Source organism: Schistocerca americana, chromosome X, assembly GCF_021461395.2.
Source record: "Schistocerca americana isolate TAMUIC-IGC-003095 chromosome X, iqSchAmer2.1, whole genome shotgun sequence".
Classification (NCBI taxonomy): domain Eukaryota; kingdom Metazoa; phylum Arthropoda; class Insecta; order Orthoptera; family Acrididae; genus Schistocerca; species Schistocerca americana.
Window position 1 is genome coordinate 120,408,966 of NC_060130.1, and position 72,089 is coordinate 120,481,054.

Consider the following 72,089-nt stretch of genomic DNA (forward strand, 5'->3'; position numbering starts at 1 on the left):
CAAAATGGTGCGTAAAAGTGGATACAAAAAGGACACTAAACCGGAGAAACGCTTTTTATGATGAGAGCAACGTTAAGAATCTGGGAAAATGTATTGAAAATCATTGTCTCCATGACAGTAAATCAGAGAATACAAAGAACTGCTGGACATCAAGATATTAATGTACATGGGTATCAAAGAGCTCCCACCAACATACTTGGCGAGAAAACTACAGAATTCATGGGTATTGTGGTATAAACTTATGTTGCAGATGTATACCTACATCTATAAATTGAGCCTTACAAACTGCAATGTATCTACTTCTAAGATGACCACGTGATCACTAACTTGAAATTTCATAGGTGATTCTGCCTACCTGTGAGTGACATCAGATGCCTCGCTTTTCTGACTACTCTACACCTATCGCACTATGCTACTTGTTAGACGTTTAATATCACCTATTTGAATATATCTTAGAAAGGCTACTTGGAGGTAGGACAAAACTACTGCCGGCCGAAGTGGCCGTGCGGTTAAAGGCGCTGCAGTCTGGAACCGCAAGACCGCTACGGTCGCTGGTTCGAATACTGCCTCGGGCATGGATGTTTGTGATGTCCTTAGGTTAGTTAGGTTTAACTAGTTCTAAGTTCTAGGGGACTAATGACCTCAGCAGATGAGTCCCATAGTGCTCAGAGCCATTTTGAACAAAACTACTACCACAAACGACATGAGTATTATGTATAGGCGCTATACAGGGTTATTACAAATGATTGAAGCGATTTCACAGCTCTACAATAACTTTATTATTTGAGATATTTTCACAATGCTTTGCACACACATACAAAAGCTCAAAAAGTTTTTTTAGGCATTCACAAACGTTCGATATGTGCCCCTTTAGTGATTCGGCAGACATCAAGCCGATAGTCAAGTTCCTCCCACACTCGGCGCAGCATGTCCCCATCAATGAGTTCGAAAGCATCGTTGATGCGAGTTCGCAGTTCTGGCACGTTTCTTGATAGAGGAGGTTTAAACACTGTATCTTTCACATAACCCCACAGAAAGAAATCGCATGGGGTTAAGTCGGGAGAGCGTGGAGGCCATGACATGAATTGCTGATCATGATCTCCATCACGACCGATCCATCGGTTTTCCAATCTCCTGTTTATTAAATGCTGAACATCATGATGGAAGTGCGGTGGAGCACCATCCTGTTGAAAGATGAAGTCGGCGCTGTCGGTCTCCAGTTGTGGCATGAGCCAATTTTCCAGGATGTCCAGATACACGTGTCCTGTAACGTTTTTTCGCAGAAGAAAAAGGGGCCGTAAACTTTAAACCGTGAGATTGCACAAAACACTTTAACTTTTGGTGAATTGCGAATTTGCTGCACGAATGCGTGAGGATTCTCTACCGCCCAGATTCGCACATTGTGTCTGTTCACTTCACCATTAAGAAAAAATGTTGCTTCATCACTGAAAACAAGTTTTGCACTGAACGCATCCTCTTCCATGAGCTGTTGCAACCGCGCCGAAAATTCAAAGCGTTTGACTTTGTCATCGGGTGGCAGGGCTTGTAGCAATTGTAAACGGTAAGGCTTCTGCTTTAGCCTTTTCCGTAAGATTTTCCAAACCGTCGGCTGTGGTACGTTTAGCTCTCTGCTTGCTTTATTCGTCGACTTCCGCGGGCTACGCGTGTAACTTGCCCGCACGCCTTCAACCGTTTCTTCGCTCACTGCAGGCCGACCAGTTGATTTCCCCTTACAGAGGCATCCAGAAGCTTTAAACTGCGCATACTATCGCCGAATGGAGTTAGCAGTTGGTGGATCTTTGTTGAACTTCGTCCTGAAGTGTCGTTGCACTGTTATGACTGACTGATGTGAGTGCATTTCAAGCACGACATACGCTTTCTCGGCTCCTGTTGCCATTTTGTCTCACTGCGCTCTCGAGCGCTCTGGCGGCAGAAACCTGAAGTGCGGCTTCAGCCGAACAAAACTTTATGAGTTTTTCTACGTATCTGTAGTGTGTCGTGACCATATGTCAATGAATGGAGCTACAGTGAATCTATGAAATCGCTTCAATCATTTGTAATAGCCCTGTATTTTAGCTTTGGAAATATTTTTCTCCCTGAATACAGGGTCTTGTTAAAGTGCTATAACAAACATATCGAAATTCTACATCGAGGTGGGGAAAATCCAAACTTACATTATAAGGGTGATAGATTTGAAGGTGCAACACGCTCCTGTGGTCCATAGCAGAGCGTCATTGGAGGTCTGAACATGAAAGATGGGGCTCAGGATTTGAATTTAAGCCTATATAGCAACAGTAGCAGCATCAAAGCTTGATAGAATCTCTTAAATCATTTTCGGTTGTGACCCCTTAATTTTAGAACATACCTGCTTCCACATCTAGATCTCCATACCTGCATGCTATAGAGAATAACATCACTTTAATAAGCGTTGTGGCATTTGCTTAGCATTTACAGCAGTGAAAGTTGGCCATACAATGTTGTGTTTACAGGAAAGACTTAGCATCTTAATATCTGGTCAGAATAATCTGAAAAAGCGATGGGATGTGTTCCTGCTATAAGCGCTTTTGATTAGATAGTGTATTTGCCACAGCACGACATTATTTGTCGGATACTGAATCTTACAACTGCATTGTACCACTACCAGAAACTGATAATGTGTACCAGATCCCAGATCAGAAATCGTATTCTGCAGTTCCACCATGTGGTAGCTGTTACATAAATATCATAACCTTAGAGTAAACATACGAAACTTTGCCAGCCGCAAAACTTACGTGATTAAGGAATTTCGATTTTAGTGTTAAAAACGTAAAACTGACGTACAGTGCCTGTGTTTGTCGAAGTGGATGTTATTCCTCAGGGTGCTGCTGCTAAATACATTCAGGTATGTATCATCTATGAAAATGCGGTTCAGGATGTGAATATGGCATGTCAGAAGCATGGTCCAGACGTGTGATTCCCTCTATTGTTTGGTGTTTACCTATTTGTTAAAGTCATTAATCATAATTTTTGCTATTACCCTTTCAATACAAACGTCTCAATTTAAACCACTGTTGGGTGTTATGCGTTAGGCGTCATACATTAGCCATAATCCATTCGGCATTATGGGTCAGGTGTTATGCGTTAGCTATTAGCTGTTGGGCGTTAGGCGTTAGCGTATTGGATGTCGCATTGTGCTTGCAAGGTGTGCAAAGTTTCACATACGATACAGCTTTTTATATTGCTCCAGTTTTATTAGAAGCCTTGTATATTACAATACGCATGCAACCTGCATTTACTTTAATAAGCTATGTAGACACTTTTAGAAGCGCTAAAATATTTATTTTAACGGGCCATAGTGATTGCAAGTGTTGTACATGAATGGAACTTTCATCAGAAACGGGTTCTAAAAAATGGCTCTGAGAACTATGGGACTTAACATCTATGGTAATCAGTCCCCTAGAACTTAGATCTACTTAAACCTAATTAACCTAAGGACATCACACAACACCTAGTCATCACGAGGCAGAGAAAATCCCTGACCACGCCCGGAATCGAACCCGGGATCCCGGGCGTGGGAAGCGAGAACGCTTCCGCACGACCACGAGCTGCGGACAGACGGGTTCTATACAAACCAACAGTTCCTGTCAGTATAGCCTATAAGCAAGCTGCGATTATTTTGACTTAGTGTGCGTATGACTTGGTATTACGACGCTTGCGAGAAACGGGAATCTATGGCGGTCGTAAAATTATGTCACGCCGGTTGTGATGAATTTTCATGATATCAAACGTACAGCTCCCGCAAACGTCTGTCAGGTCCGTTGGCTTCGTAGTTCCTTTTATATGGTCGTAGCGGTATCACTGTAAAAATTCGTCAATTTTGAAACATTTTACCTGACGTTCACATTCTGTCAATATTGTGCGTTTTGTGTATTTTTGCCTTAATTTTTTGTTAAAAATGTGCAATGAAGATGAGAAACTTCTGACGGAAATTGTTTATAACTCTGCAGATGATGAGAAATAAATATTTGATAATGATTCAGGTTACCGTTTAACGTATTATTTTCGCAGATTTAATTGTTATTAAGGATTCTCCTGCAGGTGAATCAGGAAATCACTCCGAGAATATGACTCCAGTGAGTGTAATTTTGGTCTGTGTATCTCTGCGTGTGTCAAATTGTATCACATTGTGTGCAATATGAACACAAAATTTCGTTTGTCGTTGGGTTCTATGTGTTTCTTTTGATTTAAATTAGCTGTGAAGGAAATTTAAGCAGAAAGACCACTTTTTTTTAAGATTTAAAACTAGCAATGCAAAAAATGTATATTTAGAAAGTTCAGTAAAAGTAAAATGGTTTAAAAATTCCAAATATATATTTTTAAACGCGAGTTATAACTTCCGAAAAACCACATATATAAGCCAGTCCGTAGGTAATGGCAGCTACGTACAAGAACAGCAGTGTTAATAAGTAATATGAACAATTTAGATCCGGACAATCATCAATATGAAGCTTCATTGCGCTTCCAAAGTGTCAAAAATCTGACATATAATGATAGATTTTTATTTTGCACGAATTTTCATAGAGATGTAATACATATTACAATAAGCAAGCACACTATTTGCATTAATAAAGAAACTGTATACGCTAAACTATTTAATTTTCAGTTTCATTGTGCTTGATAAGTGTGAGGCACCTAACGTTAAATCATAAATCATTTGATTTGTTTCCGACATATTGTCGGTGACATGGTCTTTCCATATGTCACATCTCTCGCTATTACCGTATTTGATCCTCTCTCTCGTGTATAAGCAGTCCTTGTCATTATGTGTTTTCAGGAATATCTCCTAATAAAAACACATTATTCGTTCCTAAAATCGAAAACAGTGTTCCTTCCATCTGTAGAAAAACAACCGTGTTGTGCATGTCTATTTGTGTGTGTGTGTGTGTGTGTGTGTGTGTGTGTGTGTGTTTGCAGGTATTTTTATTAGATGTTGGTCAAGCCGATTACAGGTTTCATATCAGCAAGCCATAGATTCCCAAAATGCAACAGTAGTTTGTTTGCAATTATTTTCATCGAGTGTACTTTTTCTGTGGATGAATTATCTTTGCTTCGCCCAACGGTAACTGGTGATGAAAGGAAGATAAGTTAAGTGATGGCAGTTCACACATTATCAGACTGAGTACATTCGATGTATTTCTATTCTGTTGCAACATAAATATTTTATTTTTTGATGTATTTTAAAATAGCGTTGCCTCACAGATGGGGTAAAGTAATTAATTTGAACTCTACAACGTTTCTTTTGTACTTAACTTCTACTAGGTACCTATTTTCTAATTTGTATTGCAACACTTTGTGTGTCAGTATTTACAGAACTTTTATGAGCACTTTCCATGTTGAAATAATACGTTCGTGGATTTTCTGAGACACGTATCAGTCGAGCCATTAAACAGAATCACGTTTACACTTCTCCATTGGGTTCTTAGGAAATCTGAATTCATTACGTCCCGTCTCAAGGAGCACTTTTCAATATTTTATGATGTATATCGATTCTCTTGAACACAAATGCTGCATCCATTGTGATTGATTGTTCCACATTTTACATGTACTTATGATGTGTGCTCAATGGCGGCCCTAGCAATGGTTTAAAAACAATAAAGCATTTTCTTACTGAAAGATTCGAAAACTTTATTTTTTATTTCTTGTCATTAGTTTAAAATTTTGACAATTGGCGTTGGGTTATATCAGTGCAGTGTTCTTTCTGCCTTCAGCTTAGATAGCAAATTTCTTGCATTATCATTGTGATAAATATGTTTATATTTCAGATAATTGCGGTGTCCAATATGCTGTGTTCACTTTCTTTGCACGATTTTACGGAACAGAACGTAAGTCACTCAATAGCATTCGAGAAGAGGCTGGCAGGTCATTATATTATGTACAATACAATCGCTTGTCTTTGAAATTTCAGACATCTAAATAGGAAGGCTAAACGAACATACTGGATGAAAAATGGTCATAGCACTTGATTTGGCTATAAGCTGAATTACTTACACATTGTTAATCTTAGGCCACTTTCTTATCAGTAGTTAATACGTTTGTGGAGTACACTCAAGTTTCTATATTATGCTCAATATTAATAACTTGCACAAAGTAAGCGTCACCTGTTCTTCTTTAATATGCTCTTTGTGGGTACATTCAAATAGGGTTATCGTACGATCTCATGGGCCTAAATTTGAGTGTAGGAGAGTATCTTTTAATAAATTAAATATTTCCAGACACACATTAGTACGTAATCCGATTTTCAAACGAGACAGGCAGCTTACATTTAGCTTTACACTGGCTGCATTCTAAATTTCGGCATCTCTGAATACAGATATGTGAAAAAATTTCTTAATTTAATTCAAATTCTATACTCATTTCTCATTTAATCCCGTCAGTGAGCCTTAAATTCGTCGACTTTCCGACCAGGACATGAGTTTTTGTTTATTCTAATCACTCGTTTGCGATGTAACATTTCATATTTATCCTAACCGAGCGACTATTCCATTTGCTTTACTTACTTGTGAATTTTCTGAGGGACACAGAATCCAACTTAAATGGCACTTTACATTGTTACATGATGTCAGGTCAGTGTAACAGACATTTATATAAGTGAGCAAAGTATTTACTTATCCCAGGGTCAGTGATTATTTAATATATTGTCTTGTTAACTAACTACATTGTGGTTCCTGACTATGTATTGAAACACGTGCTCTTTGTTTTCTTGTGGTGTTTGGTGTTTGCTAACCGGAAGCATAAATTATTATTGTATGTGATACTCTGCGGGGAAATATCAGATGCTAATTGTTACTTTATTTGCTGTAGTATTGAGTCATTACGGATATAATTCTTGATACGCATGTCTGTTTGTGAAGATATACACTGCGAGTGCTTATATGTTGGTCTGTGTGAATAATTTCACCAAACCAGGTTTGTGGATAGGATTATTACTGTTGTAAAAGTATACTAACCCATTTCCCTGTTTTCTTCTTGAACTCCATTAGGAATGATAAAACCGAAGTGTTATACTATAAAGGAAGGTTGTAACTACATTGCGTGTTCAAATGTAAATTATAAAGTTTGTACTTCATGCCGATATCTTTTGTTTGTTAGATGTGGTTGGAAAGTACTTATGTTTGTTTAATAAGAGAAAACTCCCTAGGAACGGTGAATACTTTGGGGGCTATGTCAGAATTTGCAATGATAGTAATGTAGGGACAAATGTGTTGAATACTGATGATCTGTAACGGAGATCTTTTTCTGTGTGATACTGCTGGCATTGAAAGATATTTTGTGTCCAGTGAGTACTAAGTCAGTGAGCAGTGATGGAATATTTTATTTTAGTTGTATTCTGTAATTCGGAAGTGAATTCACTATCGGAAATTGTGCTGTTGTGATTCATATTGGAGTTTAGAATGTTTATTTCACTAAGTGAAGAGAATATCACTGTAAGCTAGATACATTTAATTGGGTGGGCTCTATGGTTGATAGTTTCATTGCTGACTCCTATGAATCTGCCATTTACCTTTTTCATTTAATAATTCTAATATTGTTAATTAGATTTGATACTGGGGATCATTTGGACTGTTGCAACAGCTAGTTTAAATGTAGTCGGATGCATGGAGCAACCTTGTTTACAAAGTCAACGATTGGACTTAGTTGTAGCTCGAAGTGGTGACTTGGTAGAGTGGAGAGTAATATTATCTTTTCAAACCTCACCCCCCCCCCTTCCCCTTGCTAATATCGAGTGTGATTTGTATATAGATGAGTGCAGAATCAATTTCAGGTACCTTAGTAGTCTTAAATACGTAGGAAAACACCGTTTTGTTGGTTTGACAAAGCTGTTTACTCATTGGAAAGTCTTATGAACTATAAAAAATTTTGTGTCGTGAACAGTTATGAGGTACTGTTGAGCATTGACTGTTGAGATCAGAAGTGTTTCACGCTATTAGTATTGATTCTCTACTGCTTGTGATTAATTTTGAGACTTTGAGAATTGATTATGTGTGTATGAGGAGAACGTCTATTAATTTTAAGGTTCCGTACCTCGGTCTGCATAAACAGAAGCCTTATAGGATCACTTTTTTGTCCGTCTGTCTGTCTATTTGTCCGTCTGTCCGGCTGCTCAAAACCATTTTTGTTAGGAACGGGCAGACGCATCAAGTTGCAATTTATGTCACATATTTACGCCTACGGTTCCTTGGCGATATAAACAAGTGAAGGTTCTAAGTCAATGCATTGAAAAGTTACGGCCATTTATGTCACATATTTTGATACTCACAAACTCACACATCAAAACCTGCAAGGTACTTCCCGTTTACTTAAAACCACGAAATTTGCCAGGAAGCTAGGTTTCACACTACAACTCAAGGAAAAATCCGGAAACTGTTAATTTGAAATTATATCACACGAAAAAATTTGTTATCAGACTGTCTCTCCGTTCGACCGTTTGTTGAGACCCCTTCTTTCTCAGGTACGAGTACACATATCAAGTTGAAATTTATGTCACATACTAAGGGCTATGATCCATTGGCGGTATAATAAACGTTAGCTTCTAAGTCAGAGCAAACAAAAGATATGGCCATATATGTCACATATTTTAATATTCGCGAACTCCTTCATAAAACCGTGATGAATAAGACCGCTTCAGTTGTGTATCATAACTCTTTACTTCTCTTCCAACTAGTTTCGTGGCGTTAGAGCCATATATTTAGGAATACAAGTTAATTTCATAGTTTATTCCAAACGACGTGCAGTAGATGACCCAAAATTCTTTCTCCACTCGTGATAAAGCTCTTTAACTGTCAGGAGGTCGATAGTCCAATTTAAAATTGAGTAGAAGGCACGGAACAACATCCCAATACTGGAAAACTAAGGCTTAGCATTGTTGTGACGACATGAGGTTCGCAGTGACCACCCAGTGATAAATCTGTATCGCGGAAGATGTGGCTCAAATGCCGCGAAACTAGCTGCATCAGAAATAGAGATTTATTGCACAACTAAAGCTGTCTTATTCATCATGGTTCAATTCTACAGTTGTGGATGCCCAGAATATAAAATTTTCTGATTCATCAAAACCTATAGGTTACTTCCCTTTGGTCTATAACCATTATATTCGGCAAGAAGAAAGGATTCAAAGTATAGGCAAAGAGGAAAATTCGAAATTGTTAATTTCTTATTATATCACATGTTAAGTAATTTGGTACCAGGCTTTCCATGTGCCCCTCCGTCTGTTAAGACCTTTTTTTCCCTGGAGCAGGTAGACGTATCATGCTGAAATTTATGTCACATGCGTAGATCTATAGTTCTTTGCTACAGCAAAAATGGTAAGCTTCTAAGTGAATGCAGTCAAAAGATACGATCAATTATATCCCATATTTTGATGCTCGTAAACTCACTCATTAAAACCCATAGGGTACTCCCCTTGACGTATATTCATGAAATTTGGCAAAAAGGAGAGTTTCACAATAAAAATAACAAAAAGAATAATAAAATTGTAAATATGTAGTTGTATCACACGAGAAAAAATGTTTTCTTGTCATTTGTTATCCGACTTCAAGTCTAACATAAAAATATTCTCAGATGTCTTCGAATTCCTGGGACAGACATCTTGCCACTATCAATGTCAATAATAGGCAGAATTCGTCGAGATGCTCGATTCTCGGAATGTATGAACTTTCTACATATATAATCAAGTTAATACGGAACCATCAGTGCGCGAGTCCTAGTCGTTTTACATTTTAATTTTTGTCTGGATTCATTCGTGGTTCTTGACTATATTGCTGGTTCTTGAGGAACAATATCGAATGGCGTTGTTTCATGTTTATGGTCCTGTAGTTGTGTACAGAGACTCTGATGGCACAGAGCAAGATTATTTTCTTTGACGGCTGTTTGACTTTTGATTGTTAGCATTATTATTGTTTAGAGTAGTTTGCTGAGGGAAACTGGTTATAATTATTGATTCTTTTAACATTATTTACAAAAATGGAGAGAAGTATTGAAAATCATAGAGGAACAAGGAGCAACAAATTAGGGAGAAACTTGGGTAGCAATGAGAAATGTCAGTGTTGCATTCTGGTTCTAGTGATACTCTGTCTGCTGCTACTCAAGATGATGAACGTGTGCTTTCTCGTGATTCAAACTGAATTTTGGATAATCAAACGGAGAGTGTTGATGTTAGTAGTGGTCATGTAAGAAATCAGGAGGCTAGTTGTGTCGATGGGAAGGAAGGTGCAGACGATTCTGAGGCGATATCTCTATTTGAATCTGTGGTGTCACCGCCAGCCACCACACTTGCTAGGTGGTAGCTTTAAATCGGCCGCGGTCCATTAGTACATGTCGGACCCGCTTGTCGCCACTGTCAGTGATCGCAGACCGAGCGCCACCACACGGCAGGTCTCGAGAGACGGACTAGCACTCGCTCCAGTTGTACGGACGACTTTGCTAGCGACTACACTGACGAAGCCTTTCTCTCATTTCCCGAGAAAATAGGTAGCATAGCCTTCAGCTAAGTCAATGGGTACGACCTAGCAAGGCGCCATTAGCATTATATTGCATGTATCTAAAGAGTCTAACTTGTATCGTCAAGAGCGATATACAAATGATGGATTAAAGTTAAGTATTCCAGAAGCTACGTACTTTTCTTTATGGCATTATTACGTATCCTGTTTCAGACCTCACGCCATCCTGCGTGAGCTTATAGCGTGCATATCGGTCTCCTCAAACCACACTGTGTCGGCACTTCTGTCGACGCATCAGAATCCACTAGTAGTTGTCATGTTCCGTCAGATAATTCTGTAACACCTACTACCTGCAGAGTTCAATTTGAACAGCAGAATGTTCATAATGTTGACATAGACGACAAAGCAGGCATTCAGGTTCGCGAGTTGTTGAACGGCGACGAGTAGGTGTTTAATTTATTTCTCAAGTTTAGAAGTTTGTGTGAATTTTATTGTTGTGAAAAGGTTGCCCGCTGACGCAATTTTCGGAGTACATTTCTTGTTGACGCACATAGCAGTGATGAACTTGCGTTGTGGTGAAAGGAGTTTGGGAATAATAGGTCTACGATGAAGTTGTTATTTGATGCATCTGCAGTTAGGGAAAGAAGTTCACACTATCCTCTTAATTTTCTCGCAAGATCTGGTTTGAATTTCGATCCAAAGCATGTTGAGAGTGACAGTGGTGCCCGTGCAGTTCCATTGTTAGATTGCCAAAGATATGTTTCCACTTCGCTAAAGATGTTGAATCGAATTCGTTGTGCTGAAGAAATAAAAATTATATTTGTTGTAGGTATTGCGACGTCGTTCAATGGTATTTTCGGAGGATAGTCACAGGCTTTTTCGGTTTAAAGCAAAGGAGCTTAGCAAGCTTTTTAAGAGATCCTGTCCTGTACCACAGTTTTACAAAGACAGAGTAAAGGCAGAGATGGGAAAGATATAAGAACATGATGTCATTGAACCAGCTGTTAGTTGTTGCACGACAGAAAAATACGATTATTGCACTTGAGACTGATAGGCCGCCGGCCACGGTGGTCGAGCGCTTCTAGCCGCCTCAGTCCGGAACCATGCGGCTGCTACGGCCGCAGGTTCGAATCCTGCCTCGGGCATGGATGTGTGTGATGTCCTTAGGTTAATTAGGTTTACGTAGTTCTAAGTCTAGGGGACTGATGACCTCAGATGTTAAGTCCCATAGTGCTCAGAGCCATTTGAACCATTTGAAATGATAGGCCATTGACGTTGGATTCGATTCTACACAAATATTATGGAGTCAGAGTTCTGTCGTCTATTGACTTAAGAATAATTGTCTTAAATACATATTGCAATCTGTGTTTGCTGCTGGCTTTCTTATATACTCTGATTATCTGTTACTCCACTGCTACTCATTGTATTTAAGCTTATATGCTGTTCAGATCCCCATACAGTATTACATAAATAATCGAGTCACATTACTATGACGATCCACAATTCACGTCAGTATGGTGTAGCGCATCTGATACGTCACATACCGTGGCTGACGTGCAGTGTGTCTTCTTATTAATCGTTGCTGTCGCCGGAAAAAAAAACGTGTTTCGCAAAATAGGGATGACTGCCTGTTTTCATGCCAAATATGGTAGTATCTCTGAAACAGCGCAGTTTATGAACATTCCTCGCGCAGCTGTGCTGAATGTGTATTGCGAGTGGACAAATGGGAGCGTTAGCAATAACCGGTATGGAAGCGGGGGGGAGGGGGGGGGGGGGAGGAGGGGGGACACCACGTGCAACTAATGTGCGACGCAGATGTCGATTGCAAAGTTGTGTAATGGACAGTCGACAGTTTACATTGAAGCACCTGACAGTAAAAACAAACTAATGATTAAGAAGCAGACATATGTCTTCATCTACCATGATGGGTGTAGCACTCAGAGGCAAACTAATTGTCTTATCTCCGCTAACGAAAGATAACCGGTAGTTTCCACCACAGCGTCAACATGTATTTAGAAACAAAACCCATCATCAGTCACAAATGTTCTTTTATTAATGAAAGTTTATCGAACTCTGTGGATAAATCTCTTAGTGACTACTTTTACTACAGCGTACATTGTGATTTATTAACGTACTACTGACAAGGGATTTGACTTTGTTGTTATTTAGTACAGCTATATGGAGAAGTTGTCCGACACCGTGGTCGTGTGGTGAGCATTTCGATTATGACATTGAGACACCATATTGAATTCTCTGTACCGCCAGGTACTTTTCTAAGGTGCAAGGACTGAAACTGAAAAAACCTCTTCGACTTCCTTTGAGCTATCCGAATATAGCTGATACCTGGAGCTGATGTATACAGCGTGTTACAGGAAGAATGACGTGGGAAATCTTCACTGTAGTGTAAATCCTGTCGATTAATTAGAATAACAATACATCCAGAACCGATACGACGGGAAAAACCCACCATGGTTCAATAGCAAAGTTAGGAAACTACTGCGAAAGCAAAGAGAGCTTCACTACTAATTTAAACGCAGCCAAAACCTCTCAGACAAACAGTAGCTAAGTGATGTCAAAGTTAGCGTAAGGAGGGCTATGCGTGAAGCGTTCAGTGAATTCGAAAGTAAAATTCTATGTACCGATTTAACAGAAAGTCCTAGGAAGTTCTGATCTTACGTTAAATCAGTAAGTGGATCGAAACAGCATATCCAGACACTCTGGGATGATAATGGTATTGAAACAGAGGATGACACGCGTAAAGCTGAAATACTAAACACCTTTTTCCAGAGCTGTTTCACAGAGGAAGACCGCACTGCAGTTCCTTCTCTAAATCCTCGCACGAACGAACAAATGGCTGACATCGAAACAAGTGTCCAAGGAATAGGAAAGCAACTGAAATCACTCAACAGAGGGAAGTCAACTGGAGCTGACGGTATACCAATTCGATTCTACACAGAGTACGCGAAAGAACTTGCCCCCCTTCTAACAGCCGTGTACCGCAAGTCTCTAGAGGAACGGAAGGCTCCAAATGATTGGAAAAGAGCACAGGTAGTTCCAGTTTTCACGAAGGGTCGTCGAGCAGATGCGCAAAACTATAGGCCTATATCTCTGACATCGATCTGTTGTAGAATTTTGGAACATGGTTTTTGCTCGCGTATCATGTCATTTCTGGAAACCCAGAATCTACTCTGTAGGAATCAACATGGATTCGGGAAACAGCGATCGTGTGAGACCCAACTCGCTTTATTTGTTCATGAGACCCAGAAAATATTAGATACAGGCTCCCAGGTAGATGCCATTTTCCTTGACTTCCGGAAGGCGTTCGATACAGTTCCGGACTATCGCCTGATAAACAAAGTAAGAGTCTACGGAATATCAGACCAGCTGTGTGGCTGGATTGAAGAGTTTTTAGCAAACAGAACACAGCATGTTGCTATCAATGGAGAGACGTCTACAGACGTTAAGGTAACCTCTGGCGTGCCACAGGGGAGTGTTACGGGACCATTGCTTTTCACGATATACACTCCTGGAAATGGAAAAAAGAACACATTGACACCGGTGTGTCAGACCCACCATACTTGCTCCGGACACTGCGAGAGGGCTGTACAAGCAATGATCACAAGCAGGGCACAGCGGACACACCAGGAACCGCGGTGTTGGCCGTCGAATGGCGCTAGCTGCGCAGCATTTGTGCACCGCCGCCGTCAGTGTCAGCCAGTTTGCCGTGGCATACGGAGCTCCATCGCAGTCTTTAACACTGGTAGCATGCCGCGACAGCGTGGACGTGAACCGTATGTGCAGTTGACGGACTTTGAGCGAGGGCGTATAGTGGGCATGCGGGAGGCCGGGTGGACGTACCGCCGAATTGCTCAACAAGTGGGGCGTGAGGTCTCCACAGTACATCGATGTTGTCGCCAGTGGTCGGCGGAAGGTGCACGTGCCCGTCGACCTGGGACCGGACCGCAGCGACGCACGGATGCACGCCAAGACCGTAGGATCCTACGCAGTGCCGTAGGGGACCGCACCGCCACTTCCCAGCAAATTAGGGACACTGTTGCTCCTGGGGTATCGGCGAGAACCATTCGCAACCGTCTCCATGAAGCTGGGCTACGGTCCCGCACACCGTTAGGCCGTCTTCCGCTCACGCCCCAACATCGTGCAGCCCGCCTCCAGTGGTGTCGCGACAGGCGTGAATGGAGGGACGAATGGAGACGTGTCGTCTTCAGCGATGAGAGCCGCCTCTGCCTTGGTGCCAATGATGGTCGTATGCGTGTTTGGCGCCGTGCAGGTGAGCGCCACAATCAGGACTGCATACGACCGAGGCACACAGGGCCAACACCCGGCATCATGGTGTGGGGAGCGATCTCCTACACTGGCCGTACACCACTGGTGATCGTCGAGGGGACACTGAATAGTGCACGGTACATCCAAACCGTCATCGAACCCATCGTTCTACCATTCCTAGACCGGCAAGGGAACTTGCTGTTCCAACAGGACACTGCACGTCCGCATGTATCCCGTGCCACCCAACGTGCTCTAGAAGGTGTAAGTCAACTACCCTGGCCAGCAAGATCTCCGGATCTGTCCCCCATTGAGCATGTTTGGGACTGGATGAAGCGTCGTCTCACGCGGTCTGCACGTCCAGCACGAACGCTGGTCCAACTGAGGCGCCAGGTGGAAATGGCATGGCAAGCCGTTCCACAGGACTACATCCAGCATCTCTACGATCGTCTCCATGGGAGAATAGCAGCCTGCATTGCTGCGAAAGGTGGATATACACTGTACTAGTGCCGACATTGTGCATGCTCTGTTGCCTGTGTCTATGTGCCTGTGGTTCTGTCAGTGTGATCATGTGATGTATCTGACCCCAGGAATGTGTCAATAAAGTTTCCCCTTCCTGGGACAATGAATTCACGGTGTTCTTATTTCAATTTCCAGGAGTGTATATAAATGACCTAGTAGATAGTGTCTGATGTTCCTTGCGGCTTTTCGCGGATGATGCTGTAGTATACAGAGAAGTTGCAGCATTAGAAAATTGTAGCGAAATGCAGGAAGATCTGCCGCGGATAAGCACTTGGTGCAGGGAGTGGCAACTGACCCTCAACATAGACAAATGTAATGTATTGCGAATACATAGAAAGAAGGATCCTTTATTGTATGATTATATGATAGCGGAACAAACACTGGTAAAAGTTACTTCTGTAAAATATCTGGGAGTGTGCGTACGGAACGATTTGAAGGGTAAAGATCATATAAAATTAGTTGTTGGTAAGGCGGGTGCCAGGTTGAGATTCATTGGGAGAGTCCTTAGAAAATGTAGTCCATCAACAAAGGATGTGGCTTACAAAACACTGGTTCCACCTATACTTGAGTATTGCTCATCAGTGTGGGATCCGTACCAGGTCGGGTTGAAAGAGGAGATAGAGGAGATCCAAAGAAGAGCGGCGCGTTTCCTTACAGGGTAATTTGGTAAGCGTGATAGCGTTACGGAGATGTTTAGCAAACTCAAGTGGCAGACTCTGCAAGAGAGGCGCTCTGCATCTCGGTGTAGCTTGCTGTCCAGGTTTCGAGAGGGTGCGTTTCTGGATGAGGTATCGAATATATTGCTTTCCCCTACTTATACCTCCCGAGGAGATCACGAACGTAAAATTAGAGAGATTCGAGCGCGCAAGGAGGCTTTCCGGCAGTCGTTCTTCCCGCGAACCATACGCGACTGGAATAGAAAAGGGAGGTAATGACAGTGGCACGTAAAGTGCCCTCCGCCACACACCGTTTGTTGGCTTGCGGAGTATAGATGTAGATGTAGACCGTTGGCCATTAGAATAACTCTCCATTATGAGTATCACAAAGCTATTCGTTGTTCTCTTAAATTATGTTTCCATGTGGAGGAAGGATTAGAATTTCTTTCGAATTAACTTTTTTGAAACCACGTAATTGTGTCCCATTACGACGCTTAAGATTGAAATTGGACTCAGAGGTGCCTGTATCCACCCTCTGTAATGGCGCAAAAGCATTGTGCCTTACGACGTCACCCTCCAGCTCGGCGACGCTTCAAACAGCATGATGCTGACACACAGGAAAAAGGGCACAGCTCAGAAGTTCATGTGATGTGTAAGGTGGATTAATGATGTCACATTGACACCAACTTTCACCACAATCCTGCCCAATGCCATTGTGGAGGTGTTACACCATCTGAAGGTCGTCACAGCCCCTCTAACCCACATTTCACCATTTCTTTCGGTGCCTCTGGGAAGGAGGTCAGAACCGCGACAACCATCTTTGAAATCACGCCGTTTTCTTATGGGTGGTTGCGGAAAACATTTCAGACACACCGCCGCTCAGAATCGACACGAAAAGGTCGAGGTGGCATAAAGGGCGGGAATCAAAATACCCATTCCCTTGGGCCATTAATTCTCCACATTTCGCGGTCGAGAGCAAGAGTTCGCATTTTGATGAACCACATGAGCACGTTCTTGAAGACGTTCAACACTGCTAACATCCCCTGGACTATTAAAGCGTACTCTAAAGACATGGTGGGGCTGCAACCCCACTGGAAGTGATTTGACACCTTTCGAGTGTAGTGTGAACGGAATTGTTTCTCTGGTCTACATGATCATACCACTAGTAAAGGGTGTTTCCGCTTTCTCAACCCTCCTATTTCGCGCTTTCCTGTGGTGTGATAAAGGAAAGGGGGGGGGGGGGGCATGCGACACATCGACATATGGCTCAAATGTCTCTGAGCACTATGGGACTTAACATCTATGGTCATCAGTCCCCTAGAACTTAGAACTACTTAAACCTAACTAACCTAAGGACAGCACACAACACACATCGACATATGCGTGGATAAAACGACATGGCGTCCCTCTAATGCCTCCCTGTTCGGCAACACCCTTATTACTGCCCATACACCTTTGTTCAGCACATTAAGAATGTACCTGTCAGGGACATCGACACCTACTGAGTTGAGTGCTGCTTCACGACTGCACTAGGGTGTGAGGACAGGCAACCACTTCGACACCCGTTAGGTGGGATTGCCTGCCCTCAGGCGCTAGAATAGTCTCTAGGAGCCACTCAGCTGAACGGGTGTCAAAGTCTCTGACACATATATTTTTAACGTACTCAACAAAGGTGCTTGAGTGACAGACGGAGCGTTGCCTACATTGGGTGTCATAGAGGGACTACATGCCGTTTTATTCACGCACATGTCGATGTTAGAACCCTCTCTCGCCCCCCCCCCCTCCCCCCCGCGCCTCACCCGTCTCCCATCCCCCAAGATCACGCTGCAGTAGGGCGAGAACCAGGAGAGCTGAAAATGCATAAACACCATTTACCATTTTCAGCTTTGTATCATTTTAAAATTCCATTGAATGGTTTTGAACGGTCCCTGGTGCTTTCCCCCGTATACCAGAGCAACATTTACGGTCGCACTATACTTCATAGGGGTCAGATCACAAAAAATGATCAAATGTGTGTGAAATTCTGTGGGACCTAATTGCTAAGGTTAGCAATCCCTAAGCTTACACACTACTTAACCTAACTTATCCTAAGGACGAACACACACACCCGTGCCCGAGGGAGGACTCGAACCTCCGTCGGGACCAGCTGCACAGTCCATGACTGCAGCGCCGAGACCGCTCGGCTAATCCCGCGCGGCGGTCAGATCACGTTCAGTGGGGTTGTAATCCCATGATGGCCTTATATGTAGAAGGGTTGAATCGTCTGTATGACGTCAGCTGTGTCGAACTGCGTCAAGAACGTCGTCTTGTTGCTTATCGTACCGCAACTGTCGTTTTCGACATGAAATATGTGAGAGCCAACGCCCCTAAGGAAGATGTGGTTTCATTGACGCCCTTTATGCCACCTCCCGACAACTCTTCGTGTTGCGTCTTAGCTGCGATACATCTGAAATGTTTCTGTTGGCCACCGGTAAGAAAACCGCGTGATTTAAGGGCTGGGTGTCACGGTTCTGACCTCCATCGCAGAGGCGTCGGAAGAAAGGACGAAATAGGGGTACGCGTGACACGCCCATGATGGCATTCGGCCGAATTTTGGTGAAATTTGGTGCCAATTTGATATCATTAACCAGCCTTACACGTCACATGAACTCCTGAGTTGTGGTATCTGTTTTTGCATGTTTCGACACCTTGTTGTTTGAGGCGTCGAGGAGCTCGAGGGTAAGGTCACAGGTCTCCACGCTTTTGCAGAGCTACAGAGGAATGTTGTAGGTACCTTGGAGCCAAAATTCAAACTTCTACGTCCAGATGGGACACAGTTAGAGGGTTTCGAAAAAGTGATCCATTTTTGCGCAGTGTATAATTTGAGCTTACTGGTAAGTCAGTAATAGTGAGATAATACCTTCATAATTAAAAATAAATCTGGTAAAACATAAAGAAATACAAGGGACTTGGAGCACAGTGATCGTCATTGATAATATACACATCAAAAAAAGTTTTGCTTCACCCCGGTTCCCACCACTCCAGAAGGTTGGCTGTGGATATTGTATCACAGACACAGTCCCTTTGAATGTTCAGAGATGTCACTAAACCCGCCCAAAGATGTAAACAACCATGCATGAGCAGCTTCTATTACACTGAGGGGGTCCGACAGCCGATCAGTTCCAGTCATTCCACCAGGAAGGAGGTACACGGCTCGTGTTGTCTGTAGTTCAACCACGCATAGACGGTCAATACCGCCGTTCGATCGCGTCCGCATTGCTACTATGTGCCAGGAAGGGCTCTCAACAAGGGAAGTGTCCAGGAGTCTCGGAGTGAACTAAAACGATGTTGTTCGGATATGGAGGAGATACAGAGAGACAAGAACTGTCGATGACGTTCCCCGCTCAGACCGTCCAAGGGCTACTACTGCAGTGGATGACCGCTACCTACGGATTATGGCTCGGAGAAACCCTGACAGCAGCGCCACTATGTTGAATAATGCTTTTCGTGCAAACACGGGAAGTCGTGTTACGATTCAAACTGTGCGCAATGGGCTGCATGATGTGCAGCTTCATCCCAACGTCTACGGTGAGGTCCACCTTTGCAACCACGACATCATGCAGTGCGGTACAGATGGGCCGAACAACATGCCGAATGGACCGCTCAGGATTAACATCACGTTCTCTTCACCGATGAGTATCGCGTATGACTTCAACCAGACAATCGTTGGAGACGTGTTTGGAGGCAACCCAGTCAGGCTGAACGCCTTAGACGCACTGTCCAGCGAGTGCAGCAATGTGGAGGTACCCTGCTGTTTTGGGGTGGCAATATGTGGGGCCATTGTACGCCGCTGGTGGTCGTGGAAGGTGCCGTAACGGCTGCACAATACGTGAATCCCATCCTCCGACCGATAGTGCAACCGTATTGGCAGCATATTGGCGAGTCATTCGACTTCATGGACGACAATTCGCGCCCCGTCGTGCACATCTTGTCAATGATTTCCTTCAGGATGACATCGGTCGACTAAAGTGGCCGGCATGTTCTCCAGACATGAACCCTATCGAACATGCCTGGGATAGCTGGAAAGGGGCTGTTTATGAACGACGTGGCCCACCAACCACCCTGAGGGATCTAAGCCGAATCGCCGTTGAGGAGTGGGACAATCTGGACCAACAGTGCCATGATGAACTTGTGGATAGTACGAATACAGGCCTGCATCTATGCAAGACGACGTACTACTGGGTATTAGAGGTACAGGTGTGTACATCAATCTGTACCACCACCTCTGAAGGTCTCGCTGTATGGTGGTACAACATGCAGTGTGCGGTTTTCATGAGCAATAAAAAAGTTTTCTGTACAGGTTCCGGAACTCTCGGAAACGAGGTGATGCAAAACTTTTTTGATGTGTGCAGTATTTCGCGCTGCTCTCACTGTAGTGCACTTTAGAAAGTGACCTATAGAACATCTCTCTATCTCTTTCTCTTTTCCTTCCCCACTCCCTCTCTCCCTCTACCTGATTCTCTCTCCTTCACTCTGTCGACATCCCCAGCCCCTCATTGTCTCTCTTATTTTAGGACTAAGGCATGTATTGATACCACCATGCGGGCGTCACAATTTGCAGCAGAATTGCAAGTTTCTATCTGGCGCCGATAGCGGTCACACAATATCTGCTGGACCCAATGGTGCGTGCCTGCTGAGTCACACCTCCAGTGGCTCCGTACTACGAGTGCCCTCTACTGCCGTTATATAGGATGGATGGCAGCAGACACTCAACCAACTTGCACTTGGAGCCGCTTTTCTCTGACACCATAGTTCCTACTTAAGCACAAAGAGACTCATCCTTGTGGACATTATAGCTGAACTCTATTTCCTACTGCATTATTTGTAATGAGTTTCCGTTCACGTAGAGATATACAAGTCAAGTAAATCTGTTTGTTGTGTTAACTTCTTCGCTAGTCGTTTTTGCTCCTGTCCAGGTTTCCTACAATGACAGTTACTGCACTACTCTGTTGCCCACCTCTCCTTACCATTGTGTAGGAAGTCGTACAATACAAAGACAAACTTATTTCAACAGCACTTCAGAAACGTTTAGGAGCAGATACAAAAACAAACAATGATCAGCCTAGGAGAGCAGTCATCATAGGCTGATGAGGCTGGGAATCCTTCGTGTCTCCCTATACAAGATTCACAGTATCTGTGCAGGTACTGCATGCAGAAAAGACCATTACATATGGAAGTTTGGATCTGTCTCGGCAGCGTGCTCGTATTTAACCGCACGGCCACTTCGGCCGGCGGGGACTGATGACCTTAGAAGTTAAGTCCCATAGTGCTCAGAGCCATTTGAACCATGTATGCATGAAGCAACACAGGAACTGCAATATGGTGATAACTTACTGTCCTTTCAATCCCTTTAACTCTTATTTTAATCCATTTCACAAAATAAAGGGGATAGATCTCTGTTTACAGAAACATGTGCATCCAAAATGTTTCCTTTTTAAGTGGGCATTAAAATCATTAGTCCAGCACAACTAAGTTGCACATAGGACACTTCAGTTTTCGTAGAGAGATTCTAAATCTGCGAATGGAATGAATTCAGACACCTAGTTGACTGTATCACGATTTGTGAAATAAATTGAGTCAAGACATCAAAAAAAAAAAAAAAAAGATAGGATGATTTATTACTTTCTTGGACGAATAATGTCAACCTGCGACTGATTTTCTTGTAGGTGTCTGTGACGACAATTTGTGCTATTAGGGGAAAAGTTTTAATAAGCCGAAAGAACACTGGTGCACTAATAGCCTGATGCATGTCTTCGTTAGGTACCATGTCTAGCTTCATCTGTATATCTGTGTTCTGCAGTGTTCAGGGTCTACATTATTTTGGTAATGGCCGCTCTTTACACGATCTATAGTATTTAAGCCAGACAGTCGGAGTGCCGGAGCCGTACCCATTTTCCGTGATCACAGAGTGCGTAAGCCGGACTTACGGGAAGAAAACTAGACTAGTTCGTAGTATGGACACCATTTCCGTGGATGGAAACAATCCATACATGATTTAGCTGCCTATAAAATGATGAGGACCCCGACTGGTTGTCATTTACGAGGCTTGGAACTTAAATAGTGGCAACTATTTATTCACAACCGATACAAAAGTGTTACATGTCTGCATCTGTTACTGTCCTTCAGAGTAGTCACCAGCGCTGTGTAGAACCCGTTGCCAGCGATGTGGAAGGCGTAGTATACCGTCAACAGAGCCTGTTCTGTTGATGGTGCGAATGGAGCGGTCTAAAGTTATGGTGAGTCTCGTGTACGACTGTGATGGTGTTATCCTAAAGCATTACGTTCCTCCACGGCAGACCGTCACTGTACAGTATTACTGATCGTTTTTGGAGCATCACCTGCGACCAGCTTCGCAAAAGAACCGGTGCCACTTTCTGCGCAACCCACCCATCATTTTGCACGACAATGCGCGGGCACATACAGCGCAAACTGTCGCTGCTCTATTCGCTCAATGGGACTGGGAAGTAATGTACCATCCACCATAATCCCCGGACTTAAGTTCCTGCAACTTTGATTTGATTCCGAAGGTGAAGAAACCACTTCGTGTCATTCGCTTCAGAACTGTTCCAGAGATTCGACAGGCAGTAGACCGCTCCATTCGCACCATCAACAGAACAGGCTCTGCTAACGGTATACTACGCCTTCCACATCTCTGGCAACGGGTTCTACAAAACGCTGGTGACTACTTTGAAGGACAGTAACATCTACATCTACGTTTACATCTACATGATTACTCCACTGTTCACAATAAAGTGCCTGGCAGAGGGTTCAATGAACCACCTTCATGCTGTCTCTCTACCGTTCCACTCTCGAACGGCACGCGGGAAAAACCAGCACTTAAATTTTTCCGTGCGAGCCCTGATTTCTCTTATTTTATCGTCATGATCATTTCTCCCTATGTAGGTGGGTGCCAACAGAATGTCTTCGCAATCGGAGGAGAAAACTGGTGATTGAAATTTCATGAGAAGATCCCGTCGCAACGAAAAACGCCTTTGTTTTAGTGATTGCTACTCCAATTCACGTATCATGTCTGTGACTCTATCTCCTCTATTTCGCGATAATACAAAACGAGCTGCCCTTCTTTGTACTTTTTCGATGTCATCCGTCAGTCCCACCTGATGCGGATCCCACACCGCACAGCAGTACTTCAGAATAGGGCGGACAAGCGTAGTGTAAGCAGTCTCTATGGTAGACCTGTTGCACCTTCTAAGTGTTCTGCCAGTGAATCGCAGTCTTTGGTTTGCTGTACCCACAATATTATCTATCTATGAGATCGTTCCAATTTAGGTTATTTGTAATTGTAATCCCTAAGTATTTAGTTGAATTTACAGCCCTCAGATTTGTGTGACTTATCGCGTAATCGAAATTTAGCTGATTTCTTTTAGTACTCATGTGAATAACTTCACACTTTTCTTTATTCAGGGTCAATTGCCACTTTTCGCACCGTACAGATATCTTATCTAAATCATTTTGCAAGTCGTTTTGATCATCTGATGACTTTACAAGAAGGTAAATGACAGCATCATCTGCAAACAATCTAAGACGGCTACTCATATTGTCTCCTATGTCGTTAATATAGGTGAGGAACAATAGAGGGCCTATAACACTTCCTTGGGGAAAGCCGGATATTACTTCTGTCTTACTCGATGACTTTCCGTCTATTACTACGAACTGTGACCTTTCTGACAAGAAATCACGAATCCAGTCGCACAACTGAGGCGATACTCCGTAGGCACGCAGTTTGATTAAAAGACGCTTGTGAGGAACGGTGTCTAAAGCCTTCTGGAAATCTAAAAATATGGAATCAATTTTACATGCCCTGTCGATAGCACTTATTATTTCATGAGTATAAAGAGCTAGTTGTGTTTCACAAGAACGATATTTTCTGAATCCGTTTTGACGATATGTCAATAAATCGTTTAATTCGAGGTACTTCATAATGTTCGAATACAGTATATGTTCTAAAACCCTACTGCAAATCGACGTTAGTGATATAGGCCTGTAATTCAGCGGATTACTCCTACTTCCATTGTTGGGTATTGGTGTGACTTCAGCAATTTTCCAGTCTTTAGGTACGTATCTTTCTGTGAGCGAGTGGCTGTATATAATTGCTAAATATGGAGCTATTTTATCAGCATACTCTGAGAGGAACCTGACTAGTATACAATCTGGACCGGAGACCTTGCCTTTAATAAGTGATTTAAGCTGCTTTGTTACACCGAGGATAACTACTTCTATGTTTCTCATCTTGGCAGTTGTTCTTAATTGGAATTCAGGAATATTTACTTCGTCTTCTTTGGTGAATGAGTTCCGGAAAACCGTGTTTAATAACTTTGCTTTAGTGGCACTGTCATCAGTGACACTTCCATTATTATCGTGCAGTGAAGGTATTGATTGCGTCTTGCCACTGGTGTGCTTTATGTATGACCAGAATCTCTTTGGGTTTTCTGCCAGATTTCGAGACAGAATTTCGTTGTGGAAATTATTAAGAGCATCTCGCATTGAAGTACACGCCATATTTCGAACTTCTGTAAAACTTTGCCAGTCTTGAGGATTTTGCGTTCTTTTAAATTTGGCGTGCTTTTTTCGTTGCTTCTTGTAATGGTTCTTTATTTACGTGATCATTACGGCACTCCAACCCCAGATCTCAATACCAGTAATATCGTACTACTTATCTGCGAAGTAACAGACATATTTTTGTGTCAATATTCACATTTGGTTTTATTAATGTATAGGTACTCCGATGTATCGATATATATAACAGTTATATGGTTCTTGTGTGTATTCATTTCTGTGAGACTGTCATAATCTTTGACTTACTTGTAACCGTTTTGTCTCGAATGCGCACAGAGCAGTCTTTGTTTCACTTTGCAGAAGTTAAGTTGTTATTTCGCTTTGTAAAAGAACAGTCAAGTCTTGTGTTTGGTTAAAGTGGAAAATAAATATATGAAGATTGATACAAAACAGTTTTCTTGATGATGTGACAATTAAGAAGAAGTATAGGCGAATTAACAAGAAGTTTAATAAAAATGTGGATCGTCAACACCAAGTCAAAAATTATTTCCACCATACCATTGTTCTGATCTGGGATTGTTTCATCATTAAGAATTTCCTGAAAAACGCATCTGTTAGTTCTTCAAATATTGCTAAAATACAGATCTGGACCTTCTAGCAGTCAAAGTGGACTCACCCTAGAATCAACAAGATGAGCCATAACAACTTCGACGAAATCTACGTGGGAATCCATTCAAGATAAGTGCCAAAATTAATGACTTCTTTACAGTGACTTCATTATTTCCATTCTGACGATACCATCCACAGTCAATAACTTTGTTGTTGCCCGATAAAGCGAACATATGCTGCGTGAGCACAATTATTAATCTGATTTCTAACCTACTTTGCAAGTAGCGGTATTGTTAGATTCTGCAACAACGACCTGACCCGTTTTGTGTACCATGGGGAATCAGTTCCATCACTTATTAATTTATGTGATGTATATCTCTCAATTTCTCTTTGATTCGTTTAAACAACAACAATTTCTACAGAGACCAGGGATACACACTCAGCAGGGCATGGGGGCGGGCGTTGGACATCGAAAGAAAGCAAAGACAGATGCACGACGCGGGAGTGACAGTTTCAAACGTGGCACCTGCCCCTGGCGCCACCTGACGTCATCGGTTCTGCCACGAGCAATAGCTCCACTAGATGCTCGGGTCCATTTCCGCACGCGCGCCACATTGGGTAGATCAGATTGGCTGCTGATGATGTCATCATGCCTATATAAACGAGAAACCGCAGCAGTTCCGGCACATCTAGAGGGCTGGATACCCTCCTTCGAAGGCACAAGATTCCAGAGCCTGGGCTACTCTCAGGGTGTGAGCTACATCTTCGAAGCGCTAATTGCTGTTGCTGTTATGTTTGCTGTCTGTCTGTCTGTCGCCTGCTGCTGCTGCTGCTGCTGCTGTTGCCGTCTGTCTATCCGCCTGCCTACCTGCTCGCCGTCCATCGTCCATCGCCGCCGCCGCCGCCGCCGCCGCCGCCGCCTGCTGTCCGTCCGCCGACGTTCGTCTACCATGAGCACTCCCACCTTCAGTGTCATCTACACCTCCCCCTCCCCCTCCCCCTCTTCCACAGTCACTTCCTGGAGTGCCGCTCCTGACCTCCCTCCTTACACCTCACCTTCCCTTCCCCCACTTACCCATTTCCCTGTCTCCTCCCCTGCTGTGTACCCCCACTTCTACACCCTTCCTCCATACCCTCAACAGCTCCTACTAATACCCCCACCCTCACATACGCCTCTGTTGCCGCCTCTGCTGCCACCCCTCTGGTGGTCAGCCTCCCCTCTCACCCACCCAGTCACTTCGTCATCTGCATCCCCCGCACGCATCACGTCACGCTGAGCCACTGTCGCCACCAATGAACCGGCTGCTTCTCCCAGCACCGCCGCTACACCACAGGGATCTGCCACCCGCCACCGCCCTCTCCTACCCGTCCCTCTCCCCTCCTCCAAGCCTCCAGTCTCCAAAAAACCCCAAAACCGCGTCATTACCGACTCTTCCCCGCCACTTCCCACAAAAAGTCAACACCGCCTCCCCCTCCTCCCGTCGTCTCCACAGACACACCCCACCTCCAGCCACCCATACCCCAGCCCCCACCCTCCACACCTTTGTCCTGTCAAATCCCGATCCTACATTCCTTGATGCCTGTACCCTCACCGTGGAGATACGAAAGTATTTACCTGGTGCTCCCATCTCCCGACTCATTCCCCGCAGGGACTCAGTCCTTATCAAGTCCCTGTCCCCCTCCTTTCACACGGATCTCCTCCATAAACTCCCATGTATTATGTTTGGCCTCCATGCATCTCTCACACCCGTCCTCTCCTCTACTACTCCTCATCAGCCCCAGCCTACCCATCGACTCCCCTCCCCCACCTACACCACTGTGATCACCGAGCTCAGCCCAGTGATCACGGAGGATGAGGTGTTGGCAGAACTAGACTCCCACCCAGACCTGTAAATCCCCTCTGCCCACCATATCCACAATGCCTCTGGTCCCACCTACCTCATACAGGTTTTCTCGGAGTCTGCCCCCTCCATTGACCATCTCCTCACCCAGGGTGCCCTGATTTACCACCATCGCCACCCTGTTAAATCCTCCAAATCCCCTCCCCTACCGCTGCCAGCGATGCCTCATGTACAATGATCACCTGACCCCCAACCTCGAAAACCCCCTCACCTGTCCCCATTGCAAGGCCTCCCACTTTCTTAAAAACTGCCCCAACCTCTCTGCTCCTTCTTCATGTAACACCTGCAATGGCCCCCATCCCACCTACTCCCACAAGTATGAAGCCAAACCCCCTCCAGTCACCCCCGAGCTTACAGTCCCTGTCCGTTCTGTTGATCCCCCTGTCCACCCTATCAGTTCCCTCCGTCCATTCCCCACAGCTGAGGACATCATCTGGTTTCTTACTGTTGTACTCCAAAACATTAACCCATTTCAGCGCCTCCACACATTCCAATACATCTCCTTGCCACCTGCTCCGTTTTCCACCTGAACATCTTTGCCACTTACTCCCACAACCAGGCCCACTTCACTTTCACTCGCCTCGACACCCTAGTTTAAGCCTCTTCCCTTCCCTCTCTTCCCGCCATGGTGCAGCACGAGTATCACATCCTCTTCCAGAACATTCACTCCTTCTGCTCCAACAAATACCTACTCATGCACACCCTCTCCCACCACCAGGTCGACACCTTCCTCTTGAACGAAACCTTTCTCCAGCCACACCTATCCCTATATCCTCCATCGCACTGACACTCCTGGTCCTCACGCACAGGGTGGAGTCGCAATTGGCCACCTTAAGCTATCCCTGTCTGGCCACAACCTTTCCTCAATGACACCACAGAACAAACACCTTATCCTCAGCATCTTCTTCCCCTCCCTCACCATTACCTGTGCCACCATCTAGGTCTGCTCCAATGCTCCTCTTCCTTATGACTTCGTCTCGCACATTGACCTTACCTTCTCCACATATGTGATTGCCACTGACCTCAACATCCATGGCCACTTTCCTGCCACCCTTTGGCAGTGACATCAGTTCCTCTCCATGATCCAAGGTGACCTTGTTCCCCTTTGCCAGCACACCCAACCCAAAAGTGACACCACCCCAGATGCTGTCATTGCCTCCGCCAACCTCCTTGCGCATATCACCGTCGCCATCCTTGACCCCACAGGTAGCGATCACCTCCCCTTCCTTCTCACCATAACCTCTACTCGCTGCCCCCCTCCAGCTCCCCACCCTGCACTCCCTCCCAAGGTTGTCCATGACTACCACCGTGCCAACTGGCATGCCTACCAGGAATCCATCACCACCCAGGTCGAAAGCCACCATCTTACTTATCACCATCCTGACGACATCATCCATGCCTCGTCCTTCCTTCAGAAGGTAATTACTGTAGCCCATTTTCCTACTAAAACCATTCACCCTGACCATCCCACTCCCTCTGTGGGCTGTCCTCCTCCATGAATCCCGCCACCTCTATCGCTCCTTCCTGTGCACTCATGACAGGGATACACTCCAACGCCACCGGCAAATACAGCGACACGTACAGAACCTTATTACAGCAATGAAACACCGAGACTGGCGCCAGACCTGCACACGACTCAACACCACCCTCCCTATCAACTCCTCCAAGTACTGGTACGCCTTCCATTGCCTTACTGGTTCCCATTACACTCCCCACTACCCCCTTCTCCATAACGACCGCCCCCTTCCTGCCAACCTTATTAAGGCCAACCACTTCACTTCCCACCTTTCTGAGGTCTTCTCCATCCCAGATGATCCCCACTTTGATTATTCTCTTTTCCCCACCGTGATGGAACTTGCTGATACCTCGGTCCCTCCACTTGCTCCTAGTCTCCAGTACTTGGGGCAGTTGCCCCCCTCTGACATCAACACTCCAATCACTACACAAGACATTAAAGTTATCCTCTGGTCCAAATGCATCACGGCCCCTGGTCACGACTGTGTCACCTACTGCCACCTTAGAGAGAGCCCCTATTCCTTCCTGACTGTCCTCGCCCATCTCTATAACTTCATCCTCTCTACCGGCTTCTACCCTGACCTGTGGAAGACTTCTCACGTCCTCTTATTCCTCAAACCCAACAAACCCCCATCTGTCCCTATCGTCCCACCTGCCTCCCCCTCCATCTTCAGTAAGGTCTTAGTATCCATCCTCTCCTACCATATCCATCAGCACCTTAATAAACACCACCTCCTCCCCCTTACCCAGTGTGGCTTCCAACCCTCCTTCTCCGCTAAAGACCAACTCCTTAACCTCATTCACCTTCTCTCCCTCCAGCTCAGCTCCCGTCACTCCGCCATTTTTGTTTCCCTCGACCTCCAAAATGCCTATGACCGTGTATGGCATCCCGGCCACCTCTTTAAACTCCAAACCTACGCCCTGACTATCAGTTTTGTCCATCTGGTCGCTTCCTTCCTCTAGCGCCATCCTTCCTATGTCACCCTCCACAACACCGTATCTTTTATCCCACTGCTGGCATCCCCCAGGGCTCTGTCCTCTCCCCTCTCCTTTATCTCTTGTATACAGCTGATATGTCCAAGCCACCCCCAACTGTCCACCTTCTCCAGTATGCTGATGACACCGCCTTCCTGGCTCTCTATCCTACCCTTGAACAGTCCCAATGCACCCTCCATGCCCACCTTAACGAGTTCACCGCTTGGTGTAACCAGTGTTTCCTCCGTCTCAACCTCTCCAAAACCGAGGCAATCATCATAGACCACAACACCTGCTCCTTTTATCTCTATGATTTCTACCTCACCCCTTATGGTCGTCCAATCCAGCTCACCCCCACCCTGAGATACCTTGGCCTCACCCTCGACTGTCACCTCACCTGGACCCCTTGCCTCCACACCATCCAGCAGAAAGCCCATTCCTGCCTCTGCCTCCTAAAACTCCTGTCTGACTGGACATAGGGATTGCATCCTTCCACCATGCTCCACACCTACAAATCACTCATCTGTCCTATCCTCTGTTATGCCAGTGTTGCCTGGATCTCCGCACCAACCTGCTTTTACAAGGCCTTCCAAATCCTCAAACGCCATGCGCAACGCCTTGCCTTCTGTACCCGCATTCCTTCCCCCACACAGCTCCTGTATGAACTCATCCCCTTCCCCCACCTCCTCCCATTCCTCCAACATCTCTGCATCCTTTACATTGTTTGCAGGCTTGATCCCCCCACCCCCTGGTTTCCTTCTTCCTCTCCACCCCCCACCTGTTGCCATGCCTCTATCACTGTATTCCTCCCTCTCTCCACCTCCACACCCGCCATCCCCTTCATCAGAGCAATTTCCAGGACCTCCCCCTTCCGGATGATGGACTTCACCGTGACATATACCCTTCCTTCCAACTATAATATGGCCTTGCTCCCCCCTCCCCAGGGCCCCCTTTTTCCTCTCCCCTCCTTCTCCCAGAACGGATTTTCCTCCTTCCTCCCCCCCCCCCCCAGAACCTGCACCCCATCCTTGCCTCTTTCTGTCCCATGTCCCTCCCTAACTTGCCCTCTTCGGCGCCCCCCCCCCGCCCATCTCCCCCCTCTCTTACCCTCCCTCCCTTCTTCCCTTCTCCCTCCTCTCCTTGCGCCTGGCAGATCCTCTGTTTTGATCATCGTCAGTGTGCCATGTCAGTGTTGTGTTTAGTGCTGTTTCTCCTGTGCGTCGAGAGGTGTTATTTTAATTGTGTGCTGGCCTTGTACTTAGTGTTTCTGTCAGTGTTTTTTATGTGCTACGCCATCCGTCGATACTTTTATGTTCCGGTCATATTACGCATTGTGTTCTTTTAATTGTCCCAGTGTGTGGTTTTTTGTGTGCGCTACTTTTTTACGGTTCTTATCCCCATTTGACAGTCACCCCTTTTTTGTCTATTGTCTTCCATGATGTTCTCCCTTTTTCATATCTATGTTCATCATGTTTTCTCCTTTGTTATTTTTAAATGTCTTCTATTGTTTGTTCTATGTCTTTCGGCTGAAGAGCAGCGCATATGCTGCTGCCAGCCCGCTCCGATGGGGAACTGAATTACAATAAAGAAAAAAAAAGCAGTTCCGGCAGTCAGTGAACTCCTGACGACGATGACGGAGATGGCCATCGAAAGCTCGAGGATTTTTCGAATCGACGCGGCTGGAAAACCGAGAACGTTTTATTCACGTATGGCGTCGCGAAAGGCTCCGAGGACACATATCTGGGATGCCTTGCAACGTACTGTTCAGAAGAGATCACCACCCCCTTGTCCTCTTACGAATTTATGGAGAGCCCTGCAGGATTCATGGTGTCAACAACCCTCCAGCACTACTTCAGATATTAGTTGAGCCCATACCACGACTTGTTACGGCACTTCTGCATGCTCGCTGGGGCCCTATACGATATTAGGCAGGTGAACCAGTTTCTTTGTCTCTTCAGTGTATGTTACATATATTACAAAAATATATAGTAGCCTGCCTGCCTATGTCCGTTCAATTATTAGAATATCGTGTAAAAGTTTGAACTAAATCGGGTCAAGAACTTTTCGAGATTTTTGATTGCGAAGTTTACCGTCAAATTGATTTTTTGTTTGTTTGTTATCAAAACATGTGATAGCAGAACTGTCAAATGAGCGCAAACTTTTTTTATTTTCTTTTTCGTACCAAAAATACCATTACCATTCATCATTATGAAAACAGCAAAAAAAAAAAAAAAAAAACTAAAAAAAGTCAACCAAATCGAACGAGCCCTTCTCAAGTACTGATGTTTCAGATATGCAGCAACTGATTTTTATTGGACCATACGTTTTCAATATTTGTAGTTGTCGCCACACTGTCTACAAATTCCAGTGTAAGTGAAGAGAAATGGAGAAGAGTTTTACGGAGTTTAATTGCACGAATATAATTTCGAATGGAACAAATACTACCGTCCACAGGTACTTGGATATGTTTAGATGTTTTGTGTTAGGGACTTTCAGTCATAAGAATTACATTTTCAGAAGGGCGTTACTGACTTTATATTCTTTTTTTTAAACAGTAGCTGCTATTTCTGCTGATACTGGTAGACATGAAGTTCAAAACGTTTCTTTTTCTGGTGCTGTAAAATAGCTAAGCTGTTGGTGAGAACGCTGAGAATACCACAGCGTCAGGTATCAGGATTCACCTATATACCACGTATGGCCCGAAACGGTAGTAATGTAGTGTTCCAGATACCGGAAAAATAATAGGACGCTAAATATATTTTACCTCAAAAATTTTGAGCAATAAAGAACGGAATGGTACAAATCGCGCTCAAGCTAACGTAGTAAGTAGCACTCAGTTGTGAACGAACATTTACGGCAAATTTCTTGTAAGACGTGAACAAAACATCGGTTAAAAACGATTTCTTGTTGTTTGCTCATGAACTAAATTGCTATCCTGTAGTTACATACTCCATTGAGACATGTGTGATAAACACATAAGATGTGTTGTAACCAAAGGTGCATAAATTTATCACCACAATGGTCGCTGAGGTGTCTTCATATTAGATTACATATGGGACTATGGAAAGGAACCAATATTACGTTATGCTGCGACCAGGCGAAACTACTTTCGTCCGGCCACAACAGAAGGTTCTTTGATTGCTGTGGGAGAAGTCTCATCGTAGGTATTACTTCACGTTATTACATTAGGATGTACTTCACTTTATTACCTAAATGAATAAAAGATTTACTTAACTTTGACACACATCTTTGCCACAGCAGTACTGGATAATTTACAACTGTCATGGACTAGCAAAGCATCACGCGATGCACTAAACTATTCTCTTGATGCACAATTTACAACATTTACAACACTACGATTTCATCCAAAACTTTTACTAGTCGTTGGTGCTACACGATGATGAAGGTTGCTGCAGCTGAAGGCTCGAACTGGGCTGTGCTCTTGCATGTTCAATACTGTACCGAGCTCATTGTGAAGGCAGAGACAGAGGCTTGGTCTTCCAGAGCGTCTCCCATACGTCGTAGCGGATCGCAGAGATCCTTCGCTAATGTCTGTGGCTCCGATTCGGGTTGCTGACTTCCTTGTGGTACCGCTATCTCTGGACAGTACCACACCTTCCGTGGGTTTGCTTAGATATTTTGTATTAGGGATTTTCAGACACGGCACTCATGTTTTCAAAAGTAATATATCGTTCTTTTCTTCAACAGTAGCTGCAGTTTTTGACCGGTGGAGACGAGATGAGAGTACTGCTTTCAAACACTGGTGGGACCTTCGGTAGTTGCGAACTCGATCTACATCTGCATAGATACTCTCCAAATGACACTTAAGTGTCTGGGAGAGGGTTAATCGAACAACCTTCACAATAATTCTCTCTTATTCCACTCTCGAACAGGGCGCGGAGAAAACGAACACCTATATCATTCCACGAGAGCTCTGATTTCCCTTATTTTATTATGATGATAGTTTCTCGCGCTTTAGGTTGGCGTCAACAAAATATTTTCGCATTTGGAGGAAAAAGCTGGTGATTGAAATTTCGTGAGAAGGTCTCACCACAACGAGAAACACCTTTGTTTTAATTATGTCCACCTCAAACAAATCCTGTATCATGTCCATGACACTCTTTCCCAAATTTCTCGATAATACAAAACGTACTGCTCTTCTTTCAACTTTCTTGATGTACTTCCATTAATCCTACGTGGTAAGGACCCCACACCGCGCAGCAGTACTCCAAAAGAGGACGGACAAGCGTAGTGTAGGCAGTCTCTTTAGTAGATCTGTTGCATCTTCTAAGTGTTCTGCCAATAGATCGCAATCTTTTGGTTCGCCTTCCCACAACATTTTCTGTGTGTTCTTTTCAATTTAAATTGTTCGCAGTTCTAATTCCTAGGTATTTAGTTCAATTTGTGGCCTTTAGATTCGATTGATTTACCGTGTAGCCGTAGTTTAACGGATTCCTTTTAGCGCTTATGTGGGTAACCTCACATTTTTCATTATTGGGGGTCGATTCCCGATTTCCACACCATATAGATATCTTATCTAAATCGTTTTGCAATTTGTTTTGATCTTCTGGTAACTTTACTACATTATAAACGACAGCGTCATCTGCAGACAACCTAAGACAGCTGCTCAGATTTTCTCCTAAATTGTTTGTAAAGATAGGGAAGATCAGAGGGCCTATAAAACTACCTTGAGGAAGCTAGAAAGACTTCTGTTTCGCTTGTTGACTTTCCGTGAGTTACTACGAAATGTGTCCTCCCTGACTGGAAATCACGAATTCAGTCGCATAACTGGGACGGTATTCCATAAGCAAGCAATTTTATTACAAGTCGCTTGTAAGGTACAGTGTCAAAAGCCTTCTGGAAATCTAGAAATACGGAATCAATTTGAAATCCCTTGTCGATAGAACTCAACACTTCATGTGAGTAGAGAAGTAGTTGTGTTTCACAAGAACGATGTTTTCTAAATCCGTGTTGACCGTGTGTCAATAGACCGTTCTTTAGAGGTAATTCATAATGTTCGAACACAATATATGTTCTATAATCCTGCTGCATATCGAGGTTAATGATATGGACCTATAATTTAGTGGATTACTCATACTGCCTTTCTTGAATGTTGGTGTTACCTACGCAACTTCCCAGTCTTTGGATACGGATCTTTCGTCGAGCGATCGGTTGTATACGATTGTTAATATGGAGCTATTGCATCATCATGCCCTGAAAGGAAGCTAATTAGTATACAGTTTCGATCGGAAGATTTGCTTTTATTAAGTGATTTAAATTGCTTCACTACTCCGAGGATATTTACTTCTACGCTACTCATGTTGGCAGCTGTTCGTGATTCGAATTCTGAAATATTTACATCGTCTTCTTAGCTGAAGAAATTTCGGAAGACTGCGTTCAATAACTCTGCTTTAGCAGCACTGTCATCGATAGTATTTCCATTGCTATGGCGCAAAGCGAGCGTTGATTGTGTCATGCTGCTAGCATACTTTACACACGTCCAGAATTCCCTTGGATATTCTGCCAGGTTTTGAGACACAGTTTAGTTGTGGAGACTATTATAAGCATCTCGCATTGACGTCCGCGCTAAATTTCGAGCTTCTGTAAAAGATCGCCAATCTTGGGGCTCTTGAATCGTTGTTTGGCGGGAATACCAAAGTCTCTGTGGCGCAGCTGCATACTTTCTGCAGTCACGTGACTGAGGTTTCCCTTTGGTCTTCACCAATGGCTTGGCATCTGGCTGTGAACACCATCTGTTGCTACCTGGCCAAATTACGCCCGCTTTTGTAAAGAATGTCAACGTACTATCTTCAGAATGCTTGTTCTCACAAAGGAAGTCTATGTAGACAAAACTGGTGAGATAAATGTAATAAATTTTGCTTAAAGAGTCGTCCACTCCATCTACATTGGCATCCTGGTTTTTATGTAGAACAGTGTGTCATCCTTGACGCCATCCCACGTATGTTAACAATATTATATTGTTGATCAGGCAGACAAATGCAATAATCTACAGCGTATAACAAATAGGTAAGGCCAAACTTTCAGGAAACATTCGTCACAAGCAGAGGAAGAAAACATTACGTGTACGTGATCCAGAAACGCTTTATTTTCATGTTAGAGCTCAGTTTCTGCAGTTCTTCGACATATTAATCATCCACTTTGAAACGAGGCCTCGTCTGTGAACAGCACATTTGCACTAAATTGAGGGTGGACGCATTGTTGAATGAACCATTCTCAAAAGTCCACCAGTGCAGGAAAATCAGCTGCTGATAGTGCCTGCACAAGTTGTACGTGGTACGGACACAGCAGGATATCATGTAGACAGTCATGCAGTCAAAATTACTTGTTGCAGCTGATCGACTTACGCTGGCACTACCGTTGTCATAAATTGAACGAAGAATTTCTTCCTTCAGTTGAGCTGTCCTCGTCCTTGTAGGTCTACCTTAGTCGCGAGCAGCAGGCTTCAACCTCCTATGCACCCTAAGATGATGATCAGTTCCTTCCAACGTCCTCCTGTCGTGGTACTGTCGTTCTGGAAATCTCTCTCGGTACAAACGTTGAGCACCAGGACCATTATCATCTGCGAATCTGTGCAGCAAATGGGCATCTTCCAACTTTGCATTTGAGTACACTTCCATTTCACTGTACTGGAAACAAAGTCCGTGATGAACACTAACCAGGTGGTGCTACAGGGTAACAATTACTGGACTATATGAAATAAAATCGTCATAACTTCTGAACGGTTTGCGCTAGCACGTTCAAACTGCACGGTTGGCCGTGGGACATGATGGGATTAACATGCGCATGCATGGTTTCGCTTAGCGACGAAGCCCACTTTCATCTGGATGGGCTCGTCAATAAGCAAAACTAGCACATTTAGGGAACTGAGAATCCGCATTCCGTGATCGAGAAGTCTCTTCACCCTCAACGGGTGACTGTGTGGTGTGCAATGTTCAGTCACGGAATAATCGGTGCGATATTCCTTGATGGCACGATGACTACGAGTGGTACGTGAAGGTTTTGGAAGATGATTTCATCCTTATTATCCAAAGTGACCCTGATTTCGACAGTATGTGGTTCATACAAGTTGGAGCTCGACCCGATCGAAGCAGGAGAGTGTTTGATGTCCTAGAGGAGCACTTTGGGGACGCCATTCTGGCTCTGGGGTACCCAGAGGACACTGGCATGGACCTCGATTGGACGCCGTATTCTCCGGATATGAACAAATGCGACTTCTTTTTGTGGGGATATATTATACACGAGTGTATAGCAATAGCCCCAAAACCATTTCTGAGCTAAAAACAGCTATTCATGAGGTCACTGACAGCATTGATGTTCCGACTCTTCCGAAGATCACGTAGAATTCGTCTGCGCCACATCATCGCCAATGATGACAGGCATAGCGAACATGTCATGACCTAAATCCGAATACCTATAGTGACGTATACATGTTGAATAAAGTGTGTGCACGCCGTAGTTTGTATCTGCTTTACGTTTTTTTTTCATATAGTTCAATAATTGTCACCCTGTATGTGCTTGAGGAATGCAGAGGAATGTGGTTAGTTGTATGTTAGCACAAGCAATGAAGTGAGTTACATGTCAACATTACCTTCGTTCAAATGGAACGACAAACACCGGCAGCGAACCTAAGAACTACAACGTAATTTTCCATAATATTATCTGGACATAGTGATGTATCAGTTAGGTAAAATTAGTAAAAAACAGTCTCGACCGCAAAGTCATTAATGGCCGGTTCGGCCTCTAGTAATAGGCCATCTTCATAGAATGCACCATATAGCTGATGATGATGACGTTTGGAACAGCTTGTGCTGACCCCAGTGGCAAGTCAGTGGAGGTGCATTAGCTGAAGATGGCCTACTACTAGAGGCCGAAACCGGTCATGTTTTTTAATATATGATTGTATAATCGAGACTTTTTTATTAATTTTAATTAAAACTCTAACCAAACTTAAGCAACAGGTTATTTAGAATATCTCATTCAGGGAACCGTTTCATGTAATGCTGGTACGCGCTGTGTGATTCCCATAACTAATTTGATTGTGAAAAGCAGTATAACATGAGATGTAATATGGACTCATGTCCATACAACACATTTTATTCCTCTATGTGCGAGGAATGTTTCCTGAAAGTTTGGTCATACCTTTTTGTTACACCCAGTATGTCTGTAAGCGTATAATTGGTGCTACGTCAGCTAGTTACAATCGACGATTCAGAGTCTAGACACTTTATCTTTATATCATATCTTACTTTCACCGGTACACAAATTATCGCCCTAGTGCCCACGCGGAGGAAAGAAATTTGACAATATTGGAGGCCTTGGCATCTTATTGTGTTCTAGAGCATGCTGCTTGCGGGTGAGTACGATAGTATCCAGAATCTTGAGAACCCAGTACGCGAAATAGGAGTGAATTTCGAAGTTTTGAAGTACTGGTTTAGAATAATGAAGTCACGAGTTCATCATGGAAAAATCTGTTCATAAATGCATTGCAGCTTATACACTATATTGCGTTTCCTGGACTGATAGATACTGTTTCATACTGCCTCAAGAAGCTGAAAACAAAGCAAGGGTTTCGTGATGATAATAGGCACAACCGCCTAATTGGTGAAAATCAGTGCTATCGGAGGTTTCGATATTTTCCTTAGTGAACCACGGATTGGTATTACTATGCACTCAATGAAAACCTTCCGTTTTGTCCAAAAATTTACTTGTGAAAAATTTCGCAGTAGCCGTATATCTGTGGCTGTATCGTGTGGGACATTTGCCCATAGACTTACTATGTTTCACAATGTTGATGATAAGTTCGATGTTGTCCAGTATTATGACTAACCTTATAAGTCGACCAATGTGCTAAAAATCGCAACACAAAAAAATAATGTAGAGTAATGAGTTTTCGAGAATATATTTAAGTGATTAACGTTGCAAAATCACGTTAATGTAAACGAGAGATAAGCCATACCAGATATCAAATCCTGGTACATTAATAGCCGGTGTAACAGCCAGTATGTTGAATGAAAGCATGCAAACGTTCAAGCATTGTGTTCTACACGTACCAGATGTCAGTTCTTGGGATGGAGTTCATGCCTGTTGCACTTGGGGAAGGTTAATGCTGTTAGTGGATCACGCTGGAGTTGTCGTCCGTAGATGTCTCGTATGTGCTCCATTGGAGACACATCTGGTGTTCGAGCACGCCAAGGCAACATGTCGACACTATGTAGATCGTTTTGGGTTACAATAGCTGTATGCGAGCGAGCGTTGTCCTGTTAGAAAACACCTCCTGGAATAGTGTTCATGAATGTGCAGCACAACAAGTCGAAGCACAAGATCGACGTTGGAATGAGCAGCTACAGTCCGTGGTATAACCACGAGAGTGCTCCAGCTGCCATTCGAAATAGCACCCCAGACTTTGACTCCAATTTTTAGGTCCAGTGTGTCTCGCACACAGACGAGTTGGGTGTAGGTCCTCAACTGACTTCCTTCTAACCAACACACGACCGTCACTGGCACCGAAACAGAACCAGCTTTCCGCAGAAAACACAACAGACCTCCATCCTGCCTTCCAATGAGCTTTCGCTTGACAGCACTGACGCCGGAAATGGCAGTGGTTTGATTAAGTCAGCTGCCCGCTACGGGACATCTGACTCGGAGCTGTCCGTGATGTAACCGATTTGAAACAGTTCGTTGTGTCATTGTGGTGCCAACTGCTGCTCAGATTGCTGCTGCAGATTATAAAGACTCCTTTGAAAAAACAAATTGTTTACTACTACTGCTAGGCTAATTACTGTTTAGCTCTACAGGACCTTTATATTGAAATGTTTCCCAAACCACCTTGTATTGTCTTTCTATTTGTGTGAGTAACTACACTCCTGGAAATGGAAAAAAGAACACATTGACACCGGTGTGTCAGACCCACCATACTTGCTCCGGACACTGCGAGAGGGCTGTACAAGCAATGATCACACGCACGGCACAGCGGACACACCAGGAACCACGGTGTTGGCCGTCGAATGGCGCTAGCTGCGCAGCATTTGTGCACCGCCGCCGTCAGTGTCAGCCAGTTTGCCGTGGCATACGGAGCTCCATCGCAGTCTTTAACACTGGTAGCATGCCGCGACAGCGTGGACGTGAACCGTATGTGCAGTTGACGGACTTTGAGCGAGGGCGTATAGTGGGCACGCGGGAGGCCGGGTGGACGTACCGCCGAATTGCTCAACACGTGGGGCGTGAGGTCTCCACAGTACATCGATGTTGTCGCCAGTGGTCGGCGGAAGGTGCACGTGCCCGTCGACCTGGGACCGGACCGCAGCGACGCACGGATGCACGCCAAGACCGTAGGATCCTACGCAGTGCCGTAGGGGACCACACCGCCACTTCCCAGCAAATTAGGGACACTGTTGCTCCTGGGGTATCGGCGAGGACCATTCGCAACCGTCTCCATGAAGCTGGGCTACGGTCCCGCACACCGTTAGGCCGTCTTCCGCTCACGCCCCAACATCGTGCAGCCCGCCTCCAGTGGTGTCGCGACAGGCGTGAATGGAGGGACGAATGGAGACGTGTCGTCTTCAGCGATGAGAGTCGCTTCTGCCTTGGTGCCAATGATAGTTGTATGCGTGTTTGGCGCCGTGCAGGTGAGCGCCAAAATCAGGACTGCATACGACCGAGGCACACAGGGCCAACACCCGGCATCATGGTGTGGGGAGCGATCTCCTACACTGGCCGTACACCACTGGTGATCGTCGAGGGGACACTGAATAGTGCACGGTACATCCAAACCGTCATCGAACCCATCGTTCTACCATTCCTAGACCGCCAAGGGAACTTGCTGTTCCAACAGGACAATGCACGTCCGCATGTATCCCGTGCCACCCAACGTGCTCTATAAGGTGTAAGTCAACTACCCTGGCCAGCAAGATCTCCGGATCTGTCCCCCATTGAGCATGTTTGGGACTGGATGAAGCGTCGTCTCACGCGGTCTGCACGTCCAGCACGAACGCTGGTCCAACTGAGGCGCCAGGTGGAAATGGCATGGCAAGCCGTTCCACAGGACTACATCCAGCATCTCTACGATCGTCTCCATGGGAGAATAGCAGCCTGCATTGCTGCGAAAGGTGGATATACACTGTACTAGTGCCGACATTGTGCATGCTCTGTTGCCTGTGTCTATGCGCCTGTGGTTCTGTCAGTGTGATCATGTGATGTATCTGACCCCAGGAATGTGTCAATAAAGTTTCCCCTTCCTGGGGCAATGAATTCACGGTGTTCTTATTTCAATTTCCAGAAGTGTATATGTTCACTGTTGTGGGTAAATACGTACAGCGTACACAGGGCGATGTGTGAAACCGACAGCGATTACACGCTTCCGCTGTTGTAGAAATCTGCTCCAGCTGCTGCAGATACCGTGTTGAGCTGAAAGCGGTAACCAAAATACGGAGAAATATTCTTCGGGGCTCTGTTCCATAGCAATCAGATTGCTTTCAGTTCTGAGAAATGTCCAGGTACAATTGTGGATTTGAATGATCCATTAAATGACTTCATTTCCGAAGAAAGCATCGAACTATTTCACTGGAACTGAACGCTCCCGTCGGAACTGTTTTGAAGCTGGTATTTATTATTAAATCACAATATAAATATACGCTGGTTGTAGAATAACACGTACCTTCTTCAAATGAACAATATTTTATTGTTCTATTAACTGATTTCCTTCCATATACACATATATTTTACAATGTGAATCGAAAACTCGCAATGGCGTCGATTTTTACATCACAAGAATGACTCTCTTCTTGTAAAATTACTCTTAACATGAACAAAAGCTCTATATCCTAAGAATAATTACGCGACCGCTGACCGCCACAGAGTAATAAACAATATCTTTCTCTCTCTCTCTCTCTCTCTCTCTCTCGCACTGTCACAGCAAGTTACGCTGCATGATACATCATAAGATGTGATCGTACGTTCTCGTGACCACTGCTGCCGGCTATCTTGTACAGTCGCTACCTTCCTGCCAAGTCTTCCTGAAGTGTCGCAGAAGGAACATACAGCTTCTCGCAGGGTGGCCGAGCGGTTCTAGGCGCTACAGTCTGGATCCGCGTGACCGCTACGGTCGCAGGTTCGAATCCTGCCTCGGGCATGGATGTGTGTGATGTCCTTAAGTTGGTTAGGTTTAGGTAGTTCTAAGTTCTAGGGGACTAATGACCTCAGAAGCTAAGTCACAAAGTGCTCAGAGAAATTTGAACTATTTTTGAACAGCTTATCGTAGCCGTATTACACGACCTCGTTCAATCTCAGTAAGGTGCTGACAAAGACGCATTTGTTATCTTAAAAGTATGCTTCATTAACATCGACTCACCACGTTCAATCTCAAAGGCAACTAACGCTCACGACCGTTACAGCGTGTATTTAAAGCAAACCTGATTTGCATCCTCATAGTGCCGTACTAGCGCCACTCTTTTGCGACTAGGTCGAAATTTCAATCGACATCGTCTTTCAGTTGTAGAAACTCGCCTACCAACTCTGTTTCATGTCGCACAACTCCTCAGAGTTGTGATTTTTTTTATGTCAGTGTAACAGGCGCTACTGCCTATCGTTTACAGAGTACAGTATCAGTCCTAACTGGTGAGACGCAACGCTTTCGAAAGATTCGGTATTTTCCTTAGTGAACAATAGTTTGGTATTAGTATACACCTGATGAAACGTTTTCATTTTGTACTAAAATATTCCTGTGAAACATTTCGTAGTAGCCGTATGTCTGTGGCAGTACCAGGCAGGACATATTCTCGTAGACTTACTGTGTTTCAGCTTGATGCTGCCCAGTATTATGACTAATGCTATGAGTCCAGCAGTGTGCCAACTAAATCCTAGGGGAACTATCTGTTTATGTCTGGATTAGTCGTTAACACAATTGTTAGGCATGACGAAGTGGTGGTTCGCAGAACAGGACGCGATAGCTCTCGCCTCATTTGGCCTCCTTCTGTACAAAACTTCGACTCCAGCGAAATTCTATGGCCGGAAACGAAATGGATATACGAGGAACCAGCTCGGATTACTCATCAAGAACCACAAGTGCCCGGGAGAATGTGAACGAAAATGGGCGATTAATTGCCCAATTCGTATGTACTCTTCCACGAAGCCGATACTGTGTTCCTTTGAAACACCAGAATATCTTGATGGTGACTAGAATTTCACTCCCCCTGTTAATTTACCTAATTTCTATGCATGCTACAAATTAATGCTATAACGCCAAAGTTTTGTCCATACCGCAAGCCGAACCAGCCACTGCCGTCGCACGGCCGTGTCGCAGTCTGTGGTGTCACCGCCAGACACCACACTTGCTAGGTGGTAGCTTTAAATCGGCCGCAGTCCATTAGTACATGTCAGACCCGCGTGTCGCCACTGTCAGTGATCGCAGACCGAGCGCCACCACAAGGCAGGTCTCGAGATACGGGATAACACTCGCCCCAGTTGTACGGACGACTTTGCTAGCGACTACACTGACGAAGCCTCGCTCCTTTGCCGGGCAGATAGTTAGAAAAGTCTTCAGCTAAGTCCATGGCTACGACCTAGCAAGGCGCCATTAGCCTTACATAGCAATTGATACTTATCGTATAAAGCATGTCTCATCAAGAACGATGTATACAACAAGGATGGATTAAAGTTAAGTATTCCAAAAGCTACGTACTTTTCTTTATAGCATTCATTACGTATCCTGTTTCAGACCTCACGCCATCCTTCGTGTGTTTATAGCGTGCATTGCGGTCCCCTCAAATCACACTGTGTCGGCACTTCTGTCGACACATCACAGTCACTACATTAATCCATCTTTGTGTATCTTCCTACCTTTTTAGCTTTTCTGGTATCATATTATGTTGCTGTATTCTTGATTAGAACATTCAAAATCCTCTCATGTGAGGAGTCATTGGAAACTAAAATCCATTTCACTTTAATCGTGCGCACCTGGAAATTGCCCAGGCTTAGTATTCGGCCTAAAAAACAGAGTGGGCTACTGATACACACATCGAGCACCATCACCCAGTGAGCGACACACAGTCCAGACGACGCGAGTGCGTCGTAAGTTAGCAAAGAGGCAGTGAAACTGGCGAACCAAACCAGTACCTACACAGTACGTCAGTTCCGTCGTACGCTTTAAAATAAGAAACGACGGAAAACAGTCCAGATCCGCAATCAAGTTCGTAGTGAGCTGATAGTTTTAGGCCTGCACGGAGGGTCTCATCAACTATTAGAAAAGGCTGCGGGGCTGGATTTATTGGTCATGGAGAACCAGCCCACCATACATGCTTGTGGCTCCCATGTTGTGAACGCTCATGGTTAAAAAAACTATGCCACCGGGGTCGGAGGTCATACCGTGGAAACTGAAACACGAGGAGCCTTCATCTTCTGACAATTGTTTACCTCATCATTTCTACGTCCTTTAGTCAATTTTGTAATCAATATTGGTTGCTATTACCAATCGGTAACATTTCGGATTCAGTTTCAGCTATTTTTGCTCTAATAATTTAGCAGCAACAATTCTGTGAACCCTTTAAAAAAATGTTCGAATGTGTGTGAAATCGTATGGGACTTAACTGCTAAGGTCATCAGTCCCTATGCTTACACACTACTTAACCTAAATTATCCTAAGGACAAACACATACACCCATGCCCGAGGGAGGACTCGAACCTGCGCCGGGAGCAGTGTGAACTCTTTAAATTTTCCTATTTCTTTCATGGCTGTGATTATAATCACCACACAGTCGGCATTGCTCTCTGTAGAAAATTAATCAGCGGCCAGCTTCACGATAAAGCCATGTGGCGCAGTGGTTAAGTCACTGAATTCCATTCGGAATGAACAATGTTCAAATCATCGTGCGGTCACTACCACTACCAATACCCTGGTATCCGTAAGTCTCTTGGCTCCTTAGAAGCGGACACGACAGGGTCCTATCGTTCAGTCGTTACAAATTCGAGTCTGTACTAATTTCCTAATGACCCCGTCGTCGAATGGAGGATGAAAACTAGTCTTTCATTTGCGTATTTGTGCCCGGGAAGTTCATGTCTAATTTTGTAGGGAAAGGTACAATGGCCATGAAACATTAAGAGAACGTTGTCTTGCAGATCGTGGCACTTGGGCATTGTTCGTGTTTGTGACATCAAGCGTTAATTTCGATGTTCTGTCTGTAAGAATTTTATTAACGTTCTAGTGGGAAGCGCATCTTCGTCATTGTCAATTGCAAACAGCAGTGATTTACCGGACAGAATGCCTCGTGAGGATTCTGGGCTATTTATGGCGATGTTTTTCTGCTGGAAATTGCTTGATTGATTATATCTCTAGAGTCAGCTTCTGTAATGGATGTTGTTGTACCAGGTACTTCGGAAGTCTGTCGAGTCCTAGAATTTTTCTAGCACGTTCTTCAAACAGCCTACAACGAAACTAGTTCTCACGTGAAGTTAGCAATGAAGAGTTTTAGTGGCCTCATTTAGATTAATTTCTGTGTGTCTGTTTAATTTTGTTTTTGTTTTTTTTTTAGGTTTAGCTTACGTTTCCTCTTTTTATGTATAGTGATACATGGCCTTCCTCTGTTACCTCATTTATTATTTGAATTATTTTATCTGCAATTATGTACCATTATCTTGAGTAAAGTTTAGCTGATAATCGGCACGGTCCAGAAGACTGTCCTTGCGATTCTTGTTAACTTTGAGCCGTAATTCGTCTTTCGTAAATGTTTTAAGGAGTTGTCTACTCTCTGCGTCGGATACATATGGGCCTGTGTGGAGCAGAAAAGTCTCTAGTGTACCCTCTTCGGTCTGTATTTTTATTTCTAGTTATCGGAATATTCAAATATACTCGTGCTTTTATAATTTTTTACGGAGCTTCTAAACTGTAAGTTACGTAGTAAGGAAGTTTTCCTCCTTTTGCCCTGGTATGGAACAAGGCGAAGTTTCGTTTTTCTATTCGACACCTTGTTTGGAATCTGATCGGTATGCCGTCCATTTCATTCTTCGTCATTGTAGTTGTATCATAGTAGAGTATCTTGACTGCGATGCGATCCTGTATTATGTTCTCTGTGCTCTAAAATAACCACAAAACAGTTTTGTTTACTGTTTCATCTGTTGGAATTTTTCGGAAGAGTATTGCTAAACAAACCTCTTAACTTTATTTTGCTTCCACCGCGTTGTTTCAGGCTTACAGGGGTTACATATGTTCGTTCTTTAATTCTGTGTTTCCGTTACCATCTGTTATAGCTTCTTATCATCGAGGTGGCGCATTGGTTAGCACACTGGACTTGCGTTCGGGAGGACGACAGTTGAAACTCGCGTCCGACTATCCTGATTAAGGTTTTTCGTGATTTCCTCAAATCGCTTCAGGCAAATGCCGGGATGGCTCCTTTGAAGGGCACGGCCCACTTCGTTCCCCATCCTTTCCTAATCCGATGGGACCGATGACTTCACAGTATGGTCCCCTCCCATGAATCAACCAACCATTCTTCTCATCAAGATCTGCTTTATTTTCTGTCTAAATTTCTCTCCATTTAAATGATTCCTGCTTATGAATTTTATTGCCATCGCTTAAACTGCATAGTCAGAGGAACAAACAGATCAGATTTCAGAGCTTAGTATTTATTTCTCCATGTTCTCTGTCACGTAAATCCTATCTAATTTGCTTAATAAGCTACAGATGACCTATATGTTACGTGTTTATAACTACAGATGACTGTGGAATTTGTCCGCTTACTACAGTGTTCAGTCCACGCTATAATTCAAATTCATTTTTAGATTATTTCCGTTAAATACCCAATTAAAAACCTATCTAAGGAAAGGAGGCAGGCGAAATACCCTCATACTTCAAGAAGAATATAATAATTCCAATCCCAAAGAAAGCAGTTGTTGACAGACGTGAAAATTACCGAACTGTCAGTTTAATAAGTCACGGCTGCAAAATACTAACGCGAATTCTTTACAGACGAATGGAAAAACTGGTAGAAACTGACCTCGGGGAAGATCAGTTTGGATGCCGTAGAAATGTTGGATTACGTGAGGCAATGCTGGCCCTACGCCTTATCTTAGAAGATAGATTAAGGAAAGGCAAACCTACGTTGCTAGCATTTGTAGACTTAGAGAAAGCTTTAGACAATGTTGACTGGAATACTCTCTTTCAAATTCTGAAGGTGGCAGTGGTAAAATACAGGGAGCGAAAGGGTATTTACAATTTGTACAGGAACCTGATGGCAGTTATAAGAGTCGAGGGGCATGAAAGGGAAGTAGTGGTTGGTAAGGGAGTGAGACAGGGTTGTAGTCTCTCCCCAATGTTATTCAATCTGTATATTGAGCAAGCAGTGAAGGAGACAAAAGAAAAATTCGAAGTAGGTGTTAAACTCCATGAAGAAGAAATAAAAACTTTGCGGTTCGCCGATGACATTGTAATTCTGTCAGAGACAGCAAAGGACTTGGAAGAGCAGTTGAACGGAATGAATAATGTCTTGAAAGGAGGATATAAGATGAACATCAACAAAAGCAAAACGAGGATAATGGAATGTAGTCAAATTAAATCGGGTGATGCTGAGGGAATTAGATTAGGAAATGAGACACTCAAAGTAGTAAAGGAGTTTTGCTTTTTGGGGAGCAAAATAACTGAAGATAGTCGAAATAGAGAGGATATAAAATGTAGACTGGCAATGGCAAGGAAAGCGTTTCTGAAGAAGAGAAATTTGTTAACATAGGGTATAGATTTAAGTGTCAGGAAGTCGTTTCTGAAAGTATTTTTATGAAGTGTAGCCATGTATGGAAGTGGAATGGCTCTGAGCACTATGGGACTTAACGTCTGAGGACATCAGTCCCCTAGAACGTAGAACTATTTAAACCTAACTAACCTAAGGATATCACACACAACCATGCCCGAGGCAGGTTTCGAACCTGCGGCCGTAGCGGCCGCGCGGTTCCAGACTGTAGCGCCTAGAACCGCTCGGCCACCTTGGCCGGCCTGGAAGTGAAACATGGACGATAAATAGTTTGGACAAGAAGAGAATAGAAGCTTTCGAAATGTGGTGCTACAGAAGAATGCTGAAGATTAGATGGGTAGATCACATAACTAATGAGGAAGTACTGAATACAATTAGGGAGAAGAGTAATTTGTGGCACAACTTGACCAGAAGATGATGACTGATGAGACTTTAAGGGTTGTGGTACATTTTTTCTCTTGTTGTGGGTTACTTGGAATAACATAATAGACTCCGATATGTTCTCCACACTGGTATCGATTAAACGTCCATGGACCTTGTGTGGGTCTTCAGACTCTTCAACAAGTTTTTCAAATTCTGCCTTCTCCAGTGCGGTTCTTCGCATATACAACCCAGATTCTTCTATTTTTTGATTGTACTTGCAATTTCAGGTTCTCGTATAAGGCGGTTCAATACAGAATTTGTTCTAGCTCTGCATGTATCATCATTATCTTGAACTTTCCCATAGATCTTGTGCAACGTCCTGCGTTCAAAAATTCTCTTAGATCAATGTTTATGACGTCACATCTCCTGAGATACGTGTCATACAGTGATATAATTTTGTAGGTACATCCAGAGGTATATGTGGGTACTGTCTACGAAATGTGTTGTGAATAGAGGTAGTAATAAAGAAGCAATAAATTAAAATATTATGCCAGATGCGACAGTATGAACTGCGTAAATATAGTGACCGATAACCTTTTTTCGTTTCATCATTTTATTGGGGATGTCACCGGAAATTACGTGTAAAGTTAGTTGCAAGTTATTAAAATCTCTTTCTCAAATAATGGATTAAAATATTCTGGGTGTTTGGGATACGCTATTTTTTCACGGCCGCACCCACCCCTCTGAGAGGTAGGTGGTTGTAACCTCCACAGTGGTTCCTTCCAGAAAATGGTAGATATGTGTTCTAAGTTTGATCGAAATCGATCCAGTGGTTTAAGAGGAGATGTGCAGCATACATACATACATACATACACTTTTATAATATGTATGGGTACATTCTATCAATGTCATCATCATCTGCGAAGATAGTTGACATATATTTGTAGGCTAAATATACTTATGTACTCAAAAATTTGTGTTATACACGCATGCTTACGTGCGCTTAACTTTCGTCACAATCGTTTTTCTCAAATATGTGAAACGATAGCAATTCCGCGACATTGATTCACTGAGATGACTTTTTGACTCTGAACCCTCCTCTCGTACAGTTATAGCCCAAGAATGGAGTTCTTTGTTCGTGTCATATTGTGAAGAGTTTCGTGCGCGCCATGAACCATAGTATGTCGCGTGAAGGAGTACGTGCCTCGAAATGGTGTGGAAAAAGCATGTGGTAGGAGCGGCTGCTCTCTGGGGTTAGGAGCGAATCGATCTGCACGTCCGTCAATGTAGCCACTGGGAGCTGACAGCACTCAAGTCCGCGTGGGTGGAAAGAGCCACGCTCCGAAACCCGTGTAGAAAACCGCGCCTACTTCGCTGAGAGACGTCACCAGCACAATGGCATCGTCTGACAATACAAGCCAGGAAAACCCAGTCAGCCTGCGCATGGCGTGTACTCTCTTCAGCAGTTTGTCAGACTGCGTACATAGGCACAAGGGGGTAAAAAAGACATCAATTGCCGAAGTGCTCTGGAACCCCACAAATCCACCATTCCCGCCCCCCCCCCTCCTCCTCCTCCTCCTCCTCCTCTAGAATAGCAAAAGCTCTACGTGGACAAATGCATGTGCTATAAATGTCACTTTTGACGGTATTTAACGTGACTCTAATGGATCCAAGACGGACAGATGATGCGTGACGACGCACAGAGTTTACTGATCGCGGTTCTTAGTAGATTGTCTTAACTAACCTGGAGATTACTTTAAATACCCTATTATATTCCCAAAATTAATTTTGATTCGTTAACGCAGTCTTTGAGTTACTAAATCACCTGCAGTTCGTATCAAAAATGTGGAAGTGTCCAACACAGTTACTTTGGTAGCACCTTCCATAATGTAAACGCTCTCTGGGAAGGAGCAAGGAGCTATGGCGAATCCATGTTTAATTTTGTACTGTCAGCAAGAACAGCTGGAATTTGCAGCATTTAATTAACTGAGAATGATACAGTTTGTCGTAACTATTTTTCACTTGTGTGCTGGAAAAAGTAATAGGCGAATGGAAAATGAAAACAATATGTTAATAACTACATAAAGCTGTGCAGATAGTGAGAAGCAATAAATTCTTTGGCCTTTGCAGGCGATCTCTTAATAACAGATGAAACTTTAGAGAATGCAAAAGACACTAAAACTTCTGAAGGAGAGAGCTAAAGAGGCAGGTCTTCAAACATATTTTGAAAAGACAGAATACATGACCAGTGAAGGTAGCTCGCCATGAATTTAAAAAACCAAGTATGGCAACATCAACAAAACAGACGGTTTTAAACATGTGGGTGAAGTAAAAAAGAAACAATTACTATAAGAAGTGAACAATGAAAAGAGCATACATGAAAATGTCAAAACTGCGTAATAAAAAATGTTTTTCTAAAGAGGATAAATTAAGGCATTATAATACATTTGTAAAATCGGAAGTCATCCAAGTATCGTGAATACTTTTTTACCTGGATGCAAAATAACATTAGAAGATTTGGAAAAGGAAGAGAAAAGAATGTTGCTAAACATGTTAAGTCCAGTCATGAACAAAGAATACGATTGGGTTTTGAGACTTCGTGGGTAAATCAACTCATCCTGCCCTACAGTAACAGATAAGATGAGGAAAAGATTTGTTCCACATAACGGACGTCGAGAGAGAATATAGGAAAGTAGATTAACAGAGAAGATACACGCACTCTTCCGAAACAGAAAAGAAATGTGTGGGAAAACAAGACAAAATAGGATTTATAAAAAAATTCAGGCTGAACAGCGGACCCTACTCAACAGCGATAAATTAAGACTAGAAGTTGCAAGTTGCCTTTTATTACGATCAACATCATTATGTTTTATGCATCGGTTATCTTTCGAATAGTCTTTACTATAAGTGTGCCAATTCTCTGCATTTTCGATGGTTTCCAGACTACTTTGTAAATGAAGTCTTTCGCCAAGCGACACATGGTTCTTGTAACAATTGTTTTGGTATCTCCTTGTAGTGCAGCTGCATCTTTTGGGTTAAAATAATTATCAAGTGATAGGAATGTTCTTAAATTTTCACGTAACTTCCTATTAGTAAAGTAAGGATACATATTTCTTAACGGTTGACTTTTAGGGGCTAAGAGGGTATGCCCTTAAAAATGGCTCAGTAATGTTAATTGATTGAGATCTTGTGCCTTCAGCACGATCATTGCTTCACTGAGATTTACCTTTTAATGTCATACAGACTCTTCGACAATGTGGGGTCACTTGCCACGTACTTAGATTTTTTACCCGTTCCACAACGTAAGTTCTCGTCTACACCGTCAACCAGCACTTAATATGCAATGTTCCGTACGTTATTATACTAATATTCAATATAACCCTTTTCTTTGCAGAAAACAGTTCCGTATCACTGTTGTGAACTAAGCATGCTCACCGTACTGGTTTTGCCTTTGAGGTGGGACTAATTAAACTTGTCAGTTAATGCATTAGTTCTTTTGATACCAAACTTAATTATTACTTAGAATTAATCAGTACAGGTGCCCAGTTTAACTATTGTGCTAATTAACTTTCCCTGTGTTAGATTGTTAATGAAGTCAGATTGCGTCTAATAGTACTCGCATTTTCATTGGTTAACATTTTTAAAAAAGATAGCTTCGTCATCAGGGCATATTTATGTGCGGATATCAGAGTCCATTCAGTATATTTCTCGTCAAAAGGCAGCTTACCAAGTCCATCAATTCGAAAGTTTTGAGGAAGATGTGTGATAACATCGCCCAGAAACTAGCACACAAGGTTTATTTCGAGCTACTTGTTGAATATTCAGCTAAGTAGAATTTTCATTCCACGTCCGAGGAAAATGCACTGCTACCAACACCATGAAAGCATAAAAAGAAATGTCTATGAGTATTCACATACTCGTGTGGTATAGAAATAAATAATATGCTCAGTGAAGCCAACAATATGACGTGAACACAAAACAATATATGCTAGGAATCCACTCTGACGTAACCCCTGTCTAATGATCTAGTAGACAGTCTCATCTTGCCACACAATATAAAGAAAATAATACTCACCAAAATTTCAGACACATATGTTTAGAACGTAATCATGTAAATATTCATATGTACTCCATGTAATAATACCGAGTGACAACAGAAATGTGAGCTGAGCAAAACTTGTTTAAAACAAAAACTATACTAGAAAAATTACAAAAAAATAGCTCTGAGCACTATGGGACTTAACTTCCGAGGTCATCAGTCCCCTAGAACTTAGAACTACTTAAACCTAACTAACCTAGGGACATCACACACACACCCATGCCCGAGGCAGGACTCGAACCTGCGACCGTAGCGGTCGCGCGGTTCCAGACTGCAGCGCCTAGAACCGCTCGGCCACACTGGCCGGCAGAAAAATTACACTAGTCGTTTAATTGCTACTGATATCAAAAGTGCCACTGACATTTTTGTTGTCTAATTAGTAAATATCGATAGTTACTCTTCTGATTTCTGTGCACCATAAAAACCAAAACTCAACAGAGACATTTTGAATATAGAGTTTTCTGCAAGAATACAAACATTGTATAAACTGCACAACAGAACTTTCCGAATCATAACGCAGTCAATTTCTACCTCAACATCCTCTTTCACAGCAAACAGTTAACAACGCGTGACAGCTCTCGAGCGACTGCAGGTATGCGGGGGAAATGAGGTGAAGTTACTAGACAATTCAAACAATAAACAAAAAAATTTACAAATTCTGAAATTTCTGCTTACAATTATTTTGCAGTCTAGGACTCTTACGAAGATGGAATTAAAATTGTTCTGTTTCATCTTCAGTGAACATTTCTTGATGTTAAAATCACTGAATACAAGGAACAGGTGATAAGTAAGTATTTCCATTGAACTAGTTAATGAAAACACCTCATTTATAACATTAAAGAAAGAATAATAAATTATGCACATGTCACAAGGTCTACCAAATATTCAAATGTTACGCCTTTCGTAGTCTTTTCAAGTGTGTATTCAATGCATCTATTACAAAGCTTCATGGAAATAATTAATTTTAAAAATATAAATAAACAACTACTTAATGTCAGAACGTTAATTTTATTATTAATATGATGATACAAAGCTCATTAGTTCGTCAAAATGTAAGTCAAAGGATTTTGCTAAACATAAGTGAACTAGCAGGGTTCAAACGCATACTTTCTTATAAGTACTGACAACTTCAGATTTGTAGCTCATGGACCGTTAAAATATTTTATCAAAAGAACGAACTGTTCGAATTATTACGAAATTTATTCATTTTATAGTACACGCTAATTTTATGATCTTCAACTATTACCTTGCGATGTTACACGTTTAAACTTGCTCTATCATCTCCGTCGAAGTGGACGAGCGATTTGATAAAAGTGCGTTTTCATGTTTAGATTAGATTAGATTAGATTAGATTAGATTAATACTAGTTCCATGGATCATGAATACGATATTTCGTAATGATGTGGAACGAGTCGAATTTTCCAATACATGACATAATTAGGTTAATTTAACAACATACTTAAGTTAATATAACAACTTTATTTTTTTTGTGTTTTTTTTTCACTCTAAGGAAGGCTGATACGTATACGACAGGAACATTAGATGGAATTCATTTCATCTGGCTGCACTCCCGAAATTAATGGATGGATTTATTATGGGCTTGTACTTGTGTTCCGTAGTAAAACTTCGTATTCAACATGTGATACGAAGGAAACGAAATTGATTCTCCTGTTCTTTATACTTACAAAATATTTCTTTGGTAGTGGTCGTCAAAAAGTTGGACCCAGTTGAGTCTGGATCTACACTCCTGGAAATGGAAAAAAGATCACATTGACACCGGTGTGTCAGACCCACCATACTTGCTCCGGACACTGCGAAAGGGCTGTACAAGCAATGATCACACGCACGGCACAGCGGACACACCAGGAACCGCGGTGTTGGCCGTCGAATGGCGCTAGCTGCGCAGCATTTGTGCACCGCCGCCGTCAGTGTCAGCCAGTTTGCCGTGGCATACGGAGCTCCATCGCAGTCTTTAACACTGGTAGCATGCCGCGACAGCGTGGACGTGAACCGTATGTGCAGTTGACGGACTTTGAGCGAGGGCGTATAGTGGGCATGCGGGAGGCCGGGTGGACGTACCGCCGAATTGCTCAACACGTGGGGCGTGAGGTCTCCGCAGTACATCGATGTTGTCGCCAGTGGTCGGCGGAAGGTGCACGTGCCCGTCGACCTGGGACCGGACCGCAGCGTCGCACGGATGCACGCCAAGACCGTAGGATCCTACGCAGTGCCGTAGGGGACCGCACCGCCACTTCCCAGCAAATTAGGGACACTGTTGGTCCTGGGGTATCGGCGAGGACCATTCGCAACCGTCTCCATGAAGCTGGGCTACGGTCCCGCACACCGTTAGGCCGTCTTCCGCTCACGCCCCAACATCGTGCAGCCCGCCTCCAGTGGTGTCGCGACAGGCGTGAATGGAGGGACGAATGGAGACGTGTCGTCTTCAGCGATGAGAGTCGCTTCTGCCTTGGTGCCAATGATGGTCGTATGCGTGTTTGGCGCCGTGCAGGTGAGCGCCACAATCAGGGCTGCATACGACCGAGGCACACAGGGCCAACACCCGGCATCATGGTGTGGGGAGCGATCTCCTACACTGGCCGTACACCACTGGTGATCGTCGAGGGGACACTGAATAGTGCACGGTACATCCAAACCGTCATCGAACCCATCGTTCTACCATTCCTAGACCGGCAAGGGAACTTGCTGTTCCAACCGGACAATGCACGTCCGCATGTATCCCGTGCCACCCAACGTGCTCTAGAAGGTGTAAGTCAACTACCCTGGCCAGCAAGATCTTCGGATCTGTCCCCCATTGAGCATGTTTGGGACTGGATGAAGCGTCGTCTCACGCGGTCTGCACGTCCAGCACGAACGCTGGTCCAACTGAGGCGCCAGGTGGAAATGGCATGGCAAACCGTTCCACAGGACTATATCCAGCATCTCTACGATCGTCTCCATGGGAGAATAGCAGCCTGCATTGCTGCGAAAGGTGGATATACACTGTACTAGTGCCGACATTGTGCATGCTCTGTTGCCTGTGTCTATGTGCCTGTGGTTCTGTCAGTGTGATCATGTGATGTATCTGACCCCAGGAATGTGTCAATAAAGTTTCCCCTTCCTGGGACAATGAATTCACGGTGTTCTTATTTCAATTTCCAGGAGTGTATAATATCGGCTGCTCGTTTTGTGTGACTGTGCAGCAGCGAGACAACACGGCTCTAATAAACTGTTCCTACTACGTCACTAATGCGATGGAGCAATCTGAAACCTGCCACAGCGGAAGAGCACAGTTGAATCACTCATTCATAATGAAAGCAGTTTCGTTACCTTCTTCTCAGACCTCGTACTACACTTTAATACTTCAGAACCAAACGCAGGTAAAGTTTCCCCAGGGATATGGAATACTAAGAAAATAGATGGTGGTGGAGACTGCATGGTTCATGGACAATAAACTATTCAATGAGACGTTGGCGAAAATGCGAGAAGAGTTCCACTGCTTTCAAGTAATTACTGTTTTAAACAGGAGTAACTAGCTGCGACTGTTTGTTAACTGTCATATATTTCGGTTAGTAAATCATGTGTTAACACGCAAATATAGATAAAAAGTTTTGCTACCAAAGGTAAGGATGTCTGTGTGTGTCCACCAGTCAGGAGTTTCGCTAACACTATTTTATATTTCACTAAAGCTATTTCTTTCGAGTTGTCACACACAAGGAACTCCTCCAGCGACGTTAGCACTCCCTTCCCTTCAGCCGGCCGGGGTGGCCAAGCGGTTCTAGGCGCTACAGTCTGGAACCACGCGACCGCTACGGTCGCAGGTTCGAATCCTGCCTCGACGTGATGTGTGTGATGTCCTTAGGTTAGTTAGGTTTAGGTAGTTCTAAGTTCTAGGGGACTGACGACCTCAGAAGTAAAGTCCCATAGTGCTCAGAGCCATTTGAACCATTTGAACCTTCCCTTCAAGTTCGTTTATGCAGAACAGTGCCTACAAAAACGCTTGTGTGAAGTATCCGCGAGTATTACTCGAGTGTGTCAGATGTGTATGGGGCTGGACTAATAGGGAATACAAAATCTGCGCATAAAGTGTAAGGAGTTGGTTCCACTGTTGGAAAGATTTTAACCAAATATCTAAAAATCTGAGTTAACAGACGTTCCTAGGAAGTCGCTTATTTCGCGAAAACTTGCTTCGAAGTGTGTAAAGGGTCTATTTCCAGAAATCTAGAAATATCCCACGGCAGCCAATGTAGAAACCGGAAAAGAAAAATTGATATCCTGCATAGTGAGTATCATATTGACAACGGGTGTAAATTAAATTCCTCTGGGGTCATCTATATACTCATTTATCGAAATTCTATTACATCAAATCAGGTGAACGATGGGATAATTCCTTTCGCATTCCTTACCATATGGAAAAAATGCTTCCTCTGTAATGCGACGCCATATTCAGGTCTAAAGATACTGGCTTTGCTCTACGATGGCGTGAACTGCACCCCGGAGTGTCACGTGAAAGCACTTGCAGTGACTGAAACACACTTTCTAAATATTCAGTAATTTTTCATATAAACTGCAATCAGCTACCCGTCCTCTACGGGGTTGTCGTTGCACTATTGTTTTGAAGCATTAAGAAAAAGCCAATAATTACTAATATTGATAATTTAAAGAAAATACAGCTGTATGTTTAGGAACAGTCAGGTATTTGCTGCTGTAAGAGCGAAAAGGCAGACAGGGTTGCCAGTTTAGGCGAATTACAGCGAGACAGTAAAAACGCTGACACAAGTGGCCACGTGGTTAATAGTTCTACGTCCTGTTGTTTGCTGATTGTGCTTATAATTTCGAACGATGGGTTCGGTATTCTCAAGGACATTCAACAGCTGCGACACTCAGCATTCATAGATATTTGTTGTTATGCGTACTAAGATACAGGGGCGCTACCGCGTCCCAAGTACGGCTGGCTCCTGTTACTACTACCAGAGGAGTTGTAAAATAGAGTGTCGTGAGTAGAAAGTTACGTCAAGGGGTTATGTAGCAAAGCGACCAGCCACGGGTTAACTCTCAACTGGAGAGACGTTTTCAATGACTATGCCAATAAAACCAAAGGACAATATTCCTCCTGGAATGGGTTGCGTGTAAACAGGGGCCGTGAAATAACTGAACTTTCTATCAACCATCAAACATCGCTAGAAGACGGATCGGTTGAACCTGATACCAGAAGACGGCCTTAGCCCGCGGCATATTGGTGGCAAGTAGTGTGACGAAATATGTGCGAAGATACAGATAGAATAGAATACTGACAATGTTTATTTTACTTCAGCGTCATTTTCGGACTGTACGTATCCCGAGGTCTGAATAGGTTGTAATTTGTAAGTTTAGCTGTGAGTGGCGACGCTCATATTTGAATATGGAATATTAGTTATGATAACATACTGATCTGAGGTCTCGTTTAGGTTGGAAGATGAAAGTCTGATGGCGAGCTGGCGAAGGTAACGAATGCGATGCCATGAGAATACTACAGGATGTTCATAAAGTCCGGCTAGCATTTCAAAAAATCATAAATTGGGAACTATTATAAAAAAACAGAGCATCGTGGCTTGTTGTAAAAATGTATATCGGCTCCGAAACATTTTTTATTATGCCTGAGTTACAATGTGTGCTCCACTCGTCGTTCATAGAACATCTGCCCACGTCCGGGTTAGAATTACAGCATCAACAGCTCTGATTGCTTCACTGATTCGTGCACGTCGGGTAGCAATGTCATTGATGTTGTGTACGCGCTATACTTGACTTGACCTACTAACAGAAGTCTAGCGACGTGGCATGGGGAGAGCGCGGGGGCCATGCGATGGCACCATTATGACCCATTCATCATCCTTTCTTGTATTACACCTTCCCAGACATTAGGCTTCGGCCTGTCACGAATGTGTTCACGTGTGTTTCGGGGGTTTTCCGAGCCCCAAATCCTAATTTTGTGGCGATTCACAGATACAAAAATCTGCAACGTTGCTTCATCTGAAAACCGCATGGGACGATCATTTCGCTACGATGCTTGGACCATTTGCACTTTGTACACAGAAAGGTGAAAACGTTTATGTAACACTTAACGGGCGTTGATCTTGCTTCTTGCAATTCGTGCAATACATGAACAGTTTACACCTGGGAACTACGTTGGAAAGCATCTTGCCGACTCTCGACACGTGCTCGAGACACAGGATAACGTTCACGTCGAAAAACGGCGTTAACACTACCTATCTGTCTACAATTTTTGAAGTAGTTCATTATACGAGGGTTGCCCAGAAAGTAATGCACCGCATTTTTTTTCTTCAATAATTCTTTATTGAACATAATGAGAATTACACACACAAAAAAAGGTGTTTTATCTACACATCCTATTTTTCCAAGAAATCTCCATCCCGTTCTATGGCCTTCCTCCAGCGCTAAACAAAGGCCCTGTCGTTACCAATCCTTGTCCTGGTGGCAGAGTCACTGCTTCACAGTGTGAATCACCTCCTCATCGCCCTCAAAATGTCTTCCACGAATGCGTCTGTCCTCGCGAATGACATCAGCTCGCTGCAACATGCCGTGTGTGACAGCCATGGATGGTCTCCGCGACTACTGCAAATCGTGGAGCTCCGCCGAACCGACTTCTGATGACCTCACCCTCCGTGTCCAGCGAAAAACTGTACTTCTGTGGACAGCAGATGCTACATAGGCTTTGCACAAGCGTTTGTGAATATCTCCCACAGTTTCTTTCTCTGCATTGAGAAATTCAATGACGGCAAGTTGCTTGTACGTACATCACCTACAGACGCCATTTGAAACTGTCCTGCAGCTACGCTATCTGTGGCAAGTGATGCAAACTTGGAAAGCTCACTCAGGAGACTTCAAATAATACATATGTTACTTTTCGCATTCGTAGCATTGTTTTCCGCTGAGGAGAAAAATGCGGAGCATTACTTTCTCGGCGACCCTCGTACTTGCTTTTGTCGGTGGTGCCCTCTCCATCATTCCGCAGTACTGTTGACACAGATATGGATTTAGCACGCCAGACTTAACTCCAAGTCAAATCTCCAACAAATGGCAAAGGAAAAGAAAACTTTGAGAGCTGCTAAACGTATTACAACCAACTTCAATTCTCTGATTATAATAGTTTCCAAGTTATGATTTTTTAAATGCCGGAAGGTCTTTAGGAACACTCTGCATAATGCTTATTATAGCGCGTATTTGACTCTACTGGATTGCGATGCGTGGTTTACGTGCGCCACATTTGAGGTCCTGAATGACGCCAGACAAGTGGTATTGGCGGGTCCAATATTTCCCTCCGGACGAGGTGCGTGCACAGCCGTTCATGGCTTTCATCATGAGACTGTAATCACCCAGGTTTGGAGCTGTTAATGTCGTTGTGGTCTTCATCCCGAAGGCAGCTCTCCACAATACTCTGTCCTCTGTATCGCCCCTAATTATTATTCCAAACCACATAACTCGAATCTGGTTACGAAAATCAAGAGTTGGTCTCCTTCTACAAATTTTACATCCCATAAAGATTATCTATTCCTTGATATCTGAGGTTGTGTCTTATCAATCATTACGCTCGTTGATCTATACTGGCTATAGGTCAAAAGACGCAGGTCTAAAGTGATAATGTCGTTGGTGCTCTGTTGAAGCATCCCTTCCGGCTTCAACCTCAAGCGATTTAGGGGTGCTCAGAATAAATTCGATCCGGAAAACCTAACAGATTTGAAAGTCAGACCTCCAGAATGAGAATGCGTTCCCTTAACCTATTTCTTTGTTAACTGAATGATGTACGCTCGTCGGATAAACCATTAGCAAGCCCTTTAAAAGAGCACGCTGGTCATTTGTAGATGGCGCAGAGTAGTAGCATGCGGTCATCTGATCTTCAACTGCTGACGTAAGACATAGCAATCAGGTGATACGTATGTGCCAGTCAGTTTATGGAGTCAGTAACATGAATCGCCGTGGAGACAGAACGGTAAGGCGGAGCTATCGTATTTAGGCATTGCATTATTAGCATTGGGACTACTGACACACACACCTCTAGCCAAAGTATCGACGTGCACGGTTTGAGTGGTGTCGTCAGAGGATTACTTGGAAGATGGAAAGGTGCGCCGTGGTCTTCAGCGACGAAAGAAGATTCTGCTTGCGAGTAACTGGTGTTCGTTTATGCGTACAACGTAGACCTGGTGAGCACTGTCTCGCAGAGTGCATTCGTCCAAGACACACTAGCGCCAGCCCAGGCCTTGTCGTTGGGGTGCGATAAGCTACAACTCCTGTTCACCTTCAGTGTTTCCGGAGGGAACGCCAACCTGCGCTCGGTACGTGCAGATTGTTGTTATATTCGTTTTTTTGCCGTTCTTGAAATAGGAAGGTAATGTGTTGTCTAACAGGATAATGCTCGCCCATGCACTTCCAGTGAATCTCAACGTACTCTGAAAGATGTGCAGCAACTTCCCTGGCCAGCGAGATCTCCGGACTAGTCTCAATTCCATCACGTTTGTGATATGATGGGACGAGACGTGACCAACAACTCGACATATGGTACCTCAGACCTGCTTGTGCTATCGATCTGTAAATATAATGATTTCACGTACTTCATATGCACTGTTGCAACAATACATGTTGAGTGAACTGGAAATGTCTCGAAGGATGTAGTAATTTTTTAGCGGCAGTGTATTTGTTACTGTCGCAGAGTTTTACTCGCACTGAGCGACAGTCACTTTTCAATGTTCATTTTACCTTAAACTTTGATACACAGTTCCGAATAATAAACTGGCGCTGCCTGATCTGAGCTATACTGATGCTGCAGTCTTCATTGACGATCGGAGAGTGGGGCGAGCGGCAGTGTGCTCTAACGTAAGTAGTCTACCGACAGCGGCAGCGTCTAAAATCTCTTGAGGGCGTGTGTTCGCCGACTCTCATTCGCGGCTGTGTCTGGCTGCGCAGCGATTGTCTTTAGCTTGTGGTGCCATTGTGAGGTACGTGCTGAAACCTGGGACCTCATTCTTCGAACGACACGATACCTCTCCCCCACCCCCTCTCCAAACTATCGCACCACCGTACGGCAGCTCCCTGTCCGCACTCTGGTATCCACCTTCCGAGTGACCGGGAATGCCGGCCGAAAAACCTGCCACAGTGTGCACGCCCGCATCCAGGGACGCAGATCTTTCGCTGTGGAGGACAGCTGGCGGATCTCCAGGGGCGTCTTGACGGCTGCCCTGGGGCGGCGGCTCCACGGATATCGACTCAGGTCGCAGGACCGATGGCGACGTCGTCGGCGGCGGCGGCGTCGGCGGGGGTGCGAAGTCGATCTCGATCGGCACAGCTCTGGACGGCGCCGACCGCTTCGGGCGGTGAGGTACATGACTGCTGGGGCAGACACAAGAGTGCCGCAGCAGATTCTCACGACGCCGATTCAGTCCAAAAGAACTTTGAAGGAAGTAAGACAAAAAGGACCCAATACTCGTGTGATGACACTGTGATTCCGAAGCTGTTTCTTGGCAAATACTGCGAAGAAAATTTCGTCCTGCGGCTGAAACTTTGTCTGACCTGGCAGAACGAACTGTTTTTATGGGGTTCGCAGAAGATGTAACAGAGTACAGTCACGACGAAACACCAGAGAAAATGCGCCTGACTTCTCGAGCAGTGAAAGTTTTAATAGCAATGTCCGCATCGAAATATTTAGCCGTTCCTAATCCTGGGTCAGAAGGTTCACTGGACTTACTCCACAATTCAGAAACATGAGTATGAGACACTGAAACACTGATTTGTAACACACTGACTTGTATGCGCAGGCTGAACAAATCAAACAAGTCTCAGCAAAAGATGTCTGCACTGTCTCTAGAACAGATGACATTAAATGAAACACACCTTGTAACATCACAAAAACTTTCTGGCAAACCGCACATGCCTATTTAAGGTATTTCACATCTGTTATCTGCAGACAAAACAGAAGCAGACTTCTGTAGCCACGGGCTTCCGATCAGTTCATAGGTGTCTTCCTTGATGAGGGAAAAAGACGCACTTTTGTCTAATCGAAATTTAATTGTTTCACTGTTGATCGAGTCCTTTTTTAAGCCACGTTAAGATTGACATTAGGGTGTGTACCTTGTGCACTATGAACAACAGAAATAGATAAACTAAACTGCTCCCGAACAGGTCATGAAGGTCCAACGGTACTGACGACCGCCGTGTCATCCCCAGCTCATAGGCGTCACTGGATGCGGATATGGAGGGGCTTGTGGTCAGCACACCGCTCTCCCGGCCGTATGTCGGTTTCCGAGACCGGAGCCGCTACTTCTCAGTCAAGTAGCTCCTCAGTTTGCCTCACAAGGGCTGACTGTAGCCCGCTTGCCAACAGCACTCGGCAAACCGGACGGTCGACCATACCAGCCCGACAGCGCTTAACTTCGGTGATCTGACGGCAACCGTGGTTACCACTGCGGCAAGGCCGTTGGCAACAGAAATAGATAGAGCCTCAAAATTAACTACAGTTGTATCTACAACATTATGAGACTCTGCAATTGACAAAACTGTTTTCAGACCCGGAACTGACAATTTTAGGGTAGCACTGCGTATGCCTGCCTATGACTCACTTTACTTCATTGTGGTATTTAATATAACATCACTGTAACTTAGTCTGCAAGAACACTTGACCCTGCAATATCTCGTTAGCCCTTTCAGTTCAGCAATCTACTATTTTAGTGAATGATTCGTAATGTTCGTCTGTTTTGTGAACGAGCTCTTCATAAGCAATATCTTCTGGACGAGAGTCGGGGCACAATTTGAGACACAGTCTGTACACGTTTGCCCCAACCGTCGATAGAAGAAAATCAGTATGCGCCACACCTTTAATGTCCAATGCAATGAAGTGGGCTTCCGATGCGTGCTATATTCCGACCAGTCCTCTTCTATTATGATGAAATTGAGAAGCTTGGGAGCAGCATCCGATTGTGTCGTTGCTTGTTGTGACAGTAAGGTTTTCATCCGTTTTACCCTGAGCTGCATTTGTTCAATCTACTGCGCCTGAAACTAACAATCTCGCTTAGAGCCATTTCTCTGGAGGCTCATATAGGGTTAAACAGTCTGTAGTAGATACAATACAACAGAATTTTCGCCGCTCAGATTAGCAGGACACTAAGGTCAGCCACGAGGCAGAGCAGGGAGGAAGTCAAGACACTGGAATTAACGTGCACACATCATCGTTGTCGTTTATGTGTATCGAAGCGAGCGTATCTTTACTTCAGGAGGAGGTCAAGCAGTAACTACAAAACGCGTTAAATATTAGTGAATTTTGCTAAAAAAACCTCTAACACTTAACTTCTACGCTTTGCATGTCCACTTGCATAACAGTATACTCGTACGAGGGCCATTCAGTAAGTAATACCCCACTTTTTTCAGACCATATTTATTGTTAAGAGTCAGAATTTGGTGACAATATACATCACCATGTCTTGTCCATGTCCTATTTTTCTACGTAGTCTCCATCACATTCTGTGGCCGTACGCCAACGTTGTGGAAGAGCATGTATTCCCTGCTGGTAAAAGCTCATGTCCTGTAGGCGTAGCCCGTGTTTTCACTGAATGCCTGACACTCTCTTCATCTCCAAACTGTGTTCCCCAGAGAGAATCTGTAACTGGTCGAAAGAGATGGAAATCCGAGTGTGCCAGGTCTGGACTGTAGGGTGGATGAGGTTCAAATGGTTCTGAGCACTATGCGACTTAACTTCTGAGGTCATGAGTCGCCTAGAACTTAGAACTAATTAAACCCTACTAACCTAAGGACTTCACACACATCCATGCCTGAGGCAGGATTCGAACCTGCGACCGTAGCGGTCGCTCGGTTCCAGACTGTAGCGCCCAGAACCGCACGGCCACTCCGGCCGGCAGGGTGGATGAGGCAATGATGTCCAACCCAATTTGGCGATGTGTTCCCGGGTTTTCAGACTTGTGTGTGGCGTGTATTATCATGTTGGAGCAAGATTTCTTCAGGATTCTTGTGCGATCTAACACGTCGGAAACGGTTCTTGAGTTTATTCAGAGTCTTCACGTGTGCCTCTGAATTGATGGTCGACCCTCTTGGCATTACATCCACAAGAATGACGCCATCACAATCCAAGAAGACTGTCACGATGACTTTTCCGGCAGAGGGGGTTGACTTGAATTTCTTCTTTTGCGGTGAATGAGAATGATGCTACTCCATGGACTGCCATTTCTTCCCGGCGCAAAGTGGTGCACACAGCTTTCGTCCCACGTAATGATCCGTGACAGAAAGGCCTCTCCATCGATCTCAAAAAGCTCCAGAAATTCAGATGAAATGGCCTTTCTATGAATCTTGCGGTCCGCTGTGAGCATTCCGGGTACCCATCGTGAGCATCTTTTTGAATATCAGAGAATTTCGATCATTGAAGACGTACTTTCAATGCTGACCGGCAACAGAAGAGCCAACTGTCGAGTTGTGATGCGCCGGTCGGCACGAATAATGGCATCCGCACGATTCAGCAGTGTCTGGAGCAGTGGCTGTGACAGCACGTCCCGGACGAGGCTGATCATGGAGCTCTGTTTCTGCATTTCCTGAGGCTGTAACTTTCCTTACCCACTGCCCAACTGTACTTCTATCAACTGCAGCATCACCATACACTGCACACAAACGTTTATGCCTGTTCACCAGGGTTTCTTTTTCTGACACAAGAATTCAATAACAGCACACTGCTTGTAACGGGTGTCGTATGTAGACGCCATTTTGACGCTGCACTACGGCTCTGCGACCTGCTAGAACGGTTCGAAACTTCACCGGCGCACAGAACAAACATCAAACGTGAAGCACCACCAAGGATGTTTGGTTATGTACAGGACGTACATAAACTCTAGAAACACATTCAATTATTTATTGCACAAGAACCAAACATTCTACAGATATCATACATATGTCATTTTGAAGAGAAACCCTGAAAGTTTTTTTTTTTTTCGTGTGTACCGCCACAGCGTAGTTTGGTAATTTGCCGATAGTCAGCGCTAGTCGCAAACATGGCGAGCTCTGGTGCGGAGCGAGCTTTCTGTGTGTTGGAGTTCGACAAAAACACCAGATCTCTCTCCCTGTGACTTTTTTCTGTGGGGACACATTAAACATCTGGTGTATGTACCGCCTCTACCACGTGATGTAGCAGAGCTCCAGGAGAGAATACGGGAAGTGAGTGCCACAGTCGACGATGCCATGCTGGGACGAGTATGTCAAGAATTCGATTACCGTATTGACGTCTGCCGGGTTACTCATGGTTTACATGTCGAACGTTTGTAAAAAGAACTTTCAGAGGTTCTCTTCAAAATGCAATATGTATGACATCTGTACAATGTTTAGGTCTTGTGCAATAAATAATTAAAAGTGTTCACGGACTTAATGTACAACCTGTATACCAGTGCTTCACAACATACGTGTTCGCGGAGCAAGCTGTGAGCAGCAAGGCGCGAGCACGGAGCGCCAGCACGCTACCCCCACTACCAGACCAGAGCGGAGAGTGGGGAGAGTCATGTGAGGCACACAACAGCTGCCGCCAGTCAATGTAAATCCGCGGCCACCTGTAGGGATATCACTCACGAACTATACTCCGACAAATGAAACAAATAAAGGAGAATGTACACGTGCCAGATAATTTTATTAGCTAAGTGTATGCCTCTACATTCGATTTAATTTGTGAACTGTTACACAATAAAAGGTGTCACTGAAGTGTGCGATTCTCGGCTATCTTGTACTTTTTGCCCTTTACAGTTGCGTTTATGTTCGGAGTAATTGTTCTTGTGCATTGTAGGCGCAGCGTGCAGTTTAAATTTCGATCAGAAATTGCGTTTCTCAGGCGCGTCTTGTTACATTTCATTGCAGAGAACAGTTGTTTACAAACATATGTGGAACCGAACATTGATATTATTGTAGCCGCCAGTTTGTGCAAACGAGGAAATCTATCCTGAGGAAAGTGTCTGTAGAATTCCAAAATGTTTTTCTTGTTCTGAAATTTGTCTCCGTATTCTCTGTCACACTGCAGGTCAATAATTTCTAGTTGCAGCTCAGGACGAATCTCTTCAATATTCGCTGAATATGGAGAGGAGAACACATCAAAATCACTGTCTAGTGCTGTCAGATCTTGAAAGCGTTGATCAAATTCTTCCTTAAGGCCAACTAAACTATGTGAATAACGTTCACAGTTTTTGTGAACATCTTGCATGGATGGTAATTTAGGAAAATGAGCTAGATTTCCTGTTTCCAGCTGACTCACCCAAAGTGTCAATCTCATTTTAAAAGCTCGTATTCGATCTATTAAATGAGTAATTAGCAGATCTTTACCTTGTAGTGATATGTTCAAAGCATTAAGATGGCTAGTTAAATCTGCTAAGAACGCGAGATCACATTTCCATGAAGGCTATTTCAATTCAGGAACACACATGTTATTTATTTCCATGAACATATTTATCTCATCTAATAGGCAAAAAAATCGATTTAATAATTCGCCACGATTAAGCCAGCGGACCTCGCTGTAATAAGGCAGGCTACCATACTGGTTTTCTACATCCTCAAGAAAGCTTTTAAATTGTCTGTGTTGTAGCCCATGCTTCCTTATATAATTGGTTGTACGAACAACAACACTCATCACATTTTTTAGAGTGGTACTCTTTGCACATAAGTTTTCCTGGTGGATCACACAGTAAACGCCCCATATTTCATTCGGCACGGCCAGTTTTTGCATTTTCTCCTTCAACAGCGCAACGAAACCTGATTTTTTTTTCCCTGTCATCGCTGGTGCACCGTCTGTAGACACTGAAACTAAAGAATTCCACGACAGTCCTATATTTTCAACACTTTCTTCAACACTACTTAAAATATGCAGTGTTCTTCATGACTACTACATCGAGGAGCTCCTCCCTCCCCTGAAGATCTCTATTAACACCTCTAATAAATACGGCAAGCTGTCTGATCCAGTGATATCAACACTTTCGTCCAGAGCTAGAGAATACGCCATAAAATCTTTACAGATATTTGCAAGCTGGCTCTGGACGTCGTCTGCCATGTCCTGTATGCGACGCATAATGGTCATGTTAGATAATGGCACAATCAGAAACTGTTCAACTTGAGATGGACACAAATGTTCCGCTGCAGCTACCAAACATTCTTTTATTAAACCGCCATCGGCGAAGGGGCGCAGGGATTTTGCTAAAAGCAAAGCAATTTTGTAACTCACTCTGAGAGCTGCCTCAGTTGATTTTTCTTCGTCGTCCAGATCTTCTTCGGATAGCTTTCTTTTAAGTTTAATAACTTCCTGTGCACGATCTGGTCCATCACATTTTCCACTTTCGTAGTCTTTCGCGTGGTACGACATATAATGTCGCTGCAAATTAAATTTCCTAAAAGAATTCAGCGTTTTGTGACCTACTAAACGTTTTGCAACACCATCTTTTTCTGTAAACAGATACAATTCCTCCCAATGGGGATTGAACTGCGAAAGCATGGTTGGGGTTACACAACGGCGACTTGACATGATTCTTAACCAGCGAAGTGACTGTTAGAGCTGATCGTAGTACTTTAAACGTTACACAGTCGGCGCGAATTCAATAGGCACGCTGCGGCCCTATTCAAACGTGCGCGCGCATTTCCCCTCCCTCCCCGCCTTCCCTACTCCGTGACCTAGCACCCGCTCCCGAGCACGTGTCTGAGCAGACGCGAGTACTCGCGCTCAAAACCGGCCAGTTGTTAAGCCCTGCTGTATACTAATGGCTTACTGAAACCCTCGAATATTTTGAAACCTCCCCTTAGAAAAATGTATGAATTACTGTGCTGGCAAACCCCTTACGTTATTTGATTTTCAAACAGCTGAGCAAAATTGAACGTACTCAGACATTTCTCTCTTTACTTATTCTGATCATCACTATCTGACACACAATATTTTTAGCGCAACGCAATCTGACTTTCAATAATCCCTACAAAAGAATGGCCGTGGCTAACAATAACCTGTACCTTTCATGAATCACTTACCTCACAAAAATCTTCGTTACTCGAACTACTGCAATATAGCGAGCGCCAATACTGCCAGCTAAATAAAAGATTCGAACTACGGAAGGCACTAACTACTGATAGGCATAGTCAGCAAATGAAAGATTTTGATACAGAACAAACGATGTACTTACCTTAATAGCGTTCAAAAGCCATTATATCCAGTCTTACAAATTTCGTTTTTCTGACGGACACATGTCCAGATCGTCCGCTCTGAAAATTCTGCCACCTCTCCCCCCACATCCACCAGTGCTGGCGGCTCACCTCCAACTGCGCAACGCTACGCGCTCTTCACATCCAACTAACCAACACTACAATAGCGAATATTACAACAATGCCAACCAGCCACAGACTGCGCACAGCACAGCCAGTGATTTTCATACAGAGCGCTACGTGACGTTACCAACATAAAAACCTAAACAGTCTACTTACAATTTGACACTGTCGCAGAGTACAGAGAACGGTTTATACTTGACTAGCACTTAGGGGCAGTCACATTTCAAATGTCCATTTAACGTCAAAGTTTGATACACAGTCCTGAATAATAAAGTAGCACTGGAAAGTGGGGTGAGCGGCGCTACGCACTGACGTAAGTAGTCTTGTGGTAGTGGCGGCGTATGGAACTTCTTGATAGCGTGTCTTCGCCGACGAATCTCGTTAGTGGCTGCGTCTGGCGAAACTGTCTTTAGCTTGTGGTGCCGTTGTGAAGTACCAACTGTAACCTGGGACGTCACTCTTCCGTCGACACCACACCATGTGTCCACAAGGAATGGTATACCAGTCGTAGCCATGTAATAGTACACAAGAACAACGGTTGGAAAAGGATCCTACTCAACAAAGACCAGAAAGAAGTGTCCCACCTTGTTTCAGATCCTGTTTTCACTGAATGCAGGTCCATGCCAACCAGTTTTTGAACAAACATTAGGAAGGGAACTGCTTGCAACAGGCGTTTGTAATCACGTACCTCGCAAAAGGCCACTGCTCACAGTGGTCTTCATCGGGCCAAACAACACCCTGGATAGAAACTGACTGGAAGAGAGAAGTGTACTCCGACAAACTGCTATTTTACTTCTTTTCAAATGACGCAAAATGTCGAGTACAGCGACGGCGCAATGGGCGCAGCGAGCGGATGGTGTGTAGCTCGGGCCGGAGGTGGTTCTCTGGTGTCTTTTGGGTTTATTTAGTACCGTGACTTGCTTTCACTGATTCAGGTTACCGTGAACATCCATCAGAACTTTATTTTTATCGTTCCTGGTGAGCGAGTTTTGCCCTTACTATAACATTTCATGATGAGTGAGTGTGCTGTCGACAGTCCCGTCGTCCCCGATTGCAGTAACGGTGTTCGTAGAGCTGCACGCATATGTCCCTGGTTTGACGAACACTCAGGAAGCTTATCAAATTTGGACTGGTTCTTAAACAGCCCTGCTTTAATCTGATAGAAAATGTCTGGAACTATCTGGAACAGCGGGTGAAATGTAGCAATGAATATCTTCTTAATTTGAAAACGCTAACTGTTGTGTACGCGGCCGGCCGGTGTGGCCGTGCGGTTCTAGGCGCTTCAGTCCGGAACTGCGTGACCGCTACGGTCGCAGGTTCGAATCCTGCCTCGGGCATGGATGTGTGTGATGTCCTCAGGTTAGTTCGGTTTAAGTAGTTCTAAGTTCTAGGGGACTGATGACCACAGATGTTAAGTCCCATAGACCTCAGAGCCATTTGAACCATTTTGTTGTGTACGACTTTGTACACAACAGAGTGCTGCGGCTACTGTCGTCGTATGAAAGCTGGACAGGAGCAGAAATGATTAGTGAACAAGTTAAGACAGCAAATGTAAGATTTACTAAACTTGCATCTCTCTAAGACTCTAAAAATAATGCAGCAAGAAACAGAGCCCAGCTATCACAAAGTCAGTTAGCATGAGGCTCGCTGTATTAAGCACGGACGGTGGTGTCGTAATGCTGAGGCTCCGAGTGCAAGTGATGTGAGCAGCTGCTCCTATATCGTGCTGGAAGAGAGCGCTCGTCGTCCGGAGCCACTGGAGGCGTCAATGAGAGGCCACGCACCACTCCGTCTCACAGATCCCGCCTGACTGCTATTCACGTCAGACGGAAACTTGCAAGTGGGGTGATATTTGTACGTGATATCACACTAACATTTCGATCATCAATGAATTGTTTCATCTGAGCAAGGCATACCTGAAGAACCTCGTGGTTTCCTTTCCTCGCTGAACTGAACCATCATCGATGCTAGAGGAGTAGTTCCACTGTATTAGCGTCACGTCTTCTGGCAGTGAGCCGGCCGGTGTGGACGAGCGGTTCTAGGCGCTTCAGTCTGGAACCGCGCTGTTGCTACGGTCGCAGGTTCCAATCCTGCCTCGGGCACGGATGTGTGTGATGTCCTTCGGTTACTTAAGTTTCAGTAGTTCTAAGTCTAGGGGACTGATGACCTCTGATGTTAAGTCCCATAGTGCTTAGAGCCATTTGAACCATTTGAATCTGGCAGCGACTGAATTTTTGTCTGTGTGGTCAGTCCCTCCAAGAACAGGAGCACCATTAGCTGCTGCTTTGTGAAGAAGGGTAAACGTTACAGATGACTGTGAAAATTTGGTGGGCAACTGTCGATCGCTCAATGCAAAACGTGACCGTCCGGTTGTAAACGGCGAGGATCGAGTGAGCGCGTAAGGGTAGACGGAGGTGGCACGCGATATACGCGAGTCGGGTGCTCAGTAGTATGTCCGGAAGAGGAGTGAAAGGGGTGGAGCGTGTCGCATCTGTGTCGGGTGTCGGGTGGCCCACGAAAGAGCGCCGAGGGACGAGGCTTTCATCTCGCGGCCGGCAGCATCGACCCGAGGCGCGGGTCGGAGCGCCGCCCATATCGACCGGCGTCAGTTGCGGCGACGTCCGCCCGCGGCGCTGCGCGTGCGGCGGCGGCGGAAGCGGAGGCGGCGGCGGAGGCGGAGGCGGAGGCGGCCGTGGGCGCGCACAGTCGAGCCGCCGGCGCCGAGGCGTACAGCCGGCGCCACCGCCTCGCCATGTTCAGCTTCGCGAGCAAGATGCTTAACACGCTGATCGGCAGCGAGGAGGAGCAGCAGCAGCAGCAACAACAGCAGCAGCAACAACAACAGCAGCAGCAGCAGCAGCAGCTGCGGCGCGGCCCGACGGCGGTGGGCCGCGTGGGGGGCTTCGGCACGGGGGTTTCCCCCGCGGGCCCCGGCAGGGCGCCGCTGGCCATGCCGCCCCCGCTGGCCGCCAGGGCCGAGGCGTTCGCGCCGCTCAGGGAGCCCGAACCGCCGCCGCCGCCCGCAGGTCAGTAAAGCCGACTCGGCCGACACGTCCACTCTACCTTTTCCCCTTACACAACGCAGGAGGGCCACACACGTTTACACACTCAAACACTGTGTATCAGACACGCACGGGCCAACATTAGAGCACTTGTGCTATTGTAGAATGAGCATGCTGATGTCTCTGGCTAGCGATATTCCCACGGCAAATTGGCCAGCATGTCTGACTGATCTGCTAGATGCCCTCATCAGCCACTTTTCTTTTCACTCGTGGGATAGCAGAAAACGTGTAGATCGTAAGCTGTAAGGTAATACCGGTCGGTACAGGAGGATTTCACACTGGGATACAGTCTCGAGACTGCTAAAGCGCTAGGTGTAAACCGGCAGCCACCTCTGTATTATTTTCTCCGATAATTATTTTTCTGTTGCCTAGAAGAACAGACGTACGTGGACATCTCACATTTTCATTTGTCTCACTAGCAAATACTCGCAGCACCGTTATACTACATTTTGTGGCACTGCGTAGTTTCAGCGCTAAGTGAGCCAATTCGATGCCCGACTGTCGGGCGAGGTTCTTGTTTTACGTGTTTTTCAGGTATTTTTAACTATCTACGTGTAGTGTGTGATCTTGGGCCTCAGTGTTAGCCGTAGCTTTTTTGCAGGTATCGTAGTAATAAGTGTCTCCATGTGCACCTCCACTTTTCTTTCGTAAGTGTTGTTACCGGTGCCCAGTCGCATCTCTCTGCAGAAACAGGGAACTGAGATAGTCATATACTATCATATACCTCCATTCATACATCATCGCATTTCACTATCGGAAACAGTGTTTTGTGCCTTAACGCAGATAGGTAGCGTCGTCCACTCACTCAGATATCTGAAAGGCGTCGTTTTCTCTTTTTCTTTATTCTCCATCTCACAAAAAATGTAAAAACAAAACAAAAATTCATCTCGTTTCTTAAAGGTTGTCCTTTAGTCGCCTTATTGCGAACTGTACAACATAGATGAAATTCACATGGCTCTATCCTCATAATTTCGTATGTATCAATCTGACCAGTTTTCGACATGTCAT